This window comes from Vicia villosa, linkage group LG6 (assembly GCF_029867415.1).
Source record: "Vicia villosa cultivar HV-30 ecotype Madison, WI linkage group LG6, Vvil1.0, whole genome shotgun sequence".
Classification (NCBI taxonomy): domain Eukaryota; kingdom Viridiplantae; phylum Streptophyta; class Magnoliopsida; order Fabales; family Fabaceae; genus Vicia; species Vicia villosa.
The window spans coordinates 78,164,273-78,236,361 of NC_081185.1; the positions used below are offsets into that span (position 1 = coordinate 78,164,273).

Below are 72,089 nucleotides of genomic sequence, written 5' to 3' on the forward strand. Positions count from 1 at the left end.
TATTTGATTTACTAGTGAAAGATGGCCAAATGATAGTGCCTCCTAATTCAAAAATTCCTCCGTTAGAACAACGGAAGAAGAGAGGTTTTTGTAAATATCATGGTTTTTTAGGCCATAAAACCTCACAATGTTTTCTTTTCAAGGATCTAATTCAGAATGCTATCAGAGATGGATGTTTGAAATTTGCTGATAAGGCCAAGAGCCACATGAAGGTCAACACAAACCCCTTGAACATTGCTGACACTAACCTGTGTGAACCACTTGATGTCAACATGGTAGAGGTGTCTGAAGTCGAAGTTGCTGAACCAGAAATGATGTCAACTGGAAAGTAGGCTACTGAAGGCCTAAATAACAATACAGTCTTCAATACTGATGTTGAAGAATCCTCCAATGCAGAGACGACTGAAGTTTTGAAAGAAGAAACCAGTGAGGCCACTGAAGACCTCAGGGTGAAACTTCAACAAATTCAGATTTCTGAAGCCCCTCCAGCAGTTGTTAACATGGTCAATGTTAGACGGCCTTTGTCTGAAATTGACGAACTGGAAAAATGGTTGACAAGGCAAAAGGTGAAGGAGAGAAAAACACTTAGAAAGGGGGGGATTGAATAAGTGTGACTTAAAATCTTGAGCGATAAAAATAAAATGCACAATTATTTTTATCCTGGTTCGCTGTTAACGAAGCTACTCCAGTCCACCCCCGCAGAGATGATTTACCTCAACTGAGGATTTAATCCACTAATCGCACGGATTACAATGGTTTTCCACTTAGCCGCAACTAAGTCTTCCAGAGTCTTCTGATCACAACCTGATCACTCCAGGAACAACTGCTTAGTTCACTCCTAAGACTTTTCTAGAGTCTACTGATCAACACGATCACTCTAGGCTTAGTTCACTCCTAAGACTTTCTGCTCAGCCAACTGCCAAGACTTCCTGCTCAGCCAACTGCCAAGACTTCCTGCTCAGCTAACTGCTAAGACTTCCTAGAGTATACTGATCAACTGATCACTCTAGTTCCTTACAACTTAATGTAATCTATTCAAGAGTTTACAAATGCTTCTTAAAAGCGATAATCACAACTGTGATATTTCTCTTACAATTTAAGCTTAATCTCACTAAGATATTACAACAGCAATGTAGTGAGCTTTGATGAAGATGAAGATTCTGAGTTTTGATTTGAACAGAGTTTCAGCAAGTGAATTTGAATTGTATTGGTGCGAAAATCGTTGACCTTGCTTCTCATCAGAACTTCATATTTATAGGTGTTGAGAAGATGACCGTTGAATGCATTTAATGCTTTGCGTGTTTCGTACAGCTTTGCATTTAATGTTATACGCTTTTGTCAACTACCTCGAGCCTTGTTCACGCTGTGTCTACTGACGTAGCCTTTAGTAGCTTTAACGTTCCTTTTGTCAGTCAGCGTAGTCTGCCACGTGTACTTCCTTCTGATCTGATGTTTGTGTATACGACGTTTGAATATCATCAGAGTCAAACAGCTTGGTGCACAGCATCTTCTGATCTTCTGACCTTGAAGTGCTTCTGAGCGTGATACCATCTTCTGATCTTCAGTGCTTCTGATCTCATGTTCTTCTGATGCTTCCATAGACCCATGTTCTGATTCTGCTTCGACCATCTTCTGATGTCTTGCCAGACCATGTTCTGATGTTGCATGCTGAACCATTTGAGACACATCTTCTGAGCGCTGAATTATGCGTACTCTTTATATATATTTCCTGAAAGGGAAATTGCATTTGATTAGAGTACCATATTATCTTAAGCAAAATTCATATTATTGTTATCATCAAAACTAAGATAATTGATAAGAACAAATCTTGTTCTAACAATCTCCCCCTTTTTGATGATGACAAAAACATATATAAATGATATGAATTTGCGATCAGAAAGAGTAGACGGCAAAAGACAAATTACACAGCTATAGCATAAGCATATGAATATGTCTCCCCCTGAGATTAACAATCTCCCCCTGAGATAAATAATCTCCCCCTGAAATAAATACTCGAAGAACTTTAATAAAAGACTTCCCTGATTATTTCGGTAGAGACGATCATATGAGCTTCTGCCTTCAGAGAATCCATAGCTTCTGACTTCTGCTTCCATTGGACAGCTTCAGAACTTGAATTTCTTTGATCTTCAGAACATTCACAGCTTCTGACTTCTGCTTCCATTCAGGACAGCTTCAGAACTTGAATTTCTGGATCTTTTAGAACATTCACATCTTCTGATTTCTGCTTCCCTCGGATAGCTTCAGAACTTTGAATGTCTACTAACATCACTTCATGCTAGATTTGTATCAGAACATTGTTGAATGTACCAGAGCATCATTTGAGCATCTCTACATCCTGAAATGTTACAGAACAAAAACTAAACGACAAAAGTCAGCATGAACGAGTTAGAACATAAAATGTATATTCAAATACATGATATGTATCAGAGCCAAATGTATCAGAGCATTTTAGGCTAAAAACATGTATCAGAGCAAATAATGTATCAAAGCCATAACATTATGTGTATCAGGGCAAATAGAATTTTGTCAGAACAGGAATGTTCAAATTCTATTATCAGTGCTTCTGATTCATTCTTCTTTCTTGCTTCTGATCTCTGAAGCTTGACAGCACTCAGCTTGCTTCAGTTTCAATGGTTTTGCTTCTAGTGTTTGCTTTGAAGATTCACTTCACTTCTTTGTACCTGCAAAACACTTAAACCATATAGAACTTGCAGTTCATGTTAGTGAATGTGTGGGAGCCTTTACCCAGCAACTGATAGATTTAATCAAATCATTTATCATTTATCTTTCTCCCCCTTTTTGTCATAACATCAAAAAGTATATATAAAAAGATTCAGATGTATAAAACGACAAAAGAAAACATTTACTGGAATGTAAAACACAAAGAAACTTTTTCATTGAATAATCAAAGTTTTACAAGACAGGAATGCAGGAAAACAGATGCAACAAGGAAAGGAGACTACAAAGACTAAAAGACTAAGATCCTAGCCTACGCAAAATCCGCGCCAGAACAGGGTATGAGAGGGATGAAGAAATATCTGAGGGAAGGGTTAAAGGAGAGGAGATATCAGATGGTGAAGAAGGTGGTTCCGAGAGGATGAATGAGGAGGAAGAGGTGGTGGAGGTCTTTGAAGAGGGAGGTGATTGACGAGAATCGTCAAGGGGTTGATATATTTTGAGAGGGTCATAGGAGATCCTAACTCTTTTAGGTTTGGTTACAGGTTCAGCAGATGCCTTTCTCTTTTGTTTCTTATCATTGTCTTGATTTCCAGAGCCTGACGATGGATTCATGATGAACTTTCAGATAATGGAAATAGCTAGGGTTTATGATATGAAAAGAGAGAGATGAAAAAGAAACCGAATGCAGAGAGAGAGAAATATGAGAGGGAAAAGAAACGTTTGAAGAGTATAAAAAGAAAACTGAAAAGAGAGTAAATGATGAAAAACATTTAATGTTACGTGACATGAGGAGAGATAATAATGACAAAAGACGTGATTTGCACAGTTACCTAAGAAGACGTCCCCTCAACTGCACGCACGCTTGTCCAGGAATAGTGAACACGTGTTTACCATCTGGATAGTCAGTTACAGCTGTTTTGCTTTGAAGAGAGATTCTGAATCAACTTAGACACTGAAACGTTAGTAATAACTGAATCACAATTTCTAATTGATTTCTATCAGAACTTCTTAAAAAAAATTTCATATCAAAGGATACTCATACGTAAGAATTTCTCATCTTCTCATTCTGAGCTTGTTTCTGAAGACCCATTTTGTACCGATTATATTGAATCCATCTGGTCTAGGAACAAGATCCCAAACATCATTCCTTGTAAACTGATTTAGTTCTTCTTGCATAGCAATTATCCAGTCTGGATCTTCTAGAGCATGATCAACAGAAGTTGGCTCGATCAAAGATACAAGACCTAATTGACAGTCTGCATTGTTCCTAAGGAATGCTCTTGTTCTGATTGGATCATCCTTCTTTCCAAGAATGACATCTTCTGAATGACCAGAGATGAGTCTGGATGATCTTCTGACAGATGGTTCTTCAGAAATACTTAGATCCTCCAGAGAAGCTGTTACTTGATCTTCAGATTCTTTGCTTCTGAGGAGCTCTGCTTCTGATGCGTTGCTTCTTGGCTCAACAACTTCTGATATGTCAATATCACAACCTGCAAAATTATCAACTTGCTTTGGTTTTTCAGAACCAAGCTTATCATCAAACCTGATATTGATTGATTCTTCTACAACCAATGTTTCAGTATTGTATACCCTGTAGCCTTTTGAGCGTTCAGAATATCCAAGAAGGAAACACTTTTGAGCTTTGGAATCAAACTTACCAAGATGATCTTTAGTGTTCAGAATAAAGCATACACATCCAAAAGGATGGAAATATGAAATGTTGGGCTTTCTATTCTTCCACAATTCATAGGGAGTCTTATTTAGAATAGGTCTGATAGAGATTCTATTCTGAATATAACATGCAGTGTTTATTGCTTCTGCCCAGAAATGCTTAGCCATATTGGTTTCATTGATCATGGTTCTGGCCATTTCTTGAAGAGTCCTATTCTTTCGTTCTACAACCCCATTTTGCTGTGGAGTTCTAGGACAAGAGAAATCATGGGCAATACCATTTTCTTTGAAGAATTCTTCAAAGGATTTGTTCTCAAATTCACCACCATGATCACTTCTGACCTTTATGATTTTACACTCTTTTTCAGATTGAATCTGAATGCAGAAATCAAAGAACACTGAATGAGTCTCATCCTTGTGTTTTAAGAATTTTACCCATGTCCAGCGGCTATAATCATCTACGATGACTAATCCATATTTCTTTCCTCTGACAGATGCTGTTTTGACTGGTCCAAACAGATCAATGTGCAAGAGTTCTAATGGCCTTGAGGTAGAAACAACATTCTTAGACTTGAATGCAGGTTTGGAGAACTTGCCCTTCTGACATGCTTCACAAAGAGCATCTGATTGGAATTTCAGATTAGGGAGTCCTCTGACAAGATTCAGTTTGTTAATTTGAGAGATCTTTCTCAAACTAGCATGACCTAATCTCCTGTGCCAGACCCACTGCTCTTCAGAAACAGACATAAGACAAGTCACCTTCTGACTCATAAGATCTTGCAGATCTGTCTTATAAATGTTGTTCTTCCTCTTGCCTGTAAATAGGATTGAGCCATCCTTCTGATTTACAGCCTTGCAAGACTCTTGATTAAAGATTATATCATAACCATTGTCACTTAATTGACTGATAGATAAAAGGTTATGTGTTAATCCTTCTACAAGAAGTACATTAGAGATGGAAGGAGAGTTACCAGATTTTATAGTTCCAGAGCCAATTATCTTGCCCTTCTGATCTCCTCCGAACTTGACTTCTCCTCCAGACTTAAGCACCAGGTCTTGGAACATAGACCTTCTTCCTGTCATGTGTCGCGAGCATCCAGAGTCCAGGTACCATGACATGTTGTGCTTTGTCCTTCTTGCAGCCAAGGATATCTGCAATAGAAATAATCTTTTTCTTTGGTACCCACATCTTCTTGGGTCCTTTCTTGTTAGATATTCTCAAGTTCTGATTGAACTTGGGTTTAACATTGTAAGTAATAGGAGGAACAGCATGATAATTCTTAATGTGAGTTTCATGATATTTCCTAGGTTGTGTCACATGCTTCTTAGTGTGTGTAATGTGAAAACTTTGTGCATGTGAGGTGTGCCTAATATCATGTGAGTGGCCATACTTGAACTGATCATACAATGGCTTGTATGTAATTTTCATTTCATCAACAGGTTCAAGTTTGTATGGGGTTTCACCCTCATAACCAATGCCAACTCTTTTGTTTCCAGACACAGCATATATCATAGAAGCTAGCTGACTTCTGCCAATACTTCTAGATAGGAACTTCCTGAAACTTAAATCATATTCTTTCAGAATATGGTTCAGACTGGGAGTGGATTTTTCTGAATCAGAAGGAGATCCAACATTATTGGATAATTTTAAAAGTTTTTCCTTTAATTCAGAATTCTCCAACTCAAGCTTCTTTGTTTCAAATTCAAATTGCTTTTTCAGCTTTTTGTATTTGAGACTAATTTGAGACTTGAGTTCCAGAAGTTCAGTTAGACCGGAAACTAACTCATCTCTAGTAAGTTCAGAAAATACCTCTTCAGAATCTGATTCTGATGTAGATTCTGATCCGTCATCTTCTGTCGCCATCAGCGCACAGTTGGCCTGCTCATCTTCTGAATCATCTTCTGACTCATCCCAGGTTGCCATAAGACCTTTCTTCTTATGAAACTTTTTCTTGGGACTTTCCTTCTGAAGATTTGGACATTCATTCTTGTAGTGTCCAGGCTCATTGCATTCATAGCACATGACCTTCTTCTTGTCAAATCTTCTTTCATCAGAAGATTCTCCACGTTCAAATTTCCTTGAACTTCTGAAGCCTCTGAACTTCCTTTACTTGGTCTTCCAGAGTTGGTTTAGCCTTCTGGAAATCATGGACAGTTCATCTTCTTCTTCAGATTCTGATTCTTCAGGATCTTCTTCTCTAGCCTGAAAAGCGTTAGTGCATTTCTTGATATTAGATTTTAATGCAATAGACTTACCTTTCTTTTGAGGCTCATTTGCGTCCAGCTCAATCTCATGGCTTCTCAAGGCACTGATAAGCTCTTCCAGAGAAACTTCATTCAGATTCTTCGCAATCTTGAATGCAGTCACCATCGGACCCCATCTTCTGGGTAAGCTTCTGATGATCTTCTTTACATGATCAGCCTTGGTGTATCCTTTGTCAAGAACTCTCAATCCAGCAGTCAGAGTTTGAAATCTCGAAAACATCTTTTCAATGTCTTCATCATCCTCCATCTTGAAGGCTTCATACTTCTGGATTAAGGCAAGAGCTTTTGTCTCCTTGACTTGAGCATTTCCTTCATGAGTCATTTTCAAGGACTCATATATGTCATAGGCCGTTTCCCTGTTAGATATCTTCTCATACTCAGCATGAGAGATAGCATTCAGCAAAACAGTTCTACATTTATGATGATTCCTGAAAAGCTTCTTTTGGTCATCATTCATTTCTTGCCTTGACAGCTTCACGCCTCTGGCATTTACTGGATGTTTGTAACCATCCATCAGAAGATCCCATAGATCACCATCTAGACCCAGAAAGTAACTCTCCAGTTTATCTTTCCAGTATTCAAAGTTTTCACCATCAAATACCGGCGGTCTAGTATAACCATTGTTACCGTTGTATTGCTCAGCAGAGCCAGATGTAGATGCAGGTGTAGGTATAGTCCTTTCACTTTCATCAACCATCTTTTAAATGAAGCGTTTTTCTCTTCCTGAATCTTTTCTAAACACGGTTAAGTGCTTGCACCTTAGAACCGGCGCTCTGATGCCAATTGAAGGATAGAAAAACACTTAGAAAGGGGGGGATTGAATAAGTGTGACTTAAAATCTTGAGCGATAAAAATAAAATGCACAATTATTTTTATCCTGGTTCGCTGTTAACGAAGCTACTCCAGTCCACCCCCGCAGAGATGATTTACCTCAACTGAGGATTTAATCCACTAATCGCACGGATTACAATGGTTTTCCACTTAGCCGCAACTAAGTCTTCCAGAGTCTTCTGATCACAACCTGATCACTCTAGGAACAACTGCTTAGTTCACTCCTAAGACTTTTCTAGAGTCTACTGATCAACACGATCACTCTAGGCTTAGTTCACTCCTAAGACTTTCTGCTCAGCCAACTGCCAAGACTTCCTGCTCAGCCAACTGCCAAGACTTCCTGCTCAGCTAACTGCTAAGACTTCCTAGAGTATACTGATCAACTGATCACTCTAGTTCCTTACAACTTAATGTAATCTATTCAAGAGTTTACAAATGCTTCTTAAAAGCGATAATCACAACTGTGATATTTCTCTTACAATTTAAGCTTAATCTCACTAAGATATTACAACAGCAATGTAGTGAGCTTTGATGAAGATGAAGATTCTGAGTTTTGATTTGAACAGAGTTTCAGCAAGTGAATTTGAATTGTATTGGTGCGAAAATCGTTGACCTTGCTTCTCATCAGAACTTCATATTTATAGGTGTTGAGAAGATGACCGTTGAATGCATTTAATGCTTTGCGTGTTTCGTACAGCTTTGCATTTAATGTTATACGCTTTTGTCAACTACCTCGAGCCTTGTTCACGCTGTGTCTACTGACGTAGCCTTTAGTAGCTTTAACGTTCCTTTTGTCAGTCAGCGTAGTCTGCCACGTGTACTTCCTTCTGATCTGATGTTTGTGTATACGACGTTTGAATATCATCAGAGTCAAACAGCTTGGTGCACAGCATCTTCTGATCTTCTGACCTTGAAGTGCTTCTGAGCGTGATACCATCTTCTGATCTTCAGTGCTTCTGATCTCATGTTCTTCTGATGCTTCCATAGACCCATGTTCTGATTCTGCTTCGACCATCTTCTGATGTCTTGCCAGACCATGTTCTGATGTTGCATGCTGAACCATTTGAGACACATCTTCTGAGCGCTGAATTATGCGTACTCTTTATATATATTTCCTGAAAGGGAAATTGCATTTGATTAGAGTACCATATTATCTTAAGCAAAATTCATATTATTGTTATCATCAAAACTAAGATAATTGATAAGAACAAATCTTGTTCTAACAAAAGGGAAATATTGAAATTCCGCCAAGAGGAGAAACCCTGAAAGATTATCTCTGGAATTGCCATGAAAAGACTGGCGGAAAACAATGGATGTGTCCAAGGTGTTCGATCATGCTGAATCGAAGGGTCCAGGCTAACTTCGAAAGGGCCCTGCGAGAAAGATTGGAACAACCATGGAGAGGAGGAAATCCTTTGCTAAAGGTATACCCAAAGATGGAAGAAAGCTTGGTGGGCTTCCTGGTCAAATGCCACAGGGAAAACACTGAAATTGCACTATGTCCCAGATGTGGAGCAGTCTATGACGAAATACAGGCACGGTCATTCGAAAGGGTGTATTGCTATATGGGTAGAGAAACTCAGGGACTTCGTCCTAACCTGTATGGTTTCGATATATGGACTCCATCGAAGAGACTTGACAGCTCACATCCTAGAGCTCGAAGAGTCACATTCAAGGTCCCTGCGGACGTACCTAGGGACAGATGGATGCAAGCTGGTGCAAGGATCAACAAATGGCGAAGTTGGGACCAAGGAGGAAGGACTGCAACGGCGTATAGGAAACAATTCCATACCTCAAATCGAGAGATGTACAGGTTGGAGAACTACAAAGGTAAAAATCCTATGTCCAGATCCCAATGGAGAAGACACCAGAGGATGAATAAGGCTCAAAGAGAATACAAACCGAGGGAAATTGGAGAATCTAGTAGTAACCAAGTCCCAACCCAGGGGGCAAGGTCAAGCAAACCTCCAGTGGAACGCAAATTGTTCGATTCTGAAAATGAGAAAGAAGAGGAAAAGATGCATTCCAGCCCTGGGAAAGAAGATGATAGAATGACAAATGATTTTGACTCTGATGGGGTATCATCTATAAACCTCAACTGCAATGTTGTGTCTGTACTCCCTCATGAGTTTAATCAAGAAACTGAAGTTGAAGATTGTGAAGAGGCTGACGTCGAAGAGATGGCGAAACACAGACCTGTGTGTTACTATGTGCTGAACAATGGTGCAGTTGAAGAGCATAATGCTTTCTTCGAGAGGCCTGATGAAGGTATGCGAAACCATTTAAAACCACTCTACATAAGGGCTAATATTGAAAATGTTGGCATTAATAAAGTCCTGGTAGATGGAGGGGCAACGGTGAACCTAATGCCCCAATACATGCTGAAAAGAATTGGTATGTTTGATACTGATATAAGGCCACATAACATGGTTTTGTCTAACTACGAAGGCAAAATAGGGCAAACCTTGGGAGTTGTCCAAGTAAATCTAACGGTGGGTTCAGTCACGAGGCCAACTATGTTTATGGTCATACCAGCAAAAGCAAATTATAACCTCTTGCTCGGAAGGGAATGGATCCATGGAGTTGCTGCTGTGCCTTCGACAATGCATCAAAGGTTAACCATTTGGAGAGAAGATGGCATAGTAGAGAATATTGAGGGGGATCAGAGTTATTACATGGCTGAAGTTAATCAAGTTAATAAGACTAACTTCGATAGGAACTTGGCAAACATAGGACATTGCCATGCTGCGTAAGATATATACACCCCAAACAAGAATGCATTGTATTACTTGTCTTTGCACCCAAATGGGTTCCAATGGAATAGGAAAATAATGGACGGCCCAGAAGATACCGCACCAATAGAGCATTATCCAACAATACGGCCAACAGGCTGGGATGACGACGTTGATGATGTGTGAGTCATCATTCTTCGAAAAGATTTCGGCTTATATGGCCGAGAATAAAAGAAAGACGGCTCTCGAAGCCGAATTATCAAACATGTTGGTTTATGCAGGTCTAAGAAAGGAAGAAACGACAGATTCGGGGATACATATGATCCCTCAACCACCTGAAGATCCCGTTCGAGTCGAAGAAATCTTAGGAGAAGATTCGAGTCAAAGGTTAGACGCAATCTACGACGAAGAACCCTTGGGATTCGAGAAGGACCCAATGGCATCAAACATAAAAATGTTAGCCCAAGATCCACTCGAAGAAGTAAATCTTGGAGACGAGGATCGAAAGAGGATAACATACGTCAGTGCAAAATTAGACCCAGCGTTGAAATCAAGAGTTATCAAGTTGTTAAAAGAAAACAAAGACTGTTTCGCTTGGGATTATGACGAGATGCCTGGTTTAGGAAGAGACCTGGTCGAACTAAAGTTGCCAATAAAGGAAGGGAAGAAGCCCATAAAGCAGACTCCTAGAAGGTTCGTGCCAGAGATCCATTCAAAGATTAAAGCAGAGGTTGAAAGGCTTCTACGTTGCAAGTTCATCCAAACTACAAGGTACGTTGAATGGATTGCCAATATTGTACCTGTTATAAAAAAGAATGGTTCATTAAGAGTATGCATAGATTTTCGTGATCTGAATGCAGCAACTCCTAAGGATGAATATCCCATGCCTGTGGCAGAAATGCTAGTAGATTCAGCCGCAGGCTTCGAATACCTAAGTATGTTGGATGGATACTCTGGGTATAATCCGATCTTCATTGCAGAAGAAGATGTGTCTAAAACAGCTTTTCGTTGCCCAGGGGCAATAGGCACCTATGAGTGGGTTGTAATGCCTTTCGGTTTAAAGAATGTTGGGGCAACCTATCAAAGAGCAATGAACTCTATATTCCATGATTTTATAGAAACATTCATGCAAGTATACATAGATGACATCGTTGTGAAATCTGTTTCAGATTACGATCATCTTGATCATCTAAGCCAATTATTCGAAAGAATGAGAAAACATGGCTTAAAGATGAATCCCCTTAAATGTGCTTTCTTTGTGCAGGCTGGAGATTTCCTGGGCTTCGTAGTCCATAAGAAGGGAATAGAAATTAACCAGAATAAAACGAAGGCTATCATGGAAACTAAGCCTCCATCCACGAAGAAAGAACTGCAGTCCTTACTGGGGAAGATAAACTTCTTGAGAAGGTTTATCTCTAATTTGAGTGGACGCACGCAAGCTTTCTCCCCTCTACTTCGACTCAAGCAAGGAAAGTTCGAATGGCGTGCTGAACATCAAGAAGCTTTTGATAAAATCAAGCAATACTTGATCCATCCACCAATTTTGTCTCCCCCAAATGGGAAGAAGCACATGCGCCTGTATATTTCGGCTTCTGATAATACAATAGGCAGTATGTTAGCGCAAGAAGATGAAAATGGCATCGAAAGAGCCATTTATTATTTAAGTAGAGTACTCAATGATGCATAAACTAGGTATAGCGCAATAGAAAAACTCTGCCTTTGTTTATATTTCTCTTGTATCAAACTTAAGTATTATATAAAGCCAGTTGATGTTTATGTTTCGTCTCATTGTGATGTTATCAAACATATGCTATCAAAGCCAATATTGCATAGTCGAATTGGCAAATGGGCTTTAGCCCTTACTGAATACTCACTGATAATTCAACCTCTTAAGGCAATGAAAGGTCAGATTGTATCAGATTTCATTGTTGACCATGCAGTGGTTGAGAACCCTCAACAATATGTAGACTTGAAGCCTTGGAAGCTATACTTCGATGGTTCGACTCATAGAGAGGTAACTGGTGTTGGAATGTTGATAATTTCTCCTGATGGAATTCCAACAAAGCTCAAGTACAAGATTGAAGGTCCCTTATGCTCCAACAACGAAGCTGAATATGAAGCACTGATTGCTGGACTTGAAGCTTTGTTAGAATTGGGGTCAACCAGAGTCGAAATTAAAGGAGACTCCGAACTAGTGATTAAGCAACTAACAAAGGAATACAAATGCATCAAAGAAAACTTGATCATGTACTTTGTCATAGCAAATAGGTTGCTTAAAAAATTTGAATATGGGGAGTTAAATCACGTCTCGAGGACCAAGAATCAAGAAGCAAACGATCTGGCACAGTTAGCCTCAGGATACAGGGTATCAAAAGAGAAATTAGAGGAACTGATCGAAGTAAGAGGAAAAGCAATGGCTACCAAGCTTTCCCCAAGTGACCTGGAGAATTCACAATTAGGTTTTGCCAGCAAAGAAGAGTTTGAAGTATTAAATATAGACTCTTTAGCAGACACAGATTGTAGGAGTCGAATTGTGAACTATCTAAAAGATCCTTCGACAGACACAGATAGAAAGGTGAAGTATAGAGCTTTATCATATTTCCTGATGGGGAACGAATTGTTCAAGAAAACTCCTGAAGGAGTCTTGTTGAAATGTCTGGGTGAAGCAGAAGCATATTTGGCTCTCTCAAATGTACACAGTGGAGCATGTGGTGCACATCAAGCGGGGCACAAAATGAAATGACTTCTGTTTCGATATGGAATGTATTGGCCTTCTATGTTAAAAGACTGCATAGAATTCGCAAAAGGGTGTCAAGAATGCCAAGAGCATGCAGGTATTCAACACGCTCCAGCGAATGAGTTAAGTTCAATAATAAAACCATGGCCTTTCAGAGGCTGGGCACTAGATCTGATTGGAGAAATTCACCCTAAATCCTCTAAGGGTCAAAGATACATACTAGTAGGAATAAACTACTTCACAAAATGGGTCGAAGCGATACCGCTGGTGAATGTAGACCAAGAGGCTGTGATTGAGTTTATTCAGAAACACATCATATACAGATTTGGAATCCCAGAAAGTATAACCACAGATCAAGGATCAGTGTTCACTGGGCGAAAGATGCAAGACTTCGCCAAAGAAATGGGTTTCAAGTTGCTTACTTCTACACCTTACTATGCTCAGGCAAATGGACAAGTCGAAGCAGCGAATAAGATAATAATCGGTCTCATAAAGAAACATGTAGGAAAAAAGCCTAAGAGTTGGCACAAAACCTTGGACCAAGCGCTTTGGGCTTGTCGAACATCTCTAAAAGAAGCTACAAACACTATGCCTTTCCAACTGACATTTGGACATGACGCAGTACTCCCAGTTGAGATATATTTGCATTCAGTTCGGATACAAAGACAGGCAGAAATTCCTCCTAACATGTATTGGGAGTTGATGATGAACGAATTAGTAGACTTGGACGAAGACAGACTTCGAGCATTGGAGATGATAAAAAGACAAAAAGAAAGAGTGTCCAGAGCATACAACAAAAAGGTGAAAGGTAAAACGTTTATCAATAATGGCTTAGTTTTGAAAGTTATTTTACCTATAGATCGAAAGAATAAAAAACTTGGTAAATGGTCCCCACACTGGGAGGGACCCTTTCGAATCTTGAAAGTATTCTCAAATAACGCTTACGAGATAGAAGAGTTAGCAGAAGATCGCAGGATCCTAAGAGTAAACGGGAAGTATCTGAAGAGATACAAACCAAACATGCACGAAGTAAAGATTGCAAAAACGTAGATATTGAGGTATACTACGTAAGCCAAAATGGTTGAACTAACACCAAAATGGCTTTGTGTTCAAACAAACATGTATGGCAAATAAAGTAAGAAGACAAAGAAACTTCAAAATATTTTCCATTAATATCAAAGGAGTACATTCATTACAGAAAAGGTGGTTCCCAAAACATTGAAGGTCACAAAATCCAAAACATAAAAACCTAAAATAAACCACCTCCTAGTTGATCCTTTGATCTAAACCCTCTAGGGGCAACATGGGCAAGCTTTCCGCCTCGAACATGTCCATGGATCCAGAGTTACGCATCCTCCTTACTATTCCCTTTTTGAGGAATATGTAAGATAAGAGCCTTCCATATGGAAGACACGTTACGACCCCTTGACGAGAAGTAGCCATAGAAACTGCTTCAACAAGCCCTTTGAAAATCATTAAAGGGAAGTTGATTTTCTTCCCACGGAGGGCACAAAGGATAAATTCCAAATCCTCCACCATGATGCTGTTTTGATCATGGTTTCGTGGATGAAAGTTGCCCACGAGGAGTTGATGCCAAACCCTAATGACCTTGGCGCTGAAAGGATCGTTATCCATAAGAGTCCTCAACAGAAGATGAGTAGTCATGTTGAAGCTATTGTCATCAAAAGTCTCGCCAGAGTCATTGCATCTCATCAGGTTAGAGATGGTGGAGGGAGTGATTCTAATGTGGGCACTTCGAACCTCAGAGACTATAGTGGTTCTGCCTTCCGGATCTATGCATAGAGACGCAAACATCCAAAAGTCTGCTAACATGTTGGGATAAACAGGTCCCTCTAGGATTTCATAGTAGAAATCAAGTTCTTGGTTAGCAAAAAGGGCACTGATGCTTATGAAGTTTTCCTCAAGTTCTTCTTCAGAGAGTTTGAACTCCTTTTTTATGCAAGCCCTAATGTTATTGTAAGTGAGGGGTAGTGCCATGTGGAGAAGAAAAGTTTGAAAAGGGTTTTTCTGACTCTGTGTTTGAGAGAATGCAAGAAGAGAAACGAAGTTTTGGACAAGATTTTTGAAGCAAGCGTGAAGAAAGAAGTATAATGCTAATCCTTTATATAGACCTGGGGCAATAAAGGAACGGTTCAATTTTAATGATTGATTAGACTGCGTTTGGTATTCCAAAGAGAAGTTATGGCTTCCGCCGTTTCCCGCCCTTGGAAGTTGAGATGTAATCATGAATAACTAGTGCACGCACGTCTCAAAGAGACGTTTTGAAGAAAGTGACGTCATCACTTAATGATGGTTACAACTAAGGGAGTAGAAACGTCAAGTCTAGGCTAAAAGGGTTGCGAAGGATAGTCAGGTCACGTGCTTACATTTATTAAGATTACTGTGGCAATAAAAATATATTTTGGCAAGCTTTGAAGAATTGCTAGAGTGCTACTCATGACCATTGCAAAATGAAATAAGTGGATAAATTGACAGATAAAGTTGCACGTATATAGATTCTTGGAGAAACTGACTACAAAATAAAGAAAAGATAAGTGCGCAGCACAAAAAGAGAGTACAAGGTTCGAAGCAACTAATTAAAATCCCTAGGAAGATTATCTTTTATCTTCGAATACTGAGTTTCCCACGAAGACATACGAAGATCAAGCAATGCCCGTTGTCTCTTTAGTTCTTCAATTTCTGGCACTAGCTTCTGTGCAGCCTCGAAGTGTTGGATCCCTGACTGCTCCACTTCAGTTAATTCCTGCTGATTGGTTTGCTGAATTGTTGCCTGACGAGACTCAGCCTCCTTTATCTTCTCTTCGAGCATTTTAATTTCCTGTTTCCAGGACTTGATATTCTTTTCACATTCGTCATACACTTCTTGATTCTTCAAGCGCTTTAGCTTAAGGGCGTCACCCTTTTTGGTTGCATCAGTAGCAGATTTCCATGAAGAACTATGAGAAGCCATCTTCGCAGTGAGTTATTCGTCAACATTTTGCTTCCGAAGAATGTTAGACTGAAGCTGTTCGATTAGAGAGCTTAGCAATATAATCACCTCTGAGACTTCTTTTGAAACCAGAAGTAGATCCACCTTCTTTAAAAGTTGGTTCAAGCTATGACCTTTGGTAGGATCCTTACTAAGAATTTTGACAAGGTTGGTTTCGAAGAACTTCTCCTTTATCTAATGAAGAACACCAGAAGTATCCTCTTTGTCACCAGATTCTGTCTGAACAGCTGGAGAAGTTTCGAGCTCAGAGTACGAAATATTATCAATATTCATCATGGCCTTGAGGAAGCTGAGAGGATCAGTTTGCTTAAGTTGCTCCAATTCTGAAGGGGTAGGCTTTGTTGGGGCAGACATCGAAGTAGTTCCAGAAGTAACTACGGTCCCAAAGGTCGAAGTTTCGTGAAGATCGGTTTTGGCCAATTTGGAGGTTTCTTCCATATCATTTTTTTCAGACACAATATCTTCACTACCAGTTGGTTGTTCAGCTGTATTGACGCTACCTGAACCCTGACGATCTTCTCCCATATTGTCCTTCGTATGAGTAGGAGGAGAATCGTCAGTTGAATGGCTTTCTTCAACTACCGTAGTAGGAATGATAGTTGCAAGAGGTTGAGTATCTTCGAGGACTGGGGAGAGCACGTGAGATTGGTATTGAGAAAGATCTGCGTCAAAAAATTAGAATTAATCATGTTGGAACGGTTGGAAAAAATTTATTCGTCATAAAGAAGAACATACGCTTACTTTGGAGATTATCAAAGTCAATGGCGAGATCGAAAGCCTTAAGATTGGAAGTAGCTGTGCCAGCATCGTCCTACAGTTACAAGGTAAAATGTCAACTTGATCGTTTACGTTAAAATTTACATAAATGATTATGTTATGAAATTCAAATACCTTGGCTGGAATATTATCTGGACTTGAGTTATGGCTTTCCACAACAAGGGCATTACTAGTGGCTTTCAGGGGTGACTCTTCAGAAGACACTTTATCACTTGGCGAAGTAATCTTCGAAGAACCAGACCCCTTTTCTTTGCCTGAAGGAGTGACAGCCTTCTGTCTTTTCTTGTGTCCTTGCCTGGTGCGAGGAGGAGATTTGTCTTCATCGTCTGAAACAACTGTTTGAGAAGCTTTTCGCTTCGAATATACCGGAGGTTTCGAAGTCTGAAGAATATAAATTGAGCAAAGTAAGTACTATCCACAGAATATACAAGTTGGAATATAAAATGCGTATGTACCGTGGGTTTCTTGCCGGTCGTGGTAGAATCACTCCCACTTGTCTTGTTGCTCTTCGAAACTCCAGAATCCTTTTGTACAGCGGCTTCTTTGATCTTTCTCTTTCGAGCAACGGCTGTAGTTGAAACTGGAATCAGTATTTCAGCGAAAAAAGAAAAGTTAGTCGAAAATTGTCTAAACCCAAACCTTCAGGTATTGGAGTCAAGACACGAACATGTTCAAGATCTATATGAAGATGTCCTTTGAAAGTATCCAGGGTATGCTTAGTCGGGACCACTCGTTCAACGCGTTTTTTAGTGCTTTCCTGAAGAATTTTAAAAGCGTTCCCTCACACGAACCAGTCTGGGAAAGGAGGGCTTAAAGCCACACCAAAATCAGCACTTGGCAGTGGAGGGAATTTTGGAGGATTAAGTTTGAAAGCCACTTCATAACGCAGTTCTGGTCGAACAGACGAGGGCAGTTTCAACTTATCCAGTTTAGCAGAAAACTTTTCGCGTAAAATGACTGCAGCTTCACGAACGATCCGACTAAGATCATCAGGCCTGTAAATAGTCTCAAAGAATTTTTGAAAGGCTTGGATTTCTTAAATATGGGTCGAAGTACCTTTGTGAAAGTTTTCCTGCACATCAGCAAAAGATGCGGTTAATTCTCGAGTAAGGCTCTCAGCATCAAAGATTTGTGTGGTGTAGTAATCTGTCCACCATTGATGGAAATCTGGAGTAGAATAAAGGGCAGGTTCGAAAGAAATAGGAGAAAGATTGGTAACACCAGCGTATCTGGCAATTTTGGACTCGCACTCTTCTTCAGTTAGATGTAAAGTGTATAGACACATGTGGTTCCTCTTGTCATACAAGCATTTGAGTTTCATCTGGACTAATCCAAACTGTCTTGATACAAGGTTTGGTTGGTAGCCAAGGAGAACACATTGGCCCTTGGAGGGTCGAAGTCGGTGATAGAATAGCCTTGGAGTGAGAAAAGCTTCCCAAATGGTCATGGACTCAACTTCTTGATCTTGAGACATTACTGGAAACTTTCGAGTGAACCATTCAGGACCCACTGTCCTGTTTACGAATGGAGCCATCGAAGGGCTGAATTGATAACGTTGGGCGAACATCATTGTATATGCTAAAAAATGTTCACGAAGCTTCCCAGTTTCTTCTTTTGGAGTGAGCAGAGCCAACCGTGTTCCTTCTACAGTTCGGTTTTTTATGTTTGGATCTTCTTCGTTGACAATACCTCAAAATGGGAGGTGAGCTTCGAAAGTAGCATTGAGCCACAGTTGCAGAAACCAGAAAGGACCAGCAAAGAGCAGAGATCCTGATTTATAACTCTTAACGAAGTCTGTTGCCTCACCAAGGTTTTCATAGAGGAATCCTAAAATTAACTGGCTTAGGTTTAATCTTTTTCCAGCATGTAGCTGATTAGCCATGCAAAGGTACCTCTTTGCTACCTGTATAGACCTAGAACAGAAAACGCACCTCGAAAGCCATAACGCTAGAAAAGCAATATGTTCTTCGTCCGAAACTACTGCATTTGCTTCGTCATGGTATTTTTGGATAAAAGCAGTATAAGTAACTGTCGCTTCGTTAAATTTGATGGTATCAGTATCCATGACATTGGGGTCAAAGGTTTCTCCGGTTGGTCGAAGCCCTGTGATAGCGGCTATGTCAAAAAGGGTGGGAGTGACCATTCCACACGGAAGATGGAAAGTATTATGGGAAGCATCCCAGAAGTGGACTGACGCTACTAACATGGTTTGGTTATATTCTAGACCTGTTTTAGATAATTTAATTAGGTAATAAATCCCTAATTGTTCCCAGAAAGATGCCTTTTGTTTTTCTACCCTTGCTAGCCAGGCATAGTACAATTCAGGATCTTTTGCTAAAGGAATGGACCTAAAGACTTTCACAAAATTGGTTACATAGTTTAACCTAATTTTCTCTAAGGTTGAAAGGGCCGCAGTCGAAGTTTCCTCTGCGCGGTCAGGATTTGCTAAGATTGGATGACCATCTTCATCTATCCTATTCTTGCTAACTAGAGGCCTAGTTTTATAATAAGCAGGAAAGAATTTATTCAAAGAGGAGTTAGTTTCTCCTGGTAAAGGACCCATGAAGGCATGAGTTTTTCCATAAAGTTCAAAGGGAATGATTACCTGAGAAGCATAAATGGCGCGCACTTCTGCACTATTTGGGTTTGGTATGTACTCTTGATCCCCCATCTGTGTAGATTTCTGAAGTTTCAAAGCGGGTTGAAGAACGTTTGAAGAAGACGCCATGAGTAAGTTTGATTTGGGAAATGGGTTTGAATGTAACCAGAGACGTTCTTTTCTGTGGAAAGAATGAGGAAATAGAGGTGAAAGTTATATGAGGGTAGGAGTTCAAGTATTTAAAGGTTTAACGGAAACCCTTTCAAATCCTTTGGGTAAAAGCCAAGAGACACGCGGCAGACGTTGATTTAATCCAACGGCGGTCGAATAGTTATTAGCTTTACTCCTAGTATATAGGAGTAATGATCATGAAGTAAGACCAGAACGTGGGAATGTAAGTTATGAGTAGACATCTTTGAAAATGACAAGAGGTTTTGGAAACAGAGTCATAAATGATTATGACGTCAGTCAATAGTCTCGGAACTCTAAAACGAAATCTTATTATAACAAGAAACACCTATTTCTCTTGTTTTTCGAAACAGGCATTTATTGGGGGCAATTTGTTAGCTGAAGATTTCGTTTGAGAAGAATGTCCTTCAAAGATTTGGAATTCAAAGGAAGATGGTTATTGATGATCATCTTTGAAGATAAAAATGGCTACTGATGGCCATGCTTCGAGAATGATGTTTAAGTTGGAACAAAGATAGTGAGCGCCGAAGCTAAATTCGAAAAGAATGGTTGTTGGGACTTAGACGTTTTTGCGAAATATGCGAAGTACTGAAGCTTAGCGTGTTTTCGTGGCATTCTCGATTCTGATTACGTTGCCACGCGTCGAAAGAGGATTCAGGCGGGAGGATTTGAATTTTGAAGTAGTTTATATAACTACACAAAGACAGATGGCATCCCAAGGATTCTCGAAGAATAACGTGGCATCAGATTAGTGTAGGACCGTTAGGGTCAAATTTAGTATAAATAAGGATCTTAGTATTAGGATTCTGTGTGTTCATTTTGTACAAATCACTCACATATTACTCAAGTATCAAGTGTTAAGAGAAAGAGTTCGCTGAGAAATGTACGTATGACACCAACACCATTTTAAATACATGTGTATTTTCCTTTATTCAAGTATCTTTCGATATTACTGCATTCCATTTACTTTATGTCATTTATATTCCTGCACTCTTTACTTTCATGTCATCTAATTTTCGAAGCGTTTAACTTTTCTGCACTTTAAGATTCTTGCACTTTTACAGTTTTGTCTTATGTTTTATCTTTAACTTACCTTTCGCTGATGTTATATTTACGTGTATAACAAGGTGATTGCTAATCTTTATTTCCTTGATTAAGTATTTCTTATTTCGAGACACACCAACCATAGACATAATTCAAACTATCATGAATATCAACCTTTTTGACTATGTCCTAGGATCAATCTAGTCGATCCTGCGAGTAACCAAATCATATTTATTATAGTTTGGAAGACTAGCGGTTGTTTACCGGAAATCACCGTAAACAGTAAGATGAAACATCCTCAAAGGGTGCACAGTCATCTTGATTGAGCTTGGTAGAAGGGTCAAAAAGAGCGTTATCAAGTTATAAGTCTGATCGATAAATTAACAAGTGTACTAATCTATCAATATAGTAATAATGGAAAATCTCAAGTATCAATGATCTCGAGGACAACTTGGTGATATAGAGTAGAGATTTCATTATAGTTAAACAAAAGCAATATGTGGTTTTGGTTTGGGAATTTTTCTAATTATAAAGAAACTGATAATAAGAAGTAAACATAATTGTTGAACATACTAGGGAAGGTGTGTGTTTGGACTCATTGAAGATTCTAAATTGGCCTTGCAACAATTTTTCAGACACAATTGATTACCAGTTCTTAAGGGTGTTTATTTTTAATTAAGTTCTTACTGAACAAACATTTAATCATTCAAACTAAACCCTATGTCCATAGAGAGTTATATATGAAATTAAGCAATTTATAATCAAGAACAATTCAGTTTCTATAGGCTATCCGTAGTCCTATGTAATAATATCTATTATAAAATACTCTTAAATAAGGATTGACATTGACCGTGAATCAATTCTAAATTTTTTTTGAAAGAGAAAGCACTAAGCACAAATTAAAAGTAAATCAAATATATGTCAAATAGTTGTCATTACAAGGTTTAAGAGAAAACCATCAATAAGATCCAAATCAGGGACACCCATAGCATTGAGGGGTTTAGCTACTAATAGAAATCGAGAAAAACATAGTTAAAATCATAGTCACTTCATAAATTTAGATTAATAGGTCTTCAATCGTGAAAAGATCTAGAAAATCTTGATCCACCTTGAAAATATGAGGTTTCCAGCCTTCAAAATCCGTCTTTGCCGTAAAAAACGTCCAACCCTCAGAAATTTGCATTATGAAGTTAAATAGAGTGAAATTCGTGTTTCTTGCGTTTCTGGGCTTCTTTACGAGTATGGCCTTCTTTTCTTTGCTACTTCATACGCGTATGGACCAAGGTGGCTCGTATGGTCGGCCTTGTCCCATATGCGTAATATGTTGATCTGGCATGCCTTGTTGTTGTCGGTATCCCATACACGTATGAACACCCCTTATACGCGTATGAGCAATGATTCCCTTTTTGCGCCCTTCAGCTATTACACATATCGAGCGTGGTGGTTTGCAGGGCCATACATGTATATCTTCCCTTATATGCGTGTTAAATTCTTTTTTCAGTGGGTAAATATTTGTTTTGTCGTATCCTTAGGGATTGGAGCGATATCACAGCCGTTCCACAGTTACTATGATTTTAAGTTAAGGTTTGCAAAGGTTTTGGTTATGAAAGTTATCGATAGCATGAAAAGTATGTAACAATGATAAAATATTAAGAATTTAACGGTTTAAGAGACATGTCAATATTAGATTCCATTTTCCTATTTCATATGTATTTGAATAATCTAGCATGTGATCTAGTTAATAATCAATATAATTACGTATCACTCATCAACACCGTTTATGTCTAACCGATGTTGCAGTTTTTTCCATATTTTTTAATCAAAGATGTCTATACTCATTAAACCACATAATAATCATTAAACTTTGATACTTGTGAATATTAAATTCAAATCTATGTCTAAAGTTTGACTTTTAGGCTTTGTTTGCGAGTTTGGAGGGGAAAGGAGGGGAGGGCTTTGGAAAATAGGAAGAATCGAGTGAAAAGAGTAAAAAGAATTTGGGTAGGAGGGTTTTGGGGGGTTTGGTTTTCTTCATAATACTAAAAACCCCATAAAATGGGGGAACTCAAAAATTGTATTGAATGAGGATTTTGGAGGGTTTTGGAGGGCTTACATAAATTTTTCAAATATCTTTTAGGTTGTTATAGTATTCTGAAAATTAAAAATTTAGTAATGATAACGACTCTTTTATCATTCTAAACAAAATATTTTTTCAAAAAATGTCAAATATTTTCCTATATTTTTTTAAATTTTCGTTTTCGGAAGCCTTCCCCTCCCCTCCCCTCCCCTCCAAACTCGCAAACAAATCCTTTGTAGATGACAACTAATGTTAAGACTTGAAAAATACTTGTCAAAGATGATTCAAATAAAAGATATAACATACATGCAAAGATAATCATCTTTATTGATTATAAACTTGTTCATATACAAAATATTATGAGAAATGCATACTATTTTAGTTAAATATCTCTACTCTTGACACCATGAGTTTAGCTACACATCATGCGTGTAGCTTACTTTACAAGTAATAGAAGAGAGATGAATGAGCATCCAAGATGATTGATCGATCAATAATGCGTATCCTTCTCGGATTAACCAATTAAATGATTTTTATATCTTGTTCTTGCCTACAAAATATTTATATGTCAGAACGTATGAGAAAATGGAAGAAGATCCACAAAAATATCTAACATGGACCTATATATACACATTCTGCTCATACAGATTCTCCCGGCGTCAAAAAACTTCATCAGGTGAAGTTTCACTTTCCTAGCTGGCAGTGCACAGACTCCACCATGCTGGCCAAAATATCCAATTTCTCCCGTCGCCCACAAGCCTCGTCAGGCGAATTCCCCGCTCCTTGGTCGTCCAACGAAATTTCCCTAAATCAGAGATAGAAGCTATTGGATTTTGACAAATTCTGCTCGCCCCAACCTCTCCAGGCGACGCCATGCTAGGCTCGCCCCAAGCTCACCAAGAGAAATTGCCTTTACATCACATTTTTGATTTTCTTCTTTTCTTCTTCACTTGGACATGCTTTTGTGGCAACTTTTTTTCCCTGTTTTTGCTTCAAAATCAAGAAACATATTACACATACCATAATTATATACATTAACACTATTTTCACATAAACATCGGAAGTTCAATGACTAATAGCATTAAAAAGAGCTTAAAATGCCAAGTTTAGGTATGGAAAATTAAACACATTTGGCACTTATCAATGCATATGGGCAGGAAACTTGATAGATCTCCATTTCTTCTGATCATGCATTATGGCCCGATTTTAGCTCTGATAATATTTCCTTTGGCGCTTAAGACCTGTAAATAACATGTACACTACACCATGCGCGTAAAAGTAGCTATAAAATGCTCAGATCACGAAAAATACAGACTTCACATAATCTGACTCAAAATACCTTGAATTAAGACACAAGTAAAACAATTTACCTGATTTTTGATGTTTAAATAATGATAAATATAACACAAGTGGTGACTAATCACAACTCTAAACTTAGCTTGTTGCTTGCCCTAAAGCAACATTCAGAACAAAGAAATCATGTCACTCCCAAATGAAAGAAATTTTTTTACGTACTTTATTACCTCTGAGATCTTCTATTGCTCTCTCTTGTTGCTACCTTCGAATTTTGTTGGATTACCGAGGTCGACTGATCTGCGGCACCTTCACTTAAAAGTACTTCTTCACGTATCAGCTCAATTTATACACTCACCAAATCTCCCAATATTAATGTGTTTTTCACTCGAAATTCGCAGTATACAATACCATACCATAGGCTTGAATACATTATCTTTCGATATCAAGGTGCACGATACACACTCTTTTTGAGCTCTTTTATGGTTGCAACGAGGCTAGGGTTATGGTGGGATAATTTTGGAAAAGTAGGCTAAGATTCAGAAACGATACGATCGTTATCTTCACTATGCCCATTCTGATGGATTACTGCTCGCATTCTTTCTTGCACTCATCCTTTACGACCAGCTATTATCGAGGACTCAACTTTTGGATTTGTCTTTATTTTTGATATCTGCTAACTTCTCCTTCTTTCAAGTGCCCTAATGATTATTTTTCTTTTATTTTTTCCCAATTTGATTTTTCAAATTTTCATCTTTTCTTTTTTTTCTTTTTATTTTTCAATCATCAAGTGTCGTCATTTGTACTAACCCTGCAATCCTACCTCAAACTTAAAGATTGATATCCCAACAGCAACCCCAAACTTAGAATTAACATAGATATTATAACTCACGTAACTAATCTTAAAAAGGTGGGGAAGTGTTTGGGACATGGGATAATATGATGCTTTTATTAAAACTAACAAATGTATAAAGGCTCAAATGGGGTTAACAATGGATAGTAATAAACGGGATGGCTAAAAAGGCTTGAGGGTAATAACAAAATATCTATGTTGTTAAAGTCTTAAATCTTCCTCCCACAAAAGTATTAAATCTTAAATCAATAGCGTTAAATAAACATCTATGTCGTTCCCTGGTTGTTTTGTAACCGAAATCATCATCGATAGCATTATATACTTGCGCTTCATGCCCAACCCTGAAGATAGGTTGTAAATTATGAGAAGAACCGACCATGATGTATGGTTAGGACTATAATTACCAAAAGGGTTCATTTCGTCAGTAGAAAGCCCATGCCTAAGGTTCCTCGGTTCAAGGGAAAACTTTGGAAACAAGGAATCAATTTTCTTCCATTGCACTGAATAAGCTACATGGCGAATTTTTCCATCATACACTCTTTCATATGCACGCCATTTAGTATTCTTTGCATCACTAATATTAGCTAACAATCTTTTGAATCTTGGAATTACCGGTTGGTACCACATTACCTTGGCAGGAACACCCTTGCTAGTTACACCATCATCGTCATCAACATCATTCTCCTTCTACTTGTCACATGACTTCCCACACCTCGAACATTCCTTTAAGTTTTTAAACTTTTTCCTATATAATATGCCATCATTACGACATGCATGTATTTTGACATAATCCAAACCACTGGAAAAAATATATTCTTGGCCTCATAAGTACGATTCGACAACGTATTACCTTCATGGAGCATTTCTTTCAATAACTCAAGTGATTCAGTGAAACTTTTATTCGTCCACCCACATCTTGCCGTAACATTAAATAGTCTTAACACAACTGAATATCTTGAGAAACATTTACATCCCAGATACAACAAATGTTCTATGTCTCTTTCAAAGTATCTAGCACATTAGCTTTCTTGAAAGCATATACTCTAGTATCACGAATGATGTCTTCTAGAGTATCATTCATAAATTCATCATCTTCAACTGTATGTGACAAATGTATTTTTTTGTCCCTTCACCATGCCATTCTCATTTACTTTTTTCATATTGATTGATTTTGTCGGAACGATATAATACAGCAAATGTACAGTCGATCGTGTAGTTTTAAAAGATTATTGAACCCACAGAGAGTAATAATCAAACTAATGTTATCTGTTGTTGCAGAGTAAAGCTGGGGCTAATGAATAATAGGATTTGAACTAAAATGAAAATGGTTACTAAAATGGTTTTAAGGATTATAACGAACCAAGACCGTCATACGAAATCCGTGCTCCTAAAGGACTGGTAGAAGTCGCATACTAATTGTTATATGAATGCATTCTGTAGAAATTATTGACTTAAAGACTCCGCCTCACGCTCTCGCGGTCTCGACAAGAACCACACTTCCTAACCACGGGATTTTTCTCTCGCTGGCCCGTTTTAATTAAGAAGCGTATTTTGAAAGCCACTTAGATCCTAATCAGTACTTAAAGCTCTCTCGTTGTTTTTAAGACTGATGTCTAGTTTCTACTATCCGGTTTATTCCTCACGCTCTCGCGAATCTTGGTCTAGACCTTAGTTTGTCTCACACTCTCGTGCCAAAACAGTAGCATAATATTAGAAATTAAACCAAAACAGTTTGCATACATAAATTCGTACCCATTATTCACTACCAAATCCCATTGGTGACAATGGTCCTTATACGACAGACTCTAAAGGGTTTAGCAAGTCATAGCATTAATTAGAATATACATGATCATGGTTACTTTACATGAAATAGACATGGCATACAAATTGATAATAACAATATAAAGCATAAATCCACGAATAATAAAAACCTTAAATAAATGAAATAAGAACTTTAATTGATTTTGATTATGACGGCAAGATGCGTGTTCCAAGTGTACAGAGAAATTAAACAGTACAAATATATAGTATTCTATGGCGGTATTTCGACAGAGCTTCCGCACTACTTGGACACCCTAAAGTAGCTCCCAAATGGCCTATTTATAAAAAATCTAAGCCTGGTAACTGCACTTGGTCATTCCAAGAAGTGGAGGGAAGATTCAAATCACAATAATTGCTGATAACTGCTCCTACTGCAAAAATTGTATTCTGTGATCTAATGGCGAACGTCATTAGGGTAATGGCGAACACCATTGCCTTACTTCATTAATTGACGTGGAAGGCAAGGATGGAGAACGCCATTTGTTGGTGGTGAACGCCATATCAGCAAACTCTGCAGAACTTCATGATTTGTTGCTCTTTCTTGCTCTTTTATCTTCTTTTTGACTGGGGTTGCCAAGCAAAGCTGGATATTATCGAAACCTGCATAACTAAGTAAAACACATACTAACAACATGCACAATGAGCTTAAAAACACGATATAAATCCTAGTTATCACAAATTATAACATTTTTTACAAGGACACCAAAAAATACCATTATTATCAAGAAGGTTTTGTTCCGCGAAATCAAGAAATTGTATCATTCCAATCTCATACTATTTACTTTATCTATTGGCTTTCATCCAACTACGATCCATAATCACATAAAACTTCTGAAAATAAAATTAAAATAGTACAAGACTAACAAAAATAAAAAAAAAAACAATAATGGAAAAAAAACAAAAACAAGAACAACAGTAGTGGAGAACAACAACAACAATGGATAAAAACAACAACAAGAATAATATACTAGAGAATAATGATCAGAGAGTTTTTTCATTCTCTAGGGATTCCGTCCTCCTTGGAGAATAATGGTGTTCTTCCGTTGGCTGGAAAAGAAGTGTTCTTTCGCCAGGCCTTGAAAAGTGAATGAGGTAGACACTAAGAGGGAATAATAAAATATAATGAGTATGTATCACAGTTTTACGGAAAACCGAGGTAACATATCCAACTTAAAAACTATAAAAAATAATGGTGCCTTTTTTATTCCAAAAAGAATAAAAATTTAGAGAGTTTTTTCTCGATTTATATAAAATTGAGCCAACATGTCCGACACAAAATCTATTAAAAATAAAGGCCACATTTTTTTCTAAATAAAACATAAAATTGCAGGAGCTGTGAATCGAATTTAAAACCCGGAGCATCTATTTATGTCGATTATTTTTAAAACCGAGTTGCATATTACTTTTTTTATAAATAAAATAAGGCGCTCCCATTACATATACCTGAACGATAGAAAAACACATAGAAAGGGGGGATTGAATAAGGGTAACTCAAAAACTTGGAAGATAAAAATAACGAACACAATTATTTTTATCCTGGTTCGTTGTTAACCAAACTACTCCAGTCCACCCCTGACAAGGTGATTTACCTCAACTGAGGATTTAATCCACTAATCCAACTGATTACAATGGTTTTCCACTAAGATACCCTCTAAATCTTCTAGAGTCTACAGATCACAACTTGATCACTCTAGGAATCCTTTTACAATTAATGTAAAATAAATGTTTACAAGAGTTTAGATTTGCTTCTAATAAAGCTGTAATCACAACTGTGATATTTCTCTTAAGTTCTATTCTTAACACTCACTAAGATATTACAAAGGTTGTGAGGTTGAAGTAGAAGTTCTTTAGCTTTTGATTTTGACAGCGTTTCTGTAAGTTTTGCGCAAGTGTTGTTGGCTGCTTCTGATCAGAACTTCTATATATAGGCGCTTGAGAGGAAATGACCGTTGGGATGCATTTAATGCTTTGCGTGAATAGTACAACGCTGCATTTAATGTTTCACACTTTTGTCAACTACCTTGAGCCATGCTTTTGCTGCTTTTACTGACTTTGCCTTTTGTAGCTTCTAACGTTCCTTTTGTCAGTCATAGATTTGACATTACAGCCTTTCATCTTGTACTTTCTTCTGGACTCAGATTTTGTAGATAACAACGTTTGAATATCAGAGTCATCAGCTTTGGTGCAGAGCATCTTCTGTCTTCTGACTTTGAAGTGCTTTGAGCGTGATACCATCAGAGCTTCAGAGCTTGTACTTCTGACTTCCATTCTTCTGATGCTTTCCAGTTCATGTTCTGATTCTGCATGACCATCTTCTGATGTCTTGCCAGAGCATGTTCTGATGAAGCCATCCAGAACTTTCTAGGTCAGTTGCTTCTGAATGGTGATTTGTGCATACTCTTTATATATTTCCTGACATGGAAAACTTAAAGGATTAGAGTACCACATTGTCTTATACAAAATTCATACTTAATGTTATCATCAAAACTAAGAATATTGATCAGAACATTTCTTGTTCTAACAATCTCCCCCTTTTTGATGATGACAAAAACATATATAATTGATATGAATTTGTATCCAGAATATCAGATGAACAAATACAATTACACAGATATAGCATAAGCATATAATCAGAGTGTGTGAATATGTCTCCCCCTGAAATTAATACTAGAAGAATTTATAAATAAAATACTTCCCTGAGTATTTTTCCATTTCAGTTGAGACTTTCACGTTGAACTTAGAACTTCAGAACATTCAGAGCTTCTCTTCAGAGCTTCCATTGGACAGCTTCAGAGCTTTGAATTTCTCTTTGTGATCACTTGTATCAGAGCTCTATTATCTTCAGTCTTCTTATGTATCTGAGCTATCAGAACTTGAGACTTCTTATATCAGAGCTTCTAGGTTTGATTACATCATTTCTTGCTTCTGGACTTGAAGCTTCAGAGCACTAAACTTGCTTCAAATCTTTAAGAGCTTTATAATTGCTTTTCCCATGTATTTGCTTCTTATTTTGAGCTTGTCCAGAATATCACATTCCTGCAAAAACTATCAAAGACAGAAAAATTGCAAATAATTGTTAGGAATGTTGAGACTTAAGCCCAGCAACTGATATTATAAATCAATTCAATTATCACATTTCACCCCCTTTTTGTCATAACATCAGAAAACATAAAAGATTCAGATGAAAGACACACAGAGTGAAGAAAGAAACAAATATTTCATTGATAATTAATCAGAAGAAGATAATACAAAAGCAGATGCAAGCAAGAAACAGATGGCAAAACAAAGAAAAACCAACTAAGACACAAGACAGACTACGACTGGCTAAACTTAAAAGCTAAGGCGGCCAGAAGGTTCTTAATATTATAAGTGTCTTCAGCTTTCTTCTTGGGTCTTCATCCAAGTTCTGAACTCTGCATTGGTGTCATCTTGCTTGTCCAGACGACTAGCCAAGCTTGCTTGATTCTGTTGGAGTTCCTTCATAGTGTTCAGTAGAACAGAGACAGAAGGGTCAGCAGAAGAAGCATCTAAACTATTTTCCAGAACAGGATGAGAAGCATTAGCTTCAACCATTTGAACATCTTCATGATTTTCCTCAACAGGAATATCTTCAGCAGAAGTTCCTACAGAAGGTAGCCCTTTGAAAACAGGAATTTCAGGTTCTATAGGGTACTATACTTCTAGGTAAACTAATTCAGGAGCCTTTTCCAGAGGATTCTCCCTGAACCAGTTAAACAACCACTGAAAATCTCCAGTCAGAACCTTGTATGGATGTGGATTCCATACAACGATTGCTAGAGGATTATCTTCTTCCAATTCATCAACAAACTGCTTCTCTTCCAGAGGATTCTAGTTGGTGATGGGATGGTAGTACTTGCCATCATCATACTCCAAAAAGAATCCAGAAGGACCAGGAGCAGCAGCTAAGCAATCTTTCTGGCGATCTAGAAAGTCAGCCTGTATCTCCTCACCAAAAGCTCTCCAGAGCTTGCCAACAGCTACATGATCCAGCTTGGAGTCATGAGCAACCTTCAGAGCATCTAACCCTGTCCGTACCTTATATTTTAATAATTCAAAACGAATATCAACAGAGGGTTTAGGAGGGTTGATTCTGAGACGGGTGATAGGAGAGTCTGGATTAAGAATGAAATAAGGTTCAGGTTCTCTAGAGAACAAAGCATAGGTGGTTGAAGAGGATAGAGAGGATGATGAATCTGCTGTGGATGAAGATGAAGGGTCATTTATTGGTGAGATTGCAGAAGGAATGAAGGTGGTTGAAAAGATATTTTCAGATGAAATTTGTGGAAAGACAACATTTAGAGGTTGGGGGTCAAGAGTTGGTTCAGAATGAAGTGGACGGTTTCTTTTAGTGGTGGTGGAAAAGGATGGAAGATCAGAAGGTGGTGTGGTCTTTTCTGAGGGGGAAGGTCAGAGGTAGAATGTAAATCGGAGGTGTCTACATTATCAATATCTTCTATGAGCTTCTGAAGCTCTTCAGAAGTTCTAGGAACTTTAAGGGACTCTGTTGATACGTATTCAGAACTATTAACAGGTACAGAGTCAGAGATAACAATACCTGAAGGTTTCTTCTGCTTCTTGGCTTTCTTTGCAGCAGGAGCTTCTTCTGTGACCTTTTTCTTCAGCTTCTTCTGTTTCTTCTTCTTATCCTTTTTCTTTAACTCCTATAAAGATGGAAGAGTTCTTCCACGAATCCATGTAGGGTCAACTTCTGACTGGTCTCTTACATAAGATTCCAGATATAGTTGAACAGATTTTGATAGTTCTGCCTTGAACATCTGAGGGAAATCAGCAACAGGAGTTCTTCTAGTCAGAATATCAGGAAAATCCTTAGGAGTGGTGGTCACCTTTTGAATTAACTGCATTCTTCTCAAGGACTGAGCAGTTAAAATACTCCCACGAACAACAGTCAGATCTTGAATAGAGCCAGCTGCTCTCAGAGTATCTATCAAACCACTCTCAGTCAGAATGTCTGATATCAATCTTCCCATGGGAATGGTATTCTTCTTAATCTTGGGATACTTCAAACGTTCTGCTTCCCTTGATTCTGTTACATGAGTACACAGATGATTGAACAGAACATGAGGCAAGTTGATTCTCATACCCTTTCCAATGCAGTACAGAATGAACTGCTGATCCTGACTTATATAGGTTGCAGAATTTGTAGCTTTTCTGTGATAGAAAGATCCCAGAATGATCTTTTCCCAAACTCTGTATGAAGGCTTCAAATCTGTAGAGTGAGGTGATCCTATTCCAGAAGTAAACAACTCTGGATGAACTTTTTCCCAATTAGTTCTACTAGGGAGAGCACTAGTAATTCCACCCAAACCTTCAAGATTGTATAACTTCCTTATCAGATTCTCAGAAACAACCACTTCTTGACCTAGCACGAAGGAGATGATAGCAGTTGGAGTAATAGTGGCATGAGTCCAAAATTCCTTAACCAAGAGAGGGTAAACTGGTCCAATTAGACGTTCAAAATAGTTTGCCCATCCTTGAACCAACATATCTGTTTTGATTTTGAAATCATGTGCTAGCAGATTTTCAAAATCAACCATAGATTCATAGAGAACTTCCAGTTCATCATAGGGAATCAAACACGTCTTCAATGGAGTAGAGACAGATTTCTTTTGTTGTTCTTGTTAAGAAGACGAAACCTTGCATTGAACATTTGATGAGGAAGCCAGTGAAGCACAACTGAGATTACTGGGTTTCGTAACTTTAGGGTTTTTGAAGAGAGAGAAAAAAAGGCAAAAATGCATAAACAATGAACAGTGAAGATGAACGGAAAGAGATGAAATGAATGAGAGATGCGTTTATATAGGCACGGATTTGAAATAATATGCAATGAAATTCTGAATGAGAGAGATTACAGAATTTGAATCAATCACATTTTATGCTGAATGACGTTAGGAGAGATAATGTGAAATTTGAAATGTTTTGCACAGTTACCTAGGGCGGCGTCTCATCAACTGCATGCATGCTTGTCCCTTCAGAATGAACACGTGGTCATCATCTAGAATAGCTGGTGACAGTTGTTTTGCTTTAACAGAAATTCTGGATCATACTTAGACATATGAAACATTAGCAATAACAGATTCAGAGTATCTAAAAGATCAACATATCCAGAACATCTCATAAGAAGATAAATAAGAATTTCAAATCTAATCCGTATTCAGATCTTCTCATAATCTCATTCTGAGCATAAACCCATACTGATATTCTTCAGAATGAACTTAAACCTATCTTCAGCAAGGGGTTTTGAAGATATCAGCCCACTGATGTTCTGTATCCATAAAGTTTAAAGAAAGAACACCCTTCTGAACATAGTCCCTAATAAAGTGATGTTTAATCTCAATATGTTTAGCTGTAGAATGTAAAATAGGATTCTTAGATAAACAGATAGCAGAAGTATTATCACAGAATATAGGAATGTTACTCTCATATATCTGATAGTCTTCTAGCTGACTCTTCATCCAGAGCATTTGTGTACTACATCCAGCAGCAGCAACATATTCTGCTTCTGTTGTAGAGAGGGCAATTGTGGCTTGCTTCTTGCTATACCAGGAGATCAGATGACTTCCCAGAAACTGACAGCTTCCAGAAGTACTTTTCCTTTCAACTCTATCTCCAACGTAATCAGCATCACAATATCCTACTAAGTTGTATTCTTCAAATCTTCTGTAGACTAAACCAACATTAGTAGTACCTATCAGATACCTCAGAATTCTCTTAACAGCAGTTAAGTGAGATTCTCTAGGATCTGATTGGAATCTAGCACACATGCATACATTGAATAAAATATCAGGTCTAGAAGCAGTAAGATATAGAAGAGATCCAATCATACCTCTGTAGAGTTTCTGATCTACCTTCTTGCTTACCTCATCCTTACCTAATACACACGTAGGATGCATTGGAGTCTTTGTTTCTTTGCTTTCTGAAAGATTAAACTTCTTCAGAAGCTCTTTCACATACTTGGTTTGATGAACATAAGTTCCTTCAGAAGTTTGATTAATCCGGATCCCAAGGAAATACCTGAGTTCTCCCATCATGCTCATTTCAAACTCTGCCTGCACAGACTTAGCAAACTCCTTTCCAAGTGTAGCATTAGATGTTCCAATTATAATATCATCAACATATATTTGACAAATTAAAATATCTTTTTTAAAGGTTTTACAAAAGAGAGTTGTATCCACTTTTCCTCTAGTGAAACCATTATCCAGAAGGAAATAACTTAATCTTTCATACCAAGCTCTAGGAGCTTGCTTCAGTCTGTATAATGATTTCTTTAGTTTAAAAACATGTTCTAGAGACTTAGAGTCTTCAAAACCATGAGGTTGGTGGACATAAACTTCTTCATCTATATAACCATTTAAGAAGACACTCTTAACATCCATCTGATACAGAGTGATGTTATTCTGAGTGGCAAAAGAAATTAATAGTAGAATATATTCTAACCTGGCCATTGGTGCAAAGGTTTCTGTATAGTCAATACCTTCTTGCTGACTATAGCCCCGAGCAACCAGTTTGGCTTTGTTTCTTACAACTTCACCTTTCTCACTCAGCTTGTTTCTAAAGACCCAATATGTTCCAATGATGTTAAATCCTTTAGGTCTTGGAACCAGATCCCAAACATCATTCCTTGCAAACTGATTTAACTCTTCTTGCATGGAAATTATCCAGTCAGCATCTTCCAGAGCTTGATCAACAGAAGTTGGCTCGATCAGAGATACTAGACCAAATTGACATTCTACATTGTTCTTAAGGAATGCTCTTGTTTTGATGGGATCATCTTTCTTCCCAATGATAACATCTTCTGGATAAGCAGAGTTGAGTCTAGAAGATCTTCTGAGTGTTGGCTCTTTAGAAATTCTGAGATTCTCTAAAGAAGCTGCAACTTGATCTTCTGAAACCTTGCTTCTGGGTTCTTCTTGATCTGAGTTAGAGATATCTATATCTGCAAAATTCTCAAACTGCTTTGGCTTTTCAAGACCAAGCTTATCATCAAATCTGATATTGATTGATTCTTTAACTACTAGAGTTTCAGTATGGTATACTCTGTAGCCTTTTGAGCATTCAGAATATCCAAGTAGAAAACACTTCTGAGCTTTAGAATCAAACTTAAGCAGATGATCTTTAGTATTCAGAATATAACATACACATCCAAAAGGATGGAAATAAGAAATGTTGGACTTTCTGTTCTTCCACAATTCATAAGGAGTCTTATTTAGAATAGGTCTTATAGAGATTTTATTTTGAATATAACATGGAGTGTTAATTTCTTCTTCCCAGAAATGCTTAGCCATATTGGTTTCATTGATCATGGTTCTGGCCATTTCTTGTAGAGTCCTATTCTTTTGTTCTACAACTCCATTTTGCTGTGGAGTTCTAGGACAAGAGAAATCATGGGCAATACCATTTTCTTTGAAATAAATTTCAAAGAATATGTTCTCAAATTCACCCCCATGATCACTTCTGACCTTTATGATTTTGCATTCCTTCTCAGATTGAATTTGAGTGCAGAAGTCAAAGAACAGAGTATGTGACTCATCCTTGTGTTTAAAGAACTTTACCCATGTCCATCTGCTATAGTCGTCTACGATGACTAGTCCATATTTCTTCCCTCTGATTGATGTTGTTTTGACTGGGCCAAAAAGATCAATGTGCAGAAGTTCTAGCGGCCTAGAGGAAGAGACAACATTTTTAGACTTGAATGCAGGTTTTGAAAACTTCCCTTTTTGACATGCTTCGCAAAGAGCATCTTATTTATATTTCAGATTAGGGAGTCCTCTGACCAGATTGAGTTTGTTAATATGAGAGATCTTTCTCAAACTAGCATGACCCAATCTTCTGTGCCATACCCACTGCTCTTCACTAACAGACAGAAGGCAAGTAACCTTTTGATTCTTAAGATCTGAAAGATCAATCTTATAAACGTTGTTCTTTCTCTTGCCTGTAAATAGGATTGAGCCATCCTTCTGACTAATAGCTTTACAAGACTTTTGATTAAAGATTCTGTCATAACCATTGTCACTTAATTGACTTATGGAAAATAAGTTATGAGCTAATCCATCTATTAAAATAACATTAGTTATAGAGGGAGAGTTACCAATGCATATGGTTCCAGAGCCAATGATTTTGCCCTTCTAATTCCCTCCAAACTTTACTTCTCCAGCAGATTTAAGTTCCAGGTCTTGGAACATAAACCTTCTTCCCGTCATGTGTCGTGAGCACCCAGAGTCCAGGTACCATGATATGTTTGCCTTTTTCTTTTGAGCCTTGAAGGAGATCTCTTTAGAATCTGAGTTTGATGTAGATTCTGATTCTTCATCAACAGTAGCCATCAGTTCTATGTTTGTCGGCTCATCTTCAGACTCTGACTCTTGAGTAGAAGAATCTGAGTCATCCCAAGTAACCATTAAGCCTTTCTTCTTTTCAAATATTTTCTTGGGTTTTTCCCTCCGAAGCTTTGGACATTCATTCTTGTAGGGTCCAGGCTCTTTACATTCATAGCACGTCACCTTCTTCTTGTCAGATTTTCTGTGTCTAGAAGATTCTCCTTTTTCAGGTCTTTTGGAGTTCTTGAACTTTCTCTGCTTTTTCTTCCAGAGTTGATTTACTCTTCTGGATAAGAGAGATAGTTCATCTTCTTCTTCTTCTTCTGATTCTGACTCATCAAAATCTTCTTCTTCTGCCTGAAAAGCGTTAGTGCATTTTTTATTATTATATTTTAATGCAATGGACTTACCTTTCTTTTGAGGCTCATTTGCATCCAGCTCAATCTCATGACTTCTCAAGGCACTAATCAACTCCTCAAGAGACACTTCATTCAGATTCTTGGCAATCTTGAATGCAGTCACCATGGGTCCCCATCTTCTGGGTAAGCTTCTGATGATCTTCTTTACATGATCAGCCTTGGTGTAGTCTTTGTCAAGCACTCTTAATCCAGCAGCCAGAGTCTGGAACCTTGAAAACATTGCTTCAATGTTCTCATCTTCCTCCGTCTTGAATGCTTCATACTTCTGGATTAGAGCTAAGGCATTTGTCTCCTTAACTTGAGCATTTCCCTCATGAGTCATCTTTAGAGATTCAAAGATGTCATGAGCTGTTTTTCTGTTTGTTATCTTCTCATACTCAGCATGAGAGATAACATTTAGCAATATAGTTCTTGACTTGTGATGATTCTTGAATTCTTTCTTTTGGTCATCACTCATAGCTTGTCTTGAGATCTTGACTCCACAAGCATTTACAGGATGTATGTAACCATCCAACACTAGATCCCATAGATCACCATCTTGACATAGAAAATAACTTTCAAGTCTATCTTTCCAATACTCAAAATTTTCTCCATCAAAGACTGGTGGTATATTGTAACCATTGAAGCTACTGCTTCCATTGTTACCATTGTTGTTTTTCTCAGTAGAAGTAGTTGGAATTATTGGATCAACCATTTTGTGTTTTTCTCTCTGAATCTTTTATCTAACACGGTTAAGTGTTTGCACCTAGAACCATGCTCTGATACCAATTGAAGGATAGAAAAACACTTAGAAAGGGGGGATTGAATAAGTGTAACTCAAAAACTTGGAAGATAAAAACAATGAACACAATTATTTTTATCTTGGTTCGTTGTTAACCAAACTACTCCAGTCCACCCCTGACCAGGTGATTTACCTCAACTGGGGATTTAATCCACTAATCCAACTGATTACAATGGTTTTCCACTTAGATACCCTCTAAGTCTTCTAGAGTCTACAGATCACAACTTGATCACTCTAGGAATCCTTTTATAATCAATGTAAAATAAATGTTTACAAGAGTTTAGATTTTGTTCTAATAAAGTTGTAATCACAACTGTGATATTTCTCTTAAGTTTTATTCTTAACACTCACTAAGATACTACAAAGGTTGTGAGGTTGAAGATGAAGTTCTTTAGCTTTTGATTTTGACAGCATTTCTGTAAGTTTTGCGCAAGTGTTGTTGGCTGCTTCTGATCAGAACTTCAATATATAGGCGCTTGAGAGGAAATGACTGTTGGGATGCATTTAATGCTTTGCGTGAATAGTACAACGCTGCATTTAATGTTTCACACTTTTGTCAACTACCTCGAGTCATGCTTTTGCTGCTTTTACTGACTTTGCCTTTTGTAGCTTCTAACGTTCCTTTTGTCAGTCAGAGATTTGACGTTATAGCCTTTCATCTTGTACTTTCTTCTGGACTCAGATTTTGTAGATAACAACGTTTGAATATCAGAGTCATCAACTTTGGAATAGAGCATCTTTTGTCTTCTGACTTTGAAGTGCTTTGAGCGTGATACCATCAGAGCTTCAGAGCTTGTACTTATGACTTCCATTCTTCTGATGCTTTCCAGTTCATGTTATGATTCTGCATGACCATCTACTGATGTCTTGCTAGAGCATGTTTTGATGAAGCCATCCAGAACTTTCTGGGTCAGTTGCTTCTGAACGCTGATTTGTGCATACTCTTTATATATTTCCTGAAATGGAAAAATTAAAGGATTAGAATACCATATTGTCTTATACAAAATTCTTACTTAATGTTATCATCAAAACTAAGAATATTGATTAGAACATTTCTTGTTCTAACAATACCTTCGATTTTTTTCTGTTTGTGGTGAAAACTTCGTCATAAAAAGCGTGATTTTTGTAGTGGTTTCTTCTATTTCCCATTTAAAATTTGTTGACGATACTCTTTTGGTGGGGGTTAAAAGTTGGGCTAATGTCCGAGCTTTGAAGTTGGTCTTGATTCCTTTTGAAGTTATATCGGGTTTAGAAGTTAACTTTCATAAAAGAATATTGTTTGGGTGCAAAGTCTCTGAATCTTGGCTGCATGTGGCAGCGTTGGTTATGAACTGGAAGTACAGCCGCCCACCTTTTTTTATATTTGAAGCTGCCCATTAGTGGTGATTCTAGGAAGATCGCTTGCTGGTATCCTTTGATTGAGATGGTCAAAAGAAGTTTGTCGGGGTGGAGTAGTTGCTTTATCTTTATATGGGGTCGCTTGATTCTTATTAATTTTATCTTGTTGTCCATTTTGGTCTAACTTCTTTCCATCTTCAAGGCACCTGCATGCATAATCTCTTCTCTTGAATATGTTTTTCATGCATTTTTCTGAAAGGAGGAGGGGTGAGGAAGTGAATAAAACTTCTTGGATTAAATGGGATAATATTTTTTTGAAAAAAAGAAAATGGTGGTTTGGAGGTTGGGAGGTTGAAGGAGTTTAACCTTGCCTCACTTTATAAATGGTGTTCGAGGATTCTAAATGAGACGGGAAATTTTTGGTATAGCTAGGGTATTGAGTGCTCAGTATGGTGATGATAACGCGAAATTGTATCGCATATTAAGCTTAATTTACATGAATTAATTTTCCATTTTACCGACTATATTACTTTAAATTAGTATTTTTACTATGATTTCAGGTTTTTACATTAATCCAAACTTGCATGAAGAAATGGGAAGAAAAATGACAAAAGATTGCACTTCTGCTATTTATCAGAAGTGTCTTCATAATCCTCCTTAATAGAGTATTGCACTGACCGACGCAACTACTCCATGACGACAGGCACATATGGAAATTTTTCCCCACGACACACAAACGTGACACCCGACACAAGTCTTATATTACTTAAACCAGAATAGCCACAAACGGTGAAATAGAAGCCCAAGTTTGACGATTTCTCACACGATTCAAGTGGTGCTCTCTAGATTCTAAGGAGACTTAGGTCAAGCACTGGTAATTTTAAAAGGATTCAATAATTGAAGCAAGCCCCCTCGCTTCTCTTCCTGTCAATTTTGCATTTTTGGTTTTCTCTACAAGTTTTATGCTTTTACTGCTATTTTATTTTTCTTTGCAACCCATTGTTCTTAGCCAATTTTAATCACCATCCAAAGCATTGAGGGATTATTGCACCTTAGATTTAGTTTCTGTTTCCGTAACCAGAATTTGTACGTGAAGAACATCTCTGTATCTTGAAGTTTTGGCACTTGAAGGATTATTTCAATTTATTTATATAATTTCAGGCTCTTATTTACATGCTTGATTTGTCTTATAATTTAATTTCCATGCTGTTATTATTATTTCCATACTGTTTATTATGCATGTTCGTAATTAAAAGCATGTTAGGCTAAGTTTCTAATACTGGTATGTAAGGTCACAAAACCGAAAGGTTCGATAACGATTTGGCATAAAAATTAATTAAACATTTTTCTGGTCTTGATTTCTAAAACTAATACCAAATTGTTTTGTTACGAGAGTAAATTACAAACGAATGTCTAAAATCAACACCATGAGAGTTTGAGGTTTTTACCAGATAGTAGTCATCAAACATCAACTCTAAATACAACAAGAGCGGTTTAGATTTGATTATATCTTATTTGATTTTTAAAAAGTACTTTTAGTTTTTAAATGATTTAGCGAGAGCAAACTTTAGAGCTGATAGTATAATCTAAATCAATAAACACGAGAGTGTGAGATAAGGGTTTTTAATTCAAATAACTTATTATGAAAAATGCTTTTATATTTAATATATGCGAATGACTTATTGAACCCCGACGTATGACTATTACATACCGATATCCTAATATCCTATTATTTAATTAAAATCATATTTAATTTCCGTCTCCCCCTAAAACCAAGAAATTGATAGCTTTAGCTAACTTACAAACATAAGATCGTACGATATTGATCCTCAGTCTCCGTGGGTTTGATATCTTTTAAAACTAAACGACTAGACTGTGCACTTGCAGTCAGTATCCCGATAGACTTATAAAGTCTCGATCAGGCGAGGAAGGGGGAGTTTATGTATTGGGGGAGGTGACGGATCAGTTTGGTGGAGAAATTTGAATAAAATAAGGGAGGGTGATGGTTTAGTTTATGTAGGATAGGGTGGTTGATTGATAACATTGATCGGAAGATGGGAGATGAGGCAACTAATTTGTTTTGGAAAGACCCTTGGCTTGATGATATCCCTTTGAAGGTTAGATTTAATAGGTTGTTTAGAATAAGTTGGCGTCACACGTAGAGATGAACGAGTTGGGGTGGGGGAGAATGGTGAGGCGTGGAGGTGGCGTATGAGGTTGTTTGCATGGGAGGAGGAGTTAGCGAGAAAGTGTATTGAGCAATTAATCTCAGTTGTTTTACAGGTGGACGTAAAAGATCACTGGGTTTGGAATTTAAATTCCTCTTCTTGTTACACGACCATCAGTGATTATAAACATGTGTTTGATGTTGACAACAACAATAATTCAGAAAATTCCCAAATTTTATGGTTGAAGATTGTGCCGCTTAAGGTGTATATTTTTTGTTTGGCAGTTGATTTTTAATCGTATTCTAACGAGGGGAAATTTGCCTAGGTAGAGGATTCTTGCTACGATCGGTCAAAAACGTGTGAAGAATTATAGTGTAGATCGGCGAAGACATAGATAATTTGTTCGTAAAATGTGATTTTTTTTAGTAGATTGTAGCCTATAATTTCTAATTAGCTATGTTTCTAAATGACATTTCAAGGAACATTATTGGATCATCTTTTACAATTTGGAGGGCTAGGCGGGTTGTCGGAAAATGTTTGGATGCTTCTTAATATGATTTTCCTCTCTATGATTTGGGTTATTTGGAAAAAGTGAAACACTTATATTTTCCAGCTTAAAGAGAGCATTTGCAGAAGTTATAACAAAGGGTAAAACTTCAATCTTTTTGGTGGTTAAAATCAAAATATATTTCAATTGATTTTGATTACTAGGTTTGCAGGAAAAATCCTCTATCTTGTTTATCAACTGTTTTGTAGTCAGTTTTGTGTTGTTTCTTATTTAGAATATTGTGTTGTTTCTTATTTAGAATATTGTGTTGTAATTTTAGAGTTTTGTATTATAGTTTCGAATTCTTTGTTGTCATAAAAAAATGTAAGTATCTTATTCATTTGAATAACATTAAAAAAATGACATTAATTTGTGTTTCACCTAAATAGGTAAATACTTTTAAAAAATGTTGAAAACATTATTTTTTGCAGTCTTCACTTATATGATGTTTTTTCCTCAGCAAATAGTGAATTCTCCCTCTATCTTGTTATAACAAAATTAACATTTTTTAAATTTATCGAATTTCAATAAAAAATAAATTAATTTTTTTGAAACAGGTAAAGTTCTTTAAAATAATTACATAAATGGAAGTATTATTTTAAATTAAAAATTAAAAAAAATAAAATATTAAGAATTTAAAAAAAAAAATCAAAACTTAATCGTTAAGAAAAGAAAGAAACTATTTATAGAAAAGACTTAAAGGGAAATATTATTTTAAAATATAAAATATTAATAATATTTTTAAAAAATTTAAACTTAATCATTAAGCAAAGACAAATTAATATTTATAGAAATGCTTAAAGGAGAGTATTATTTTTTTTTAAAATAGAAAATAAAATATTTATAATTTAAAAAAAAAATGTAAACTTAATTGTTAAGAAAACAACTAAAAAATATTTATAGGAAAGAACGAAAATATTAATAGAGTTAAAACGCAAACACCATTACAAATGCAGAAAAGCTATTTGTACACCATAAGTATACACTACACCGTACAATTTAGGTTTAATATACTACTTGTATTTTTTTAATAATTTATATTTTCTTGGGTTTTGTGCCACCAATATTTTGTTTTGTTATTTTATACGGTGTGTATACGGTGTAGGAAAAAGCTGGTGTACATATAGCAAAGCTGTTACAAATGTCGGGCAATCCTTCCTGAAGAACTTATCACAGAAGTTCTATCGATTCTTCCCGTGAAATCTATTTTGCGATTCAAATGTGTCTGCAAACCATGGGAATTACTCATCTCTGATCCTTTCTTTGTCCAAAAACATCTCCATCAATCACAAAAACAAAACATTCATCTCACGCTGATCTTGTGCAGGGCTACGGCGAACTATTATTATTATGATAGAGATTGTTCTGTCGTACCCTTTCCCCTCAACGGTTTACTACGTAATCCATCCATAACCATTCCCATCCTTCCTCATCACAGACTCAGATACAAACACTGTTTCCGAGTCATTGGCTCCATTGATGGATTGCTCTGTTTGTTTAATTCTTATAAAACTGGTAAACATCGAAACACCTGGCTCCGTTTATGGAATCCAGCCACCAGAAAAATCTCTCAAAAAGTAGGATTAACTACTCATTTCAATACCCATCCATATCAGGCTGGCTTTTTTCGATTATACTATCTCAGATTTGCATTTGGTTATGATAAATCAACCGACACTTATAAAGTAGTGGCATTCTCTCCTAGGGAGGTGAACATTTTCAGTTTTCGTGATAATGTTTGGAGAAATATTCAATGTTTTCCGGTTGTTCCTTACTATCGTGTGGATCTTGTTCGCCATACATTTCAGCGTGTTAATGAAGGTGTGTATTTGAATGGCACTATTAACTGGTTGGCAGTTTCAACTACAAAATATTTATGGCAAGTATATGAAGATGAATATATTCCGGAAATTGATCAATTTCTGATTATCTCTTTGGATTTGGGTTCTGAGACATACAACCAATTGCTTCTCCCTAAGGGTTTAGTTGAAGCTCCCCCTGTTTTGCCAACTATTGCTGTGTTGAGGGAATATCTTTGTTTTTCATACCATTTTAAAACAACTCATTTTGTTATATGGATGATGATGGAATTCGGAGTCCAGGAGTCTTGGACTCAATTTCTTAAAATTAGTTATGAGGATCTTCAAATTGAGTATGACTTTTCTCAATATAGTTACCAATATTTTCTGCATCCCCTATGCCTTTCAGAGGATGGTGATACAATAATATTAGCAGGTAGTCAAGAAGAGCAAGCATTTCTTTATAATTGGAGAGACAATAGAGTAGAAAAAACTAGAATTACCAACCATGTATTATGGATGTTTTCTAATAATTATATCGAAAGCTTAGTTTCGACAGATTGAAAGTAAGTCTGTCTTCAATAACTTACTTCTTCATGTTTTGCATTAATTTATGTTGTTTGAAATCATTGTCCGCTAATAGTAACAGACTCTGAGTATTCTTTCTATGATGGCTGGATGTGCTTATGAATCTGCTTTTCATTTTAGTGCAAAGCCATTTTCAACTTCTAAAAGAAAAGAATAATACACATAAATATCCATCACCACATGTTCATGTGTATGGATTTGTCTCCTATCAAAAACATGTTAGGTTTATCAGATTGATCTATGAAAGGCATGCAACTGATGCAAGTGAAAACATAACAATGTAAACTAAAAAGTTGAACAATCAATGATATGAATGAAGTCATAATACCAAAAACTAAAATCTTATATCAAATAATGTTCCATGTGTGTCAAAAGTAATGACTTGTATCAATCTATAAAACGTGCCTAACCCCTTCCATCTGAGTTTCTAAATACATTCAAATCTTCAAATGACATGTATGACGGAACAAAGGGTCTTTGTCCGGAATTCTCAGGATCAACTCCTAGCAAAGGGAATGAGTTAATGAGTATGTTGCAAGGGCCTAACCCCTTGTGCGGGAGGATACGATGATGTTGCATTGTTGCCTTGAGAAGCAAAATTTTCACTTGAAGTCCGATAAATGGCTTTGACAGTGAGCATACCCGTAGCACCCCACGGTGGTGGTGGATATCTTGCAGTGTATTCACTATTGACCATGTTGGTTCTGGAATTGTGGCTTCTGTTGACATTGCTGAGACTATATTTGCATCGGTAGTTGAGGTTGGTCGCGAGAGGCCGATGCTGAGACTGTATTGGCAATTGCGGTTGAGGTTGACGCTGGAAATATGGATATTAATGAAGTTGAGTTGAGGGCTTTAGAAGTCACTGATTGTGTCTTAGAATGCCTGCAGTAATCTATAAATCTATAAAGCAGATATATTATCAGCCTAAACACTAAGTGTTAGAACAAGATTTGTTCTGATCAATATTCTTAGTTTTGATGATAACAAGCATATGAATTTTGTATGAGATAATGTGGTACTCTAATACTATGCAATTTCCATTTCAGGAATTATATAAAGAGTATGCACAAAATCAGCGCAAGAAGCACTGACTCAGAAGGTTCAGCATGCGACATCAGAACATGGTCTGGCAAGACATCAGAAGATGGTCAAGCAGAATCAGAACATGGGTCAATGGAAGCATCAGAAGAACTTGAGATTAGAAGCAGAAGCACTGAAGTTCTCATGGTATCACGCTCAGAAGCACTTCAAGGTCAGAAGACAAGAAGATGCTCTGCACCAAGATGTTTGACTCTGATGATATTCAAACGTTGTTTACACAAACATCAGATCAGAAGCAAGTACAAGATGGCAGGCTATGCTGGCTAACAAAAGGAACGTTAGAAGCTATTAAAGGCAACGTCAGTAGACACAGCGAAACCAAGGCTCGAGGTAGTTGACAAAAGAGTGAAACATTAAATGCAATGCTGTAGGGATTACGCAAAGCATTAAATGCTATCAACGGTCATCTTCTCAAGCGCCTATAAATATGAAGTTCTGATGAGAAGCAAGGTTACGAATTCTGAACCAACTTGCACAAACGCTGTTCAAATCAAAAGCTCTCAAACTTCATCATCAAACTCACTACATTGCTGTTGTAATATCTTAATGAGATTAAGCTTAAACTTAAGAGAAAATCACAGTTGTGATAATAGCTTTATAAGAAGCATTGTAACTCTTAAAAGAATTTGTTTACATTAAGTTGTAAGAACTAGAGTGATCAGGTTGTTGATCAGTATACTCTAGAAAGTCTTAGAGGGTATCTAAGCAGTTTGTTCCTAGAGTGATCAGGTTGTGATCAGTATACTCTAGAAGACTTAGAAGTTGTCTAAGTGGAAAACCATTGTAATCTTGTGTATTAGTGGATTAAATCCTCAGGTGAGGTAAATTACTCCAAGAGGGTGGACTGGAGTAGTTTAGTTAACAACGAACTAGGATAAAAATCATTGTGCAAATAATTTTTATCTTACAAGTTTTAAAGCTACACTTATTCAAACCCCCCTTCCTAAGTGTTTTTCTATCCTTCAATTGGCATCAGAGCGCCGGTTCTAAGGTGCAAGCATTTAACCGTGTTTAGAAAAGATTCACGAAGAGAAAAACGCTTTAGTAAAAGATGGCTGGTGAAGATCCTAACCCTACATCTACATCTGGCTCTGCTGAGCAATACAATGGAAATGGTAACAATGGTTATACTAGACCACCAGTATTTGATGGTGAAAACTTTGAATACTGGAAAGATAAACTTGAAAGTTACTTCCTTGGTCTAGATGGTGAATTATGGGATCTTCTGATGGATGGTTACAAACATCCAGTGAAAGCTACTGGCCTAAGGCTTACAAGACAGAAACGAATGATGATCAAAAGAAGCTTTTCAAAAATCATCATAAATGTAGGACTGTTTTGCTGAATGCTATCTCTCATGTTGAGTATGAGAAGATATCTAACAGGGAAACTGCCTATGATATATATGAGTCATTGAAAATGACCCATGAAGGAAATGCTCAAGTCAAGGGGACCAAAGCTCTTGCTCTAATCCAGAAATATGAAGCCTTCAAGTTGGAGGACAATGAAAACATTGAGAAGATGTTCTCAAGATTGCAAACGCTAACTGTTGGATTAAGAGTTCTGGACAAAGGCTACACCAAGGCTGATCATGTAAAGAAGATCATCAGAAGCTTGCCCAGAAGATGGGGTCCAATGGTGACTGCATTCAAGATTGCAAAGAATCTGAATGAGGTTTCTTTGGAAGAGCTAATCAGTGCCTTGAGAAGCCATGAGATAGAGCTGGATGCAAATGAGCCTCGGAAGAAAGGTAAGTCTATTGCATTAAAATCTAATTTTAAAAAATGCACTAACGCTTTTCAGGCTGAAGAAGTAGATTCTGAAGAATCAGAATCAGAAGAAGAAGATGAACTGTCCATGATCTCCAGAAGGGTAAACCAACTCTGGAAGAGCAAGCAAAGGAAGTTCAAGAGCTTCAGAAGTTCAAAGAAGCTTTAAAGAGGAGAATCTTCTAGTGGCAGAAGATCTGACAAGAAGAAGGTCATCTGTTATGAGTGCAATGAGCCTGGACACTTCAAGAATGAATGTCCAAAACTTCAGAAGGAGAATCCCAAGAAGAAGTTTCATAAGAAGAAGGGTCTTATGGCAACATGGGATGATTCTAAATCAGAATCAGAATCAGACTCTGAAGGCGAGCAAGCTAACTTTGTACTGATGGCCATAGTGGATGATGGATCAGAATCTACATCAGAATCAGATTCTGAAGAGGTATTTTCTGAACTATCTAGAGAAGAGTTAGTTTCCAATTTAACTGAACTTCTGGAACTCAAGGCTCATCTTAGTATCAAATACAAAAAGGTGAAAAAGCAATTTGAATTTGAAACTAAGAAGCTGGAAGTGGAAAATTCTGAACTGAAGGAAAAAGTTTTAAAATTATCCAAAGATATTGGATCTCCTTCTGAATCAGAACAATCCATTCCTAGTCTCAATCGTATTCTGAAAGAATATGACTCGAGCTTCAGAAAGTTCCTATCTAGAAGTATTGGCAGAAGTCATCTTGCTTCTATGATATATGGTGTTTCTGGAAACAAAAGGTTTGGTTTTGGCTATGAGGGTGATACCTCACAAAAATTTGAACCTGTTGATGATTTGAAAATCACATACAAGTCATTGTATGATCAGTTCAAATATGGCCACTCACATGATATTAGGCTTACTTCACATGCACAGAGTTTTCACACTACACACACCAAGAAGCATGTGACACAACCTAAAAAATATCATGCTGCCAAACCTAAAGAATATCATGTTGTTCCTCCTGTTAACCATTATGCTAAACCCAAGTTCAATCAGAACTTGAGGAAAACTAACAAGAAAGGACCCAAGAAATTGTGGGTACCTAAGGAGAAGATAATTTATGTTGCAGATATCCTTAGCAGCAAAGAAGACAAAGCACAAAATGTTATGGTACCTGGACTCTGGGTGCTCGCGACACATGACGGGAAGAAGGTCTATGTTCCAAGACCTGGTGCTTAAATCTGGTGGAGAAGTCAAGTTTGGAGGAGAGCAGAAGGGCAAGATTATTGGCTCTGGAACCATAAGTATTGATAACTCTCCTTCCATAACTAATGTACTTCTTGTAGAAGGATTAACGCATAACTTATTATCCATAAGTCAATTAAGTGACAATGGTTATGATATAATCTTCAATCAAAAGTCTTGCAAGGTTGTAAGTTAGAAGGATGGCTCAATCCTATATACAAGCAAGAGAAAGAACAACATTTATAAGATTGATCTTTCTGATCTTGAGAAGCAGAAGGTGACTTGTCTTATGTCTGTTTCTGAAGAGCAATGGATCTGGCACAGAAGATTAGGACATGCTAGTTTGAGAAAGATTTCTCAGATTAACAAACTAAATCTGTTCAGAGGACTCCCAAATCTGAAATACAAATCAGATGCTCTTTGTGAAGCATGTCAGAAGGGCAAGTTCTCCAAACCTGCATTCAAATCTAAGAATGTTGTCTCTTCCTCAAGGCCGTTAGAACTTCTGCACATTGATATATTTGGACCAGTCAAAACAACATCTGTCAGAGGGAAGAAATATGGATTAGTCATCATAGATGATTATAGCCGCTGGACGTGGGTAAAGTTCTTAAAACACAAGGATGAGTCTCATTCAGTGTTCTTTGAATTCTGCACTCAGATCCAATCTGAGAAGGAGTGCAAAATCATAAAGGTCAGAAGTGATCATGGTGGCGAATTTGAGAACAGATTCTTTGAGGAGTTCTTCAAAGAAAATGGTATTGCCCATGATTTCTCTTGCCCTAGAACTCCACAGCAAAATGGAGTTGTAGAGCGAAAGAATAGGACTCTGCAAGAAATGGCCAGAACCATGATCAATGAGACCAATATGGCTAAGCACTTCTGGGCAGAAGCAATAAACACTGCATGTTATATTCAGAATAGAATCTCTATAAGACCTATTCTAAATAAGACTCCTTATGAATTGTGGAAGAATAGAAAGCCCAACATTTCATATTTTCATCCTTTTGGATGTGTGTGTTTTATTCTGAAAACTAAAGATCATCTTGGTAAGTTTGATTCTAAGGCACAAAAATGTTTTCTTCTTGGATATTCTGAACGCTCTAAAGGCTACAGAGTATACAATACTGAAACATTGGTTGTAGAAGAATCAATCAATATCAGATTTGATGATAAGCTTGGTCTTGAAAAGCCAAAGCAATTTGAGAATTTTGCAGATATAGATATTGACATATCAGAAGCTGAAGAACCAAGAAGCAAAGTTTCAGAAGCTGAAAGTCTCAGAAGCAAAGGATCAGAAGATCAAGTTGCTGCATCTTTAGAGAATCTAAGAATTTCTGAAGAGCCAACAGTCAGAAGATCTTCTAGACTCACCTCAGCTCACTCAGAAGATGTGATCCTTGGAAAGAAAGATGATCCTATCAGAACAAGAGCATTCCTTAAGAACAATCCAGAATGTCAATTAGGTCTTGTTTCTTTGATCAAGCCAACTTCTGTTGATCAAGCTCTAGAAGATCCAGACTGGATAATTGCCATGCAAGAAGAACTAAATCAGTTTACAAGGAATGATGTATGGGACTTAGTTCCTAGACCAAAAGGATTCAACATCATTGGTACAAAGTGGGTGTTCAGAAACAAGCTTAGTGAGAAGGGAGAAGTGGTAAGAAAAAAAGCCAGACTGGTGGCTCAGGGATATAGTCAGCAAGAAGGGATTGACTATACAGAAACTTTTGCACCAGTGGCCAGGTTAGAATCTATTCGCTTATTAATTTCTTTTGCCACTCAGCATAACATTACTCTGTATCAGATGGATGTTAAGAGTGCCTTCTTAAATGGTTATATAGATGAGGAAGTCTATGTCCACCAACCTCCTGGTTTTGAAGACTCTAAGTCTCCAGAACATGTTTTCAAACTTAAGAAATCATTGTATGGATTGAAGCAAGCTCCTAGAGCTTGGTACGAAAGATTAAGTTCTTTCCTTCTGGACAATGGTTTCACTAGAGGACAAGTGGATACGACCCTTTTCTGTAAAACGTCTAAGAAGGACATTTTAATTTGTCAAATTTATGTTGATGATATTATTTTTGGAACATCTAATGCTTCACTTAGAAAGGAGTTTGCTAAGTCTATGTAGGCTGAATTTGAAATGAGTATGATGGGTGAACTCAAGTATTTCCTCGGGATTCAAATCAATCAAACTTCTGATGGAACTTATGTTCATCAAACGAAGTATGTGAAAGAACTTCTGAAGAAGTTTAATCTTTCTGAAAGCAAAGAAGTCAAAACTCCTATGCATCCAACGTGTGTTCTAGGTAAGGACGAGGTAAGTAAGAAGGTAGATCAGAAGTTGTACAGAGGTATGATTGGATCTCTTCTATGTTTAACTGCTTCTAGACCTGACATTCTATTAAGTGTTTGTTTGTATGCTAGATTCCAATCAGATCCTAGAGAATCTCACTTAACTGCTGTTAAGAGAATTCTGAGGTATCTGAAAGGTACTACTAATGTTGGTTTAGTCTACAGAAGATCTAAAGAATACAACTTAGTAGGATTTTGTGATGCTGACTATGCTGGAGATAGAATTGAAAGGAAGAGTACTTCTGGAAGTTGTCAATTTCTTGGAAGTCATTTGATCTCCTGGTACAGCAAGAAGCAAGCTACCATAGCCCTCTCAACAACAGAAGCAGAATATGTTGTTGCTGCTGGGTGTAGCACACAAATGCTCTAGATGAAGAGTCAGCTAGAAGATTATCAAATATATGAGAGTAACATTCCTATCTTCTGTGATAATACTTCTTCTATATGTTTGGCTAAGAATACTATCTTACATTCCTAAGCTAAACATATTGAGATTAAACATCATTTTATTAGGGACTATGTTCAGAAGGGTGTTCTTTCTTTGAACTTTGTGGATACAGACCATCAATGGGCTGATATCTTTACAAAACCCCTTGCTGAAGATAGGTTTAAGTTCATTCTGAAGAATATCAGTATGGATTTATGCCCAGAATGAGAAGATGAGAAGATCTTATGTATGATTATCTTCTGAAATGTGTCAGAACTAGGTGTTTATAAGAAGTTCTGATAATGATCAATTAGAAGTTCTGATTTTGTTATCACTAACGTTTCATTATCTAAGTTGATTCAGAAGCTCTTTTAAAGCAAAACAGCTATCACCAGTATTTCCAGAAAATGAACACGTGTTCACTATTTTTGGACAAGCATGCGTGCAGTTGAGGAGACGCCGCCCTAGATAACTGTGCAAATCATTTCATTTTGTCACTTTATCTCTCCTAATGTCATATCTCATTAAATGCAAATTGATGTCATGTTTTTCTTTAATCATTTCATTTAAACAATATTTCATTTATTATTTTCTTTTATTCAACCGTTTAAATAACCCGCTTCATCTTCATTTCATCTTTTTTGCTCCCTCTCTATTCATTTGTCTCTCTCTTTGCATTCATCGCTCAAACCCTAGCTTTATTCTGAAACCAAGCATTTCATCATGTATTCTTCATCAAGTTCTTCTAGCCCAACAGAAATCACTTCCACTCAAATACTTCTTAGAAAGCATGGGTATGCTCCGTGGAAGACATGCACCATTCCTATTGAAGATCTGGAAGTTCTTTGTGAGTCTGCTGTAGATTTAGAAAACCTGAAAGCAAATGGTTTCCATCCTGATGCAAGGATCTTGGCACAAGGATGGTCAAACTATCTTGATAGATTGGTTGGACCAATTTATCTGGCTCTTGTGAAAGACTTATGGGTTCATGCAACGGTTACTCCAACTACTATCATATCCTTCGTGTTAGGGCATGAAGTTGTAGTCACTGAGAAGTTGATAAGGAAGCTATACAACTTGGATGATGAAGAAGGATGCACTGGTCCTCTTCCTGGTAGAGTTAGTTGGCTACAGGTTGAAAAACAAATCTCTATCGCTATTGGTATTGAATCTCATAAAACCGGTACATTGAGGGCGTTTTATCTAGTTTGGGCTGAAATTATTCTGGGTTCTCTCCATCACAGAAGGCAATCATTCTCCTCCTCCTACATCAGTCCTGATCACAAGTACACTCTCTTCTGCATTGGAAGAAGAATGGAACTCAACATTTCCAACATTCTTTTTCAGAATCTGAAGACATCTATTATAGAGTCTAGAGATGAAGAACGTGCGAAGTGTCCTCATCTTCCTAGAGATACTATTCCTTTCGCCAGAATGATCTTAGATATTCTGATAGAAAGTGATTTGATGGATTCTATAAGGACTACTGGAACGTCCCAATTTCTTGGAGTTGTTCAAGGTCCTGTCTTCAATGGTGTTGATCTGTTAAGGTTGCAACTTATCAGAAATATAACTTCTGCTCCTGCAAGCTTCCCAGATATTCTGTCTAGAAGAGTTCCTGTTGCAGGCTTTGCTACTTTGTTCCAAGCAGAACTTCGCAAGGCTGTCAAGCATTACTTGGAAGCGTCTGTTAGGACTCAATCTTTTGTTGATCCTGCATGGATTCGTGGAAGAGTGCTTCCTTCTCTAGCTGATCTTCAGAAGAAGGATCAGAAGAAGCAAGAAGCAAGGCTAAAAAAAAGGCTCAAGAAGATGAGGCCAAGCAAGCCAAGAAGCAGAGGGTCACCTATGATCCTGACAAGGTTAATACTCCAGAATATCAACAGAAGCGCATAAGAGAAGCTCTTCGTTCTTCAAGAACTATCAACACCTCCAGGCATGTTTTCACTCCTCCTTCTGAACCACAAAACACCTTTACCATACCAAATCCTACTCCACCATCTCTTTCTACACCAGTCCTAAACCCCACACCACTAAATATCCATCCCCCAACTCCTTCTGATATTCCATCCTCATCAACCCCCATCACAGATATACCATCCTCCTCAATCATCCCCACATATATTCCATCTTCTTCAACCACAGCACCTCCACCTTCTATATTCCATCCCCTTCCTACCAGAAAATCCAACCCATACTGCCTTCTCTACCCTGACTACAAATTCACCTTCAACCCTCCTGAACCTGAACCTCATATCTACCTGGAGCTGTTCAGAAATGAAGTTATCAGTAGGCTGGATCTCTTGAAGGATGCTTTCTTCAATGACCTTGATGATGTTTCTACAAGAAACCTTTGGAGAAGCTTTCGCCAGGATTTTCAAGTTGGAGCTATGGCTGTTCAGAAGAGACTAGTGGCTGCTGCTCCTGGTTAGGCTAGATATCTTCTTGAGGGTGATAATGGTATCTATTATCATCCCATCAGAAACAGGAGAGTTCTTGAGGAGAAGCAGTTTGTTGATGAGCTTGTAGAGGCAAGGATTGCTGCTGCAATGGAAGCTAACACCTGCAGGGATATTGTGGTCTGGAGACCTAAGTATCCAGTTCTGACTGGAGACTTTAAATCTCTGTTTGACTTTCTAAGGGAGAATCCTTCTGAGGAAGACCCTGATATAGTCATCCCAGAAGTTGCTGATCCTCCAGAAGTTGAAGGTCCTTCTGCCCCAAGGAATCTAGCTGCCATTCTTCAAGCTCTTGAGAATGGAGATTCTGATCTGCCTGCTGCAGAATATGATGGAGATGCTTCTATGGAAGAAGCTGATGCTGAAGATCATCCTGCTGAGACTATTCCTGTTGAGGAAAATCATAATGATGATCTGACAATGGAAGCTGCGGTTCAGAATGCTGTCCCTCTGGATAGAAGTTGTGAAGCTTCTTCTGGTGAACCTTCTCGTCTGGCGAAGACTCTGGAGGTTATTCAGAAGAATCAGGCTGAGCTAGCTTCTCGCACGGACGAGCAACGCACGATCAATGCTGAGTTCCGCACTATCATGGAGAGGCAGACTGAGAGCAACAATGGGATTCATGACATGCTGGCCAAGATTATGTCTAAGCTAGGGTCATCTTAGTCTATGAGTCTTAGTTGTCTTTTCTTGTTTCTTGCATGTGTCTTCTATGCATCTTCTTGTATTTTTTTGTGATAATTCTCCTTTTCCTATCAATGAAAATTATCTTTTCTTCTCTCATATTGTCTGTTTTTTCATTTGAATCTTTTATGTTTTTTGATGTTATGACAAAAAGGGGGAGAAAAATGTGATAAATGATCTGATTTATTTTATCAGTTGCTGGGAGAAAGTCTCCACATTTCTAACAGAACTTGCAAGTTCTATGTCTTTGAGTGTTTTGCAGAAATTGAAGATCTTCTTAAAAGCTCAACATGAGAAGCAAAGACATGGGGAAAAGCAATTCTGTATGGAAACAAGCTCATGGAAATTGAAGCAAACTGAGTGCTATAAAGCTTCAAGAATCAGAAGCAAGAAGGAAGAATGTTCTGATATTCTGATGATAGAATATGCTCTAACTCATTCTTATTCCTTATATGTTCTGATGCATGTTTTTAGTTCTAAAATATGCTCTGAAACATTATTGTTTGCTCTGATACATAATTATATGTTCTGATACATATTTTATGTTCTGACTCATTCATGCTTTAACTTTAATCGTTTAGTTTGTTCTGTAACATTTCAGGATGTAGAGATGCTCTGATGATGCTCTGGTACATTCAACAATGTTCTGATACAATCTAGCATGCAATGATTCAAGAAGAAATTCAAGCTCTGAAGCTGTCCTATGGAAGCAAGGATCAGAAGCTATGAATGTTCTGAAGATCTAAGAATATGTGATCGTCTCAACTGAAATGGAAAATACTCAGGGAAGTCCTTTATTTATAAACTTCTTCCAGTATTTATTTCAGGGGGAGATTATTTATCTCAGGGGGAGATTGTTAATCTCAGAGGGAGACATATTCACACACAGTGTCTATATGCTTATGCTATAGCTGTGTAATTGTCTTTAGCCGTCTGATATTCTGATTGCAAATTCATATCATTTATGTATGTTTTTGTCATCATCAAAAAGGGGGAGATTGTTAGAACAAGATTTGTTCTGATCAATATTCTTAGTTTTGATGATAACAAGCATATGAATTTTGTATGAGATAATGTGGTACTCTAATACTATGCAATTTCCATTTCAGAAATTATATAAAGAGTATGCACAAAATCAGCGCAAGAAGCACTGACTCAGAAGGTTCAGCATGCGACATCAGAACATGGTCTGGCAAGACATCAGAAGATGGTCAAGCAGAATCAGAACATGGGTCTATGGAAGCATCAGAAGAAATTGAGATCAGAAGCAGAAGCACTGAAGTTCTCATGGTATCACGCTCAGAAGCACTTCAAGGTCAGAAGACAAGAAGATGCTCTGCACCAAGCTGTTTGACTCTGATGATATTCAAACGTTGTTTACACAAACATCAGACCAGAAGCAAGTACAAGATGGCAGGCTACGCTGACTGACAAAAGGAACGTTAGAAGCTATTAAAGGCAACGTCAGTAGACACAGCGAAAGCAAGGCTCGATGTAGTTGACAAAAGAGTGAAACATTAAATGCAATGCTGTACGGATTATGCAAAGCATTAAATGCTCCAAAAGGTCATCTTCTCAAGCGCCTATAAATATGAAGTTCTGATGAGAAGTAAGGTTACAAATTCTGAACCAACTTGCACAAACGCTGTTCAAATCAAAAGCTCTCAAACTTCATCATCAAACTCACTACATTGCTGTTGTAATATCTTAGTGAGATTAAGCTTAAACTTAAGAGAATATCACAGTTGTGATAATAGCTTTATAAGAAGCATTGTAACTCTTAAAAGAATTTGTTTACATTAAGTTGTAAGAACTAGAGTGATCAGGTTGTTGAACAGTATACTCTAGAAAGTCTTAGAGGGTATCTAAGCAGTTTTTTCCTAGAGTGATCAGGTTGTGATCAGTATACTCTCGAAGACTTAGAAGTTGTCTAAGTGGAAAACCATTGTAATCTTGTGTGATTAGTGGATTAAATCCTCAGGGGAGGTAAATCACTCCAAGGGGGTGGACTGGAGTAGTTTAGTTAACAACGAACCAGGATAAAAATCATTGTGCAAATAGTTTTTATCTTACAAGTTTTAAAGCTACACTTATTCAAACCCCCCTTTCTAAGTGTTTTTCTATCCTTCACTAACAACTCAATGATTTAGTCAACACAGATCTAAAATGATAAACCCTTTTGTTGATGCATGTAACTCAACTTCAATAATCTAAAATGATAATATTCAATATTTTCAAATATTGATCTAAAATGATAATACTCAACATTTTCAATGATCTTGAACCATCTAACTTGATAGATAAAATAATCCTACTTCAAGGAGTTGTCTGAGTGATTATTCTAACGAAGAATGATTACACAACTCCTAACTTTATTATGGGGAAACCTTTATTCGGATCCACCAAAGTCTTTGGAGTATTGATACAAGCTTCCCTTACTTGATAAACAACAATCAATACTATGAACAAGAAGCTAACCTTTCTCTTGATACGTACAATAAAACTTCGAAAAAATATAATAGTTTAGCACCTCAACAATGAATTATTGGCATAAGATTAAAGATGATGAATAGTATTTAAGAATATCACACGATGTACACCTACAAAATTATCATAATCTCAACTTTATAGAAAGTTTTTCACAAGAATGAATCAACAAGATAGTGTGTATGTGAATGAAGAAACTCTCATGGTTTCTCTCGAAATTCTTGACAAATAAATATTAGGTTCATGGTTAATATCCTTATTTTTAATCAATCTAATTGAATTGACCAACTCAAAATTAAGAACTACTAACTTGTTTTCTTACCTTGAATGTTTCAACCACTTATCAAAAGAATCATCTCTTATAATATGATTCGAGTCAAATTATAAGGTTTTGATTTGAATCAAAGAAAGAATGATTTGAATCAAATGTAGTAAATTTTGTTTGGAACTTCATATATAGTTCAAAGAAATAGTAGGAGTGAGATTAATAACTTGCACACACGTGTAAAGTGTCTTACCTCTATGATGATTGGGCAACTGAAAGCATACACATCACTCTCTCAATTAGTGTTCGATTCATCCTCTCTGCTACACAATTCAACTAATGAGTTTTAGGATTAGTATTTTCATGTGCAATACCATGTTGCTTGTAGTAGCCATCAAAAGGACCCCAATACTTGTCACAACAAACACATTTAAGCTTCTTTCTTGTCTGTCGATCAACTAAAGCATATAATTATTTGAACTTTTCCAATACTTGGTGGTTTCTCTTCAAGCATAAACTCATAGTTTTCTTGAAATGTCATCAATAAAAGTAACAAAATAAAGTCCACCAATGGAGAATTTTACTTTTAACGGACCACAAACATCAGAATGTACTAATTAAAACAAATTTGAATTTTTTGAGGAAGGATGCTCTAGTATGTAAAAAGTGAATCTATCTGACATAATGGATTGTCTAGGTATGTATAGCCACAATATCTCTTAGTGGGTGATTTGTGCTTGTGCTTATAATCTCGACTACATGTCTCTTTCCTTTGACTCAACAATATAAGCCGGTGGAGGTGAGTCATTCTTTGAATATAGAAAGTGAGATTGATTTATCAAACATGGAATCTTCTAGTTTTTGACATAGAAAATCTCGTTAATGCGTTTGAGTTATGTCTTGACACATCATTCTAAATGGGACATCGTAATGGAAAATGTGGAATCAATGTAATTGCCACGTGATCTCGCAACTTCTTATTCTGGTGATAATTGTCGTGGTTACAAGTTAAAGAGTTAATAGATAGAGATTTTGACCCTTATTGGAATTGATGGATTGGAAAATTCTTTTTCTTAATAGACTTTTTTATTTTTTTTATGTCATCCTCTTGTATGTGGCCTTTACGCCCATTGTCTGATGTAACCCTTCTTCTTCTTTTTCTTGAGAATTTATCTTGCCACTATCAAATTATACATGTCACCCTATTTTACATCATTTCGTCTTTGACACTATTTACTCAAAAAATTTATCTTTTTTGGAAAAAAAATTACTGTTGCCAAAATCATCAAAAAATAAATTTTCGGTACCGTAAAGCAAATTTCTGATACACCTTTTTGGTTGATACCGAAAATTCTTTAATTTTTATAAAATTCCCTTATCCATTTACCAGAAATTTTATTTTAAAATTTCCAATGCAATTTAGCGGAGATTTTAAAAATTTCATTAGTCTTACAAAATTTATTACCCCGTACCAAAAATTCACGAACTTTCGGTAGAAAACCAATACCGGAAATTCCAAAATTTCGGTGTGTACTAGAAATTTCTTTAAAACCTGAAATTTTCAATAATTTTATGAACTAAAATCACAATGAAAATTTGAAATATTCGATATTTTTCCATATACCGGATATTTTAAATTTCCAGTATTAATAATTTGAAATATCCAGTACAAAAATTTTTAAATTTTTGGTAGGTAGCATCTGACACAGTAAATTGGTGAATCCAACAAAATTTTCGATATGGTATCAAAAATTTCAAAAAATCCGATATCAAAATAAATTCTCCTTTTTCTTCCAAGTCATCGGTTCCATCAATGGATTGCTTTGTTTGTTTAATTGTAGCATAATTCGTGATGGTTCATGGAATTGAAACACATGCTTCCGTTCGTGGAACCCGGCCACCAATACAATATCTCAGAAATTAGGTTCAATTACCCATTCCAAGTGCCAACCATATTATCCAGACCATGATCGATCTAACTATCTCAGGTTAGCATTTGGTTATGATAAATCAACGCACACTTACAAAGTAGTGGCATTCTGTCCTAATCAAGTCAAAATTTTCAGTTTTGGTGATAATGTTTGGAAAAATATTCAATGTTTTCCTATACTTCCTTTATATTATTTGGTTACGGCTCGAGGTAGACATCAGCGTATTAATGAAGGTGTTTATTTGAATGGCTCTGTTAATTGGTTGGCAATTCTAAATTGTGAATTTTTTTACAAAGAATACACTGATTTAGCTTTTCCAGGAATGCATCAATTTGTTTATCATCTCGCTGGATCTGTGTATGGACACATATAGACAGTTGCTTCCCCCAAGTGGTTTAGTGGAAATCCCGTCTATTTTGCCAACTATTAGTGGTATTGGGCACGATTGGGCCTGGAGTGCAACTTGGGCCTGCTCGGCCACAGACCAGAACACTTATGTTATTAAATAAGTCGAGACAAGTCAATGAAAACAAAGTTGTAATATTATTGATCTTTTAATATTTTTAGTCTATATAAACATTAATTGAATTACTTATTTACGTATAGTCAAATGAAACAGATCTTTAAGTAAGTTAACAGTCGAATGAGACAATAAAAAAAACAAACACAAACATAAAAATAAGTTTATAAATAGCTAAATATTAGATTTAGACTTTTTGACTTGAGCCAACTATCTCGATCCAGCCTCTTTCCATCATACATGACGTTCTATAGGTGGGTTGAGAAATTAGTTTTCTTTACATGTTTATTTATTTTTTGATGGCATCCTCTTTCATCGTTTACAATAATTGTTTATTGTCGTAACCATTTTCATTTCTTAGAGTGTGTTTGTTTCAAGTTTAGAAATAAGATTCCCATAAATATATAAATAGGAAATACCCATGTTTGTTACAAGATTGAAAAATAATTTTTTTCTGGGAATAAAGATTCCAAGGAAAAGAATAACTTTTCATATTCCCATGAAATTATTCTCATGTAAAAGGATGAGAATTAGATTCCAATAAAATTTTATAAACTTTTTAGAATTTTTAATTAAAATAATAAATTTTTCTAGGAATATCAAAATGTTTGCCAAACAACTTGTTCAAATAATTTTTTTGGAATAAATTATAATTACGTGAAATAGACGCCCCCTTAGAGAGAAACAAATCATCTTATCAATTTTGATATTTGTTTTGATTCTTAAATCAGGATTTATTCCTTTTTTATTATTAATATTTAAAATTTGCATTAAGACAAATAATAATAAATATATTTAATTAAAATGTTAATTTTTATATATTTTTTTTTACGGGAAATGAATTTTTATTTAAAAGTCTAAAATCAAGATTACTCTAAAATTTGTTTTGAATTGGTCAACAAAAACATTTAATAAAAGATATAATAAAAAATTCATTAATAGTAAAAAAAATAACGTACATAGTCTTAATTCTTAAGAAAAGAATTAATTTTTATTTCAAAGTATAAAATCATGACTACTCTAAGTTTTTTTTTGTTTGGTCAAGAAAAACATTTAATAAAAATAGATAAAAATAATGCATTTATAGTAAAAAACAAAACTAGTCTTAATTCTTAATAAATGAACGAAAATGGGATTTTTGACCAATATGCCACTCCCATAAATATTAAATCTCAAAATACCACCCTTTGAAAATTATTTCTCAAATTGCCACTGTTTTCGACTTCTTGCATGTGGCTCTTCATGTGGCCTCCGTTTCAAACGGAGGGCACCTTTTTTTAATTTTTTTTTTGTTTTTTATATTAAACAGATTTTTTAATAATTTTAAATTGTTTTTTGTTTTATGTAATTAGTTAAAAATTATAATTTAATTATTTAAATTATTAAAAATTAAAAAATAAATTTTTTAAATAAACAAAAATTAATAAATACATAAAAAATAATTGAACATTTTAGTGAAAAATTATTTTATTAAATTATATTTAATAAGCTAATATTACTAGTGGTGGCAAAGCGGGCGGTCCGTGCCGCCCTGTCATATGGTCGCCCAAAAAAGAGCGGGGCGGATAAATTCACAAATTAAAATAGGCATAAAAACCTAACTCGCCCCGCCAAGGTGGCGGGTTGGCGGGCGGCGGGGTTGCATGCCTAATTTTTTATTTATTATTTGTTAATAGATTTTTTTACAATTTAATTAGATTTTTCACATAGTTTTTAAAAAAAATTTATAAAGCATTTTTAAACAAATTTTACTTAAAAGTATTGCATATATTCACAAATAAATTTATAAAATAAAAACTTCAAGAATTAGAATTAGTAGAATTAACTTAAAAAATAGCGGATTTTGACGGAGCCGTGGGTTTTGGCGTGCGGCGGACTTTGGTGGGGCGGGTTTTGGCGGGGCGGGCTATGGCGGACGACAAGCCTAAAATGTCAACCTAACACGTCATTTTTTGGCGGATGGGTGGACCGGCCCAGCGGGCCACGGCCCATTTTGCCACCCCTAAATATTACACCATGATAATGCAATGAAAAAAATTAATTTTGTTCTGAACAGTTATGATCTTGTAGTTGTTGCAACAAGTGACTTCTAGTTCCACATAGTGTAGGTATATGTGTACGTAAACTTCGACGGAGTTGTTGATATGTTGCAGTACGCAGAGGATGGGGCAGATGTATGCGAAAACAAAGATGTATTAATAAAATAATTTTTCACTAAAATGTTCGATTATTTTTTATGTATTTATTAATTTTTTTTATTTAAAAAATTGATTTTTTAATTTTTTAATAATTTAAATAATTAAATTATAGTTTTTAACTAATTACATAAAACAAAAAACAATTTAAAATCATTAAAAAATATGTTAAATATAAAAGACAAAAAAAAATTTTAAAAAAAAGGTGCCCTCCGTTTGAAACGGAGGCCACATGAAGGGCCTCTACACACCCTCCATTTGAAATGGCGGCCATATGCAAAAAGTAAAAAAAAAAAGTGGCAATTTGGGAAATAATTTTGAAAGGATGGTATTTTAGGATTTAATTTTTATAAGAGTGGCATATTAGTAAAAAATCCACGAAAATGTTTTTTTGCATAAGATACGATAACCAGAACAAACCTGCCTGAATCCTCCCTCTTCTAACTTGGCACATCGTTCAACGACAAACCAGCATCTCTCAAATGTCGCCCGGAGTTCTTCCCGAAGAACTTATCATAGAAGTCTTATCGATCCTTCCTGTCAAATCTATTTTGAGATTCAAATGCGTTTGCAAGCCATGGGAATCTCTCATCTCTGATCCTTTCTTTGTCCAAAAGCATCTTCATCTATCACAAAAAAGTAACACACATCTCGCACTGATCTTGTGTAAACCTCACGTAAAAACTATTTGCTTATATAATGATAGGGATTCCTATTATTATGATAGGGATTGTTGTGTGGTACCCTTTTCCCTCAACACTTTACTACTTAATCCATCTATAACTATTACCATTCTTCCTCAGCATAGATTGAGGTATAAGCGTTGCTTCCGAGTTATCGGTTCCATCAATGGATTGCTCTGTCTGTTTAATTCTCGCATAAGTTTTGATGGTTCAGATGATCGAAACACATACTTCCGTTTGTGGAACCCAGCCACCAAGAAAATATCTCAAAAATTTGGTTCAATTACCCATCCCAATAGCCATCCATATTTTGGCCCTGATAATAAATCTAACTATCTCAGGTTTGCATTCGGTTATGATAATTCAACTGATACTTATAAAGTAGTGGCATTTTGTCCTAATGAGGTCAGAATTTTCAGTTACGGTGATAATGTTTGGGAAAACATTCAACGTTTCTCTGTAGTTCCTTACTTTCGTGTGGCTCTTGTTCGCCATAAAGAGCAGCGACTTAATGAAGGCGTGTATTTGAGTGGTACAGTTAACTGGTTGGCCATTCCCAATTTTAAATATTTTTGGATGGAATATGAAGCATATCAAGATTTTCCGGCAATTGATCAATTTGTGATTATCTCGTTGGATCTAGGTACCGAGACATACAACCAACTTCTTCTCCCTCGGGATTTAGTTGAAGTCCCGCCTATTTTTCCAACTATTAGTGTGTTGAGGGACTGCCTTTGTTTTTCCTATCCTATTAAGACCACACATTTTGCTATATGGATGATGATGTAATTTGGAGTCCAGGAGTCTTGGACTCAATTCCTTAATATTAGTTATGCAGATCTTCAAATTGATTATGAATCCCCACGATTTCGTTATGATCATCTACTGTACCCGCTGTGCCTTTCCGAGGATGATGACACAGTAATATTAGCAAGTAGTCATGAAGAGCAAGCATTTCTCTATAATTGGAGAGATAATAGGGTAGAGAAAACTAGGATCACCAACCATATATTGTGGATGTTTTCCCCTAATTATATTGAAAGCTTGGTTTCGACATGTTGAAAGTAAGTCCCTCTTCAATAATTTATTTGTTAGAATTTATGTTCTTATTTTATGTTAGTTTATGATATTCGAAATACTTGTACTCGTAAATCGTAATACTAGATTGTCTGAGTATTCATTTTTTGATATTTCTCTAACGTGTAATATGGGTCCATTTGAATCATAGGAAGACAACCCCAATTTCAAACACATTAAGCGTTATTGATGGTTGCTTGCAATATGACAACATTGGCAAGAAGAAAGGAAAAAAAATGGTGATATCATGGGTGATACATTCCAAAGTGTTATGTGCAAGTTTAGAATCTGAAAGAAGAACATGTCTCTTCATATCAACCAACTTTAATTGCTTGGAGATAACATTTACATTCATTGGAACAAGAATTGTCCTTTTTTATTTCAAGATTCATTGCTGAGATTGTTAGAAACATAAAGAACATGATTCCTAAAGATAACAAAGCTTCAAGAACCAATATGAAGAGATTGTTAGAAACATAAAATATGATAATTGTTTTATTTTGATTAATAATTTAAATACACAACTATTATGATTGGTAATCGGATAATGATGATGTTCTATCGGAATCAAAATCGTCAGCTTCCGTAGGAGGTAAACTTGTAATCTTTTCGATGTTCAAGTCAATAAGACTGTAAACGTGAGGTTTATAGCTTACAATAATGTGTACAATACAAGGTAATGGTCAGGGTTTTAAAAACCGTCCGCGGCCGTATTGTATTGGTCAGAGTTTTAACAAAACGGTTTGCAACTGCAAATAAGACCGCAACGGCAGATGTCAATAGCGATACCGTTATCACTGTTTTCTATATTGAAGAACAAATTGTCATTAATTCACACTGCGACGACCACAATACACCTGTACCGACCGAAATCGCGAAAATATTTACACGACCGTGACGCGACCGCGACGGTTTTTAAGAACCTTGATAGAGGTAAGAGATTTATCAGGGCCGGTCCTGGGCCAGGGTAACCAGATCCACAGTCCTGTGTCTCTAAAAATTAGGGGTCTCATAATTTTTGGATTTGGGCTTTAGAAATTATAAAATAAGGAAATTTCTTATTCCACCTTAGTGTAAAGAAAGACCTTTTGCAATTCCGAATTTGCCTTCTAAAACCAAAAATGCATTTCCAATTCGCATCACATATTTTTTCAAACAGGTCAAATGTGGTTTTGACCTTCAAAATGTAAAAACCCATACCATAGATATATCTCCGATTTTGAACTAGTATTATGTTTCCGGTTAGTAGAGCGGGAAGAGTATTTTTTCTGGCACCTTGTCGTTTCATACATAACCGCAAGTATACTTCTGGTATTATGGCAACTCCATAATACTTAAATCAGTAACTAGCATTGTCAACTTTTGATCATTTCTTCTTCTTTCCATAAAACCTCTCAAAACCCCTTTCATTCTCAATTCACTTTTTCACTGTAAATCTTCATTTTTGTGGTTCATCATATCTGAAGGAGGTCAAGAAAGTGGAATTTAATATAAAATTTTTTCATTTCAATCCCTAATCCTTACCATATTTGAATACATGAGGTTTATTTCTTGAGTTGTTGTTTCTGTTCACGCCCAGGGGACTAACTTGGGGCTAACAGGAAATATATTCCGGTTCCATGGTATATAAAATCGGAGTTGCACTTCCGATTTAAACTCTGAAAGAAGGATGTCATTTGTATGGTATATGTTTGCACCTAACTACTATAAATAACATCATTTGTCCACTTTATCGGCGCTACGCAAAGTTGTGAAGATCGAGTACCGCTCGCCCTTATTGCAGAAGTGCGTGTAATATTGCAGGAACTTGTACCTTATCGCGACAATTGCAAAGTTGTGAAGATCGAGTACCGCTCGCCATCTGCTGACAAAGATGGGAAGCTTATGCTCATCAACCGTAGCTGAAGAACAACGCTGGTATGCGGGCTATGTGGAATACTTTTACCAGTTTTGTGGAGAAAGTTCAGATCGAGATAGATGCGACTATTTCAAGATCGGCCGATGATATTATTATAATGTTGCAACGTCTACGTGGACGTTGATTTGTAATGTTTGATTTATGTTACAAACCTTAATGTATTTCTTATGTTTATGTTATGATTTGTATATTTCCTATGTTATGTTATGATTTGTATTTTGAGTTTGTGATATTGGTGTTATTCAATGATGTTTTTTCTAGTTTCTGTGTAGCACAATACCGAAGTTACATCTTCAGTTCAAAATCGAAAATACATTTTCGGTTTCAATGTATGGTTTATCAAATCTTGGTGCGCATCAAAAATATACTTCCGATTTTTAGGGGCATTTAAAGAATTTCACGTGATGCACTAGAAAAGTGTGAGGTAGAATAAGAATTTCCCTAAAATAAAGTATTCATGTAGAAAGGGAGTTGAACTTTATTGCTGTAATTCATCTACAACGCAGTGGTCAATGATTTCATTTTTTTTTTAAATATAAATTTTAGATAATATTAATATTTTTAACAAATAAATATTTTAAGATTTTAAATAAGACTATCTCTTTGTTATTAAACTTTTATGATGAAATATAATACACTATAATGTATTTAATTTATTATTATTATTTATAGAAAGATATATTGTCTTGTGTTATTCTATAGTCATATAATTTTTTTAATAATATTAGTATTATTTTTAATTAAATTATAAGTATATATAAATTAAATTAATAAATTTATAAGATTTTTAAATAAGAGTTAATCTAGTCTACCAGAGTATTTTTAAGGTCTTATAATTATTATAATTAGTTTGATTTTCTTCACGTTACTATATCAACTCTAATAAAGTCTTGAAGCAGTAAATCATTGAACTGATGGCAGCGAATCCTCTCCTAGGGTTTGTTACTGATGACGGCAAGTCAACTGAGGAAGAAGATCTACGAGAAAGAAGTGTCAAGAAAGCAAAGGAGAAATTCGTGGTGTCATTTCGGGATATTTGATTGGTCAGAAGGAGGTTGATATGGAGAATGAAACATCTAATACCAATTCTGATGATGAAGAGCTGGTGCAGGAAACAAGTGGAATACTTGGGCAGGAAAAAACTGTGGGTGGATATGATTGTCCATCCTTCATTTTTACTAAAGCTAAAGAAAAAATAATACAAAGGCCATGGAGGAGGCTCATTGTCAAACTGCTGGGAAGAAAAATAGGATATAAGGCGCTTGAAAATCATTTGAATCAGATGTGGGTGCGCAAAGGTGTTATTAGTGTCATTGATCTTAGCAATGATTACTACCTAGTAGCTTTCTCACATGATGATAAGAAGGTAGCGATTTCGAAGGGCCCATGGTTTATATATGATCACTATCTCACTGTTAAAGGCTAGAGACCTAACTTTCAACCAGATAGTGACTCCATAATTGAAGTGGTTGTGTGGGTAAGAATTTTTGGTTTGCCCATTGAATACTATGATCCGAGGTCCTTAACGGCTTTTGGAAACCGAATTGGGAGCACGATAAAAGTGGACAAGACTACTATAAAACAAGAAAGGGGGAAATATGCTAGAATATGCGTCACAGTTAATCTGGCCAAACCCCTGTTGGCCATGTTTGAAATTAATGGGAGCTGTTACTAAATTGAATTTGAAGGACTTCATCTACTTTTCCTTGCTTGTGGAAGATACGGGCACTACAAAGAAGGTTGTATGCATAGAGGAAAGGAGAGTACATTGCTTGCGAGAGGAACAACAACATCACTGGATGCCAGGGCTTAACATTGAATGGAAAAACTAGTAAAGCCAATATTGGAAACGAAGGTCAATGGAAAATTGTCCAAAAGCCTAGGAGGAATAAGAGAGCGGCAGATGGCCAGAAAAGCTCTGCTCCGATGAACATTAATGGGGGCAATAATATAGTGGGGTCTCGCTTTCTCGTTTTAGAAAATATTAATATTTTTAACAAATAAATATTTTAAGATTTTAAATAAGACTATCTCTTTATTATTAAATTTTGGATTAATAGTAATTCACCCCCTGTAATGTTAGCGAATTTTGCTTTTTAACCCTCCCTACCTTTTGACAACGGTTTTTTCAAAAAAACCGTTGCCAAAACCTGCCTTTGAAACACGCTCATATTACAGGGGGTAAACTACTATTAACCCTTAAATTTTTGTGATGAAATATAATACACTATAATGTATTTAATTTATTATTATTATTATTTATATAGAAAGATATATTGTTTTGTGTTATTCTATAGTCATATAATTTTTTTTAATAATACTAGTATTATTTTAAACTAAATTATAAGTATATATAAATTAAATTTATAAATTTAAAAGATTTTTGAATAAGAGTTAATGTAGTCTACCGGAATATTTTTAAGGTCTTATAATTATTATAATTAGTTTGATTTTCTTCACGTTACTATTTCAACTATAATAAAGTCTTGAAGCATTTATCACATTGTCTCAAAATATTAAAAGTCTCGTAATTTTAAGAATGAATAAAATATAAATTTTATATATATATATATATATATATATATATATATATATATATATATATATATATATATATATATATATATATATATATATATATATATATATATATATATGGGGACATATCATATGAGAATGACATATTTATATGAGAATGTGAGAATGAATCTGAACCATTGGATTTTAAAATAAATGATGGAGATTATGGGTGAATATTTTTTTTCTATCTCCTACATTTTGAAATAAATGAAGTAGGAGAGAGAAAAAAATTCACCCATAATCTCCACCATTTATTTTAAAATCCAATGGTTCAGATTCATTCTCACATTCTCATATAAATGTTGCATTCTCACATGATATGCCCTATATATATATATATATATATATATATATATATATATATATATATATATATATATATATATATATATATATATATATATATATATATATATATATATATATATATATATATATATATATATATATATATATATATATATATATATATATATATAGGAGGGATCAAATTACACCCGAAGAGTTACACCACAAGTTACACTCGTTCAATAACTACATCTCGAATTAATATTTTTTAAATTCAACCGTTGGATTGAAACATAATATCATATAGATCATACCTATAAAGTTTGAGTTTAATCTATAATGATTTACTATATCATCAAGATATCCAAAGATTAACGTCAAAATGAGCTTTCATATAACGTTAATTTTAATGTAATTCAATGACATAGTAAATCATTATAGATTAAGCTCAAACTTTATAGGTATGATCTATATGATATTATGTTTCAATCCAACGGTTGAATTTATAAAATATTAATTCGAGATGTAGTTATTGAACGAGTGTAACTCGTAGTGTAACTCTTCGGGTGTAATTTGATCCCTCCTCATATATATATATATATATATATATATATATATATATATATATATATATATATATATATATATATATATATATATATATATATATATATATATATATATATATATATATATTGGAATGCTATAACACACCCACTCGTTTTAATGAAGGTGTGTATTAGCATGATGCACCTTCTTAATTTAACATTAAAACTTCTTCTTTCTCTTATTTATGATTTATTTAATTTCTTTTTCAATTATTTTTATACCTAAAACTCATTTTCTCTTTCTATTTTTCACTCAGTTGATTTATGTAATTATTTGACATCTACACTAAGATTAAAATATAAACTATCAATTTGGTACATAATGAAAAAAAAAAATCTCTAACGTTGTTTGACAAAGACATTTATTTTAATAAATTAAAGCACATTCTTTGTATTGTATTATAACCATTATTTAGAAAAAACAATTTTATAACGACTAAATATATTCTTGTATTTTAATCATCAGTTGTTTTTTTTTTTTTAACAAAAACAATTTTATAAATGAAGTTACTTCTTGAAATACACTACAAAAAAATTTATTTTTTATTTGAAAATAAATTATAAAAGACTAATTACTCAATAATAAAGGGATTATTTTTGTTAAAGAAAAAATTAAAAGTTGTTTTTAAAAAAAAATATAGTTGTAACTAACAAAAAATAGTAAAAATGTTTTCTTTCATCATACACTATAATGCTTTAGTAAAAAAATTTAAAAACATTACCTTTAACTGTATTTCAAGAAAAGAAATTACTATAATGTTTTACTCAACGTGTTTTCTTTTAATTATAAATGTTAATGCAATAAAAGATACGTATGCACTAATTTAATTAAAAAATGTTTTTGTCAACAAAATAAAATAAAATAGAGGATTAGAATGGAAATGAGCAATGTTAAAGGACTTTTATTATTAAATTAATAATTAAATGTCAAATAATTGCATAAATTAATTGAGTGAAAAATAGAGAGAGAAAATGAGTTTTAGGTATAAAAATAATTGAAAAAGAAATTAAATAAATCATAATTAAGAGAGAAGAACTTTTAATCTTAAATTAAGAAAGTGCATCGTGTTAATACACACCTTCATTAAAATGAGTGGGTGTGTTATAGCATTCCCCATATATATATATATATATATAGAGAGAGAGAGGAGGGATATATTTACTCAAAGATTAAGTTATTATATCTTAATCCAAATCTAGACCATTGATTCTTTTCATTCTAATGGTTAAAAATAATAAGTAGTTAAACGTGGAGAGAGAAAACTACTACTTATTATTTTTAACCATTAGATTGAGAAGAATCAATGGTCTAGATTTGGAGTAAGTTATAATTACTCTTGGAGTAAATATAACCCTCCTCATATATATATATATATATATATATATATATATATATATATATATATATATATATATATATATATATATATATATATATATATATATATATATATAAATTAACATATGATTACAATTACTCTAATATGTTAAATCTAACAAAAATAAAGAATTGCAAAATATGATTATTATTTTTTGTTTGCTTATTAATTAAAACACTTCTTTTCTTTTATTAAGATTAGATAAAATATTTAGAGAGAACTAATTATCGCTATCGTAAGATTTGTTTATGTTAGTTACATAGATATGACTAATTTTGATGTTATTGATTGATATCATTTACAATTTGAATAGATGATGTTCTTTTTGAAAAAATTATATATTTTTTATTAGAGATCCATTTTTATTATTTGTCCTAAGCCTCTAAAATGTCAGGATCGGTCCTGAGATTTATATAGCTTGGATGTTGTGGTATTCAGCTTGGTTGAACCAAAAGCTCAGTTTGAAATAGTTATCCCCCAAGAGTTTAGATGACAGAGTGGTAATTACTTGATTTTAGTGTCTCCTCGGGAAAATTGATGGTTGATTAGTAGGTTTGCGTTAAGTTTTTGAAAGCCTTGTGTTAGTAAGTTAGATTTTAACTTTGAAAAAAACAACATTGACGTTTATTTAGTCAAAATTTAACCGTGACAAAATATTATGATACCCTCTTTAGCCACAAATTGATGTTGGAAAATTTGAGCCCATGTGTTATAGTCCATCTCGCACATCCTCAAAATGGGACTTGTTTCTTAGGAGTTTTTTGTTAGAACTGTCGTAAACTAAATATATTATATTGTTGAATGGTCCAACGTCAAAGTTAACTTATAAGCATTTTCGTTTTGTCGTCGTAACATCCTTAAGAATGAGTTAATAACCCAAATGTAAATTTTCTCATTTTTTCTCCCGAGGAAGAATCATCGGATCGAGGTGGAAATGGAGTCACTACATCAGTGAGTCCATGGCTAGCCGAGAAATGGATGTATTAAAGAAATTGAGGGGTAGAGTTCTCACTCAGTCAAATGTAGCAACTTAGAGGAAAATTTTGATTGGCTGAAGCCAAGGTTTGTAGTTCTCATTCAACCAAGTGTTGGAGCTTGAAGGGGGACTCTAGCCAAAGTTTGAAGTTCTCATTCAACCAAGTGTTGGAGCTTGAAAGGGGACTCTGTCTGACAAAAGCTAAGAGCCAAAGTTCTCAATCGACCAAAAATACTAGCTTGGAGGGGGAGTTTAGTTTGTTGAGACTCTTACTCGACCAAAGGTAACCGGTTGGAATGGGAATGCGACTTATTAAGGTTGAAGGTGAAATATTTCACTCATTCAAGTTTGAAAACTTATAGGGAAATCCACTTGATGTCCTTCATAACAAAAAAATACAAGCCATAACTTAGAGTGAATGATATTACTTCGAATATATATAATTTAATTCAACCTAACTAGCGTGTCTAATGTCCTTTTCTAAAATAGAAAGTGCCAAAGCCCTCTCATCATAATAGATAAGTTAAACGGGGGCGCTTTTCAGAGTTGTTCAGTCCCTCCCCGTCCGAAATAAAGAGTTAAGTGAGAGAACTTACTTTGTGGTAATTGAGGCTATTCTTAATCGTCTTCAATTGCAAAAAAATTAATATGATAATTTTATGAAATATTGCATATAAAATTAGACATTGTTAGTTGATTAAGGATATGAATCCTATAACTTTGATGTATTATCTACATAGGAAAAAATATGTATGAAAATGAGAATAAAATCATTCTTAGACTTTCAATGTTTTTGGAAATGTTTCATTTAATTTGGATCTTATTCTTTACATGGGATGGATTATATTCTTTGTGTTATAGTGTATCATTCTTCACATTTAGTTCATGCATCAAAAAAAGTACAAACATATGGACATTAATAAATAAAAAATTAGCATTCTTTGTTTATTTAGTTTTCTCGTCCAAATAATTATGAGAACCTTAAGGTGTCAAAATTCAAGGTATTAGTTGGTTTTTTTAAAGGGCAAAAACAATAGCATTAAAGCTTGGCATAAGAAATGCCAAAAAAGTCAGTACATCATACATGCCAATCATACATGCCAAGGCATATCAGTTGCCAAAACTACATCTGTTCAACTCCCTAAAACCATCATATATGTGCTAATATAATTATTATCAAGCAGAAAATAAACACCGCCAAAAGAACGATAAATCCAAAAACTCCCTAACTTAAAACGTTCAATTTGAAGTATCGATGAACGTTGCAAAGTACCAAAACTCCTTTCCAAAATCACAGTTGATGAAGTAATACCGATGCATGAAGCTTTGAGCGCCTCGCACCTTAACAGGAACCACACCATCTCTACACACACCCAAATTCTCAACCGACTATGTCATCAGTGATATAATTAGATTTTAATCTAAGCCATCTCCACGCCAAAATCTTCGACTCTTCTGCCACTTTTTCCATTTGAATTTCCTCGTTCCTAAACACTTTATTATTCCTGTATTTCCAAACACACCACACACAAGCAGCCCATATATTCCTCAATTTTAATGTTGACATTCT

The 72,089-nt window shown here is 35.8% G+C and overlaps 3 protein-coding genes across 3 annotated transcripts; 2 read left to right on the forward strand and 1 right to left on the reverse strand.

Annotated features, from left to right (window-relative positions):
- Positions 1 to 16,123: 16,123 nt before the first annotated feature.
- Positions 16,124 to 32,127, reverse strand: LOC131613941 (uncharacterized). Its single transcript, XM_058885582.1, has 8 exons — positions 31,348 to 32,127; positions 31,179 to 31,284; positions 30,481 to 30,600; positions 30,101 to 30,240; positions 16,841 to 17,107; positions 16,691 to 16,760; positions 16,328 to 16,611; positions 16,124 to 16,192 (listed from the first exon to the last, which is right to left on the reverse strand). Exons 1-8 carry the CDS (start codon positions 32,125 to 32,127, stop codon positions 16,124 to 16,126), a joined length of 1,836 nt encoding a protein of 611 aa, XP_058741565.1.
- A 9,003-nt stretch (positions 32,128 to 41,130) lies between these two features.
- Positions 41,131 to 43,646, forward strand: LOC131613942 (F-box/kelch-repeat protein At3g23880-like). The gene is made up of 2 exons (XM_058885583.1): positions 41,131 to 41,241; positions 42,339 to 43,646. The coding sequence occupies exons 1-2, from the start codon at positions 41,131 to 41,133 to the stop codon at positions 43,572 to 43,574; spliced, it is 1,347 nt and encodes a 448-aa protein (XP_058741566.1). The 3' UTR covers positions 43,575 to 43,646.
- A 17,833-nt stretch (positions 43,647 to 61,479) lies between these two features.
- Positions 61,480 to 63,021, forward strand: LOC131611701 (F-box/kelch-repeat protein At3g23880-like). Its single transcript, XM_058883609.1, has 2 exons — positions 61,480 to 62,757; positions 62,922 to 63,021. Exon 1 carries the CDS (start codon positions 61,493 to 61,495, stop codon positions 62,480 to 62,482), a length of 990 nt encoding a protein of 329 aa, XP_058739592.1. The 5' UTR covers positions 61,480 to 61,492; the 3' UTR covers positions 62,483 to 62,757; positions 62,922 to 63,021.
- Positions 63,022 to 72,089: the final 9,068 nt, after the last annotated feature.

What these genes read in the sequence shown, in the direction of transcription:
- LOC131613941 (XM_058885582.1), bottom strand. Translation starts at nt 32,127, where the DNA reads ATGTTGGTTCAAGGATGGGCAAACTATTTTGAACGTCTAATTGGACCA. An exon ending in GAAGCAGAAGAAACCTTCAG is followed by an intron (nt 30,601 to 31,178) that starts GTATTGTTATCT and finishes TGGATCATGTAG; the next exon opens with CTGTTGGCAAGCTCTGGAGA. An exon ending in CAGATAATATTCCAGCCAAG is followed by an intron (nt 16,761 to 16,840) that starts GTATTTGAATTT and finishes TTGTAACTGTAG; the next exon opens with GACGATGCTGGCACAGCTAC.
- LOC131613942 (XM_058885583.1), top strand. Translation starts at nt 41,131, where the DNA reads ATGACATTTCAAGGAACATTATTGGATCATCTTTTACAATTTGGAGGG. An exon ending in TTTTCCTCTCTATGATTTGG is followed by an intron (nt 41,242 to 42,338) that starts GTTATTTGGAAA and finishes GTGTACATATAG; the next exon opens with CAAAGCTGTTACAAATGTCG.
- LOC131611701 (XM_058883609.1), top strand. Translation starts at nt 61,493, where the DNA reads ATGTCGCCCGGAGTTCTTCCCGAAGAACTTATCATAGAAGTCTTATCG.